Source organism: Manihot esculenta, chromosome 1 (genome assembly GCF_001659605.2).
Source record: "Manihot esculenta cultivar AM560-2 chromosome 1, M.esculenta_v8, whole genome shotgun sequence".
In the NCBI taxonomy this organism is placed as follows: domain Eukaryota; kingdom Viridiplantae; phylum Streptophyta; class Magnoliopsida; order Malpighiales; family Euphorbiaceae; genus Manihot; species Manihot esculenta.
The window spans coordinates 34033012-34091471 of record NC_035161.2 but is presented as its reverse complement, the minus strand read 5'-3'; the positions used below and the strand labels follow the sequence as shown (position 1 = coordinate 34091471).

At 34.9% G+C, this 58460-nt stretch overlaps 12 protein-coding genes and 1 pseudogene across 14 annotated transcripts; 10 read left to right on the top strand and 3 right to left on the bottom strand.

Moving 5' to 3' along the window:
* Positions 1 to 3275: 3275 nt before the first annotated feature.
* Positions 3276 to 8763, top strand: LOC110628231 (isocitrate dehydrogenase [NAD] regulatory subunit 1, mitochondrial). Of its 2 annotated transcripts, none has more exons than XM_021775905.2 (4): positions 3276 to 3954; positions 4203 to 4430; positions 5720 to 5798; positions 7859 to 8763. In XM_021775905.2, the coding sequence occupies exons 1-4, from the start codon at positions 3430 to 3432 to the stop codon at positions 8131 to 8133; spliced, it is 1107 nt and encodes a 368-aa protein (XP_021631597.1). In that variant the 5' UTR covers positions 3276 to 3429; the 3' UTR covers positions 8134 to 8763. The 2 variants fall into 2 exon arrangements, with proteins under 2 accessions (XP_021631597.1, XP_021630850.1); XM_021775158.2 differs by having other exon boundaries at positions 3299 to 3954; positions 4191 to 4430.
* Positions 8764 to 14494: 5731 nt separating this feature from the next.
* Positions 14495 to 17511, top strand: LOC110627441 (isovalerate--CoA ligase CCL2). Its single transcript, XM_021774037.2, has 2 exons — positions 14495 to 15166; positions 15658 to 17511. Exons 1-2 carry the CDS (start codon positions 14819 to 14821, stop codon positions 17095 to 17097), a joined length of 1788 nt encoding a protein of 595 aa, XP_021629729.1. The 5' UTR covers positions 14495 to 14818; the 3' UTR covers positions 17098 to 17511.
* Positions 17094 to 18165, bottom strand: LOC110610182 (protein STRICTOSIDINE SYNTHASE-LIKE 5-like; the record flags this gene model as incomplete). The annotated part of the gene is made up of 3 exons (XM_021750067.2): positions 17094 to 17515; positions 17632 to 17761; positions 17837 to 18165. Coding segments are annotated over 3 exons (738 nt in total), but the record flags the coding sequence as incomplete, so codon positions are not given.
* A 523-nt stretch (positions 18166 to 18688) lies between these two features.
* Positions 18689 to 21231, bottom strand: LOC110610173 (annotated as a pseudogene).
* Positions 21232 to 21910: 679 nt separating this feature from the next.
* Positions 21911 to 25870, top strand: LOC110626108 (pentatricopeptide repeat-containing protein At2g17670). 2 transcript variants are annotated; one of them, XM_021772225.2, is made up of 2 exons: positions 21911 to 23395; positions 25267 to 25870. In XM_021772225.2, exon 1 carries the CDS (start codon positions 21986 to 21988, stop codon positions 23390 to 23392), a length of 1407 nt encoding a protein of 468 aa, XP_021627917.1. In that variant the 5' UTR covers positions 21911 to 21985; the 3' UTR covers positions 23393 to 23395; positions 25267 to 25870. The 2 variants fall into 2 exon arrangements, with proteins under 2 accessions (XP_021627917.1, XP_021628697.1); XM_021773005.2 differs by lacking the exon at positions 25267 to 25870 and adding an exon at positions 23892 to 25255.
* A 1513-nt stretch (positions 25871 to 27383) lies between these two features.
* LOC110610163 lies at positions 27384 to 28271 on the top strand. The gene has a single exon (XM_021750049.1). It carries the CDS (start codon positions 27384 to 27386, stop codon positions 28269 to 28271), a length of 888 nt encoding a protein of 295 aa, XP_021605741.1.
* A 2484-nt stretch (positions 28272 to 30755) lies between these two features.
* Positions 30756 to 31868, top strand: LOC110629585. Its single transcript, XM_021776622.2, has one exon. The coding sequence runs from the start codon at positions 30775 to 30777 to the stop codon at positions 31699 to 31701; it is 927 nt and encodes a 308-aa protein (XP_021632314.1). The 5' UTR covers positions 30756 to 30774; the 3' UTR covers positions 31702 to 31868.
* A 594-nt stretch (positions 31869 to 32462) lies between these two features.
* LOC110620020 (IST1-like protein) lies at positions 32463 to 36859 on the top strand. Its single transcript, XM_021763574.2, has 7 exons — positions 32463 to 32637; positions 32773 to 32905; positions 35091 to 35194; positions 35273 to 35444; positions 35574 to 35714; positions 35786 to 35874; positions 35968 to 36859. Exons 1-7 carry the CDS (start codon positions 32546 to 32548, stop codon positions 36632 to 36634), a joined length of 1398 nt encoding a protein of 465 aa, XP_021619266.1. The 5' UTR covers positions 32463 to 32545; the 3' UTR covers positions 36635 to 36859.
* Positions 36860 to 39398: 2539 nt separating this feature from the next.
* On the top strand, positions 39399 to 40915 carry LOC110625255 (ribosomal L1 domain-containing protein 1). Its single transcript, XM_021771200.2, has one exon. It carries the CDS (start codon positions 39544 to 39546, stop codon positions 40690 to 40692), a length of 1149 nt encoding a protein of 382 aa, XP_021626892.1. The 5' UTR covers positions 39399 to 39543; the 3' UTR covers positions 40693 to 40915.
* A 3205-nt stretch (positions 40916 to 44120) lies between these two features.
* On the top strand, positions 44121 to 46384 carry LOC110610155 (GDSL esterase/lipase At5g55050). The gene is made up of 5 exons (XM_043956545.1): positions 44121 to 44419; positions 44576 to 44724; positions 45177 to 45398; positions 45503 to 45752; positions 45935 to 46384. Exons 1-5 carry the CDS (start codon positions 44161 to 44163, stop codon positions 46156 to 46158), a joined length of 1104 nt encoding a protein of 367 aa, XP_043812480.1. The 5' UTR covers positions 44121 to 44160; the 3' UTR covers positions 46159 to 46384.
* A 663-nt stretch (positions 46385 to 47047) lies between these two features.
* Positions 47048 to 48700, top strand: LOC110618880 (GDSL esterase/lipase At5g33370). The gene is made up of 5 exons (XM_021762156.2): positions 47048 to 47335; positions 47416 to 47564; positions 47651 to 47875; positions 47980 to 48241; positions 48347 to 48700. The coding sequence occupies exons 1-5, from the start codon at positions 47083 to 47085 to the stop codon at positions 48583 to 48585; spliced, it is 1128 nt and encodes a 375-aa protein (XP_021617848.1). The 5' UTR covers positions 47048 to 47082; the 3' UTR covers positions 48586 to 48700.
* A 222-nt stretch (positions 48701 to 48922) lies between these two features.
* Positions 48923 to 50832, top strand: LOC110621485 (pentatricopeptide repeat-containing protein At3g14580, mitochondrial). Its single transcript, XM_021765768.2, has one exon. It carries the CDS (start codon positions 48982 to 48984, stop codon positions 50224 to 50226), a length of 1245 nt encoding a protein of 414 aa, XP_021621460.1. The 5' UTR covers positions 48923 to 48981; the 3' UTR covers positions 50227 to 50832.
* Positions 50833 to 51867: 1035 nt separating this feature from the next.
* Positions 51868 to 57809, bottom strand: LOC110623983. Its single transcript, XM_043960118.1, has 5 exons — positions 56482 to 57809; positions 55651 to 55715; positions 54019 to 55319; positions 52608 to 53482; positions 51868 to 52133 (listed from the first exon to the last, which is right to left on the bottom strand). Exons 1-3 carry the CDS (start codon positions 57720 to 57722, stop codon positions 54043 to 54045), a joined length of 2583 nt encoding a protein of 860 aa, XP_043816053.1. The 5' UTR covers positions 57723 to 57809; the 3' UTR covers positions 51868 to 52133; positions 52608 to 53482; positions 54019 to 54042.
* Between the last annotated feature and the right edge of the window lie 651 nt (positions 57810 to 58460).

Below are 58460 nucleotides of genomic sequence, written 5' to 3'. Positions count from 1 at the left end.
TTAAAATAATAAATTTATAATTTAATATATATATTTAATCTTTTAAAATTTTCTTAATTAACTAAAATTAATTTAAAAAATATAATTATTATCTATTTTACTAATTAATTTTTAAATAATAAAATTATCAACAATTTAAATAATTAAATTAATTAATTTATAAATAATTTAAAAACTTAAAAATATTATGAAAAATTCTATTACTCTCTTTATTTTCTACTTTTATAAAAAAATTCATTATTTTTCCTCTTTTCACTTTTATATATAATATAGATATACCATTTAACTTATAACTTTTAAAAAATAAAAAAATAATAATAAAAATAGTAATAATCAAAAGCATAGATGTCGGTTCTATTGTAAAATTCATTAAATTGTCTTGTCAAATCATTTTTGCATGGAAGACTGAAATCCTTGGAGAATTTCATGCACAGAGATTGATAATTGGCAAAAGAATCTTGTCGTGATTACTGAGTTACTTATGGGTTGAAATGTACAAAGGTTTTTTATGGTTTTAATTTTTTGTTTTATAATTAAGAAATTTGAAAAATATTTAAATTTCGCTTATTTTACATGAAATATTTTTTAAAAAAAATAATTTTTATATTTTTTAATATCTAAAATATTTTAAAAAATTTAATTAATAAAAAATATTTTTATAATCAAATAAAAAATTAAGTTATTTAAAAGGAAACAACTTTCTTTTTTAATAATTTTATTAATACCTTTAAGAATATATTTATATAATTTATTTATTATTAAAATAATTATATAATTATTAATTTATTATATTAAATTATTTATTTTATTATTTAAATAAATATATTATTTTTTATAAATTATATTAATTTCATTATTAAAATTAATAAATAAAAAATTAAAATAATAAAGTCGTCCTTCTAGCGGAAAGAGTACTCGCGGTTCGCGAACGATCATAATTTTATGATCTTTTATATTGGAGTAGTTCTTGAAGTGATCGATGCAATTAAGGATCACGTTCCCCCTTACTATTCAGGGATTTGATCACAGATATTCTTGACTTGTCTTCCATAGTTCCATGTTTACCTCTACCTCTTTTCAACATGTTCGTAGAAATAAGAATTGTGCTGCTCATGTGTTAGCTTTAAAAGGCATTTCTGATTTTAGCTTTCTATGTAATAAATGGCTCAGCTACACTTTGTTAAAGGCTCTTTGCCTCCTTTAACTCGTCAATATATTCACTTTCTAACAAAAAAAAAATTGTTTTTTTTTTTTTGTCATAAAGGTCTATCAACCGATCCTTAGCTATTTGATGAATTTGCCTATCTAAATTCAAACTTCTAATCCAATCACCCCCTTAATCAAAATTACAATTATAAAAATTTTAAACCAAAATTATTTTATAATTAAACTGGTATATCAAAAAATCAAAATAAACCTAAATTAAAAAATTTAAATTCTATTTTTTTTTCCATTCAATATTACGTTGGAACTCAAATGAGTAAAGATGTTCAAATTGAAAATCCAAAGCATTCACTTAAATGTGCAAGTCAAACTCTCCAATAAAACAACACATGAAATCAAATCAAAATTCAGCAAATCGAACCACCATCAAACTAATAAACCTTAAAACAGTTGTAAAATGATAATATTTATTATTGTATTTTATAATAGATATTACAACTTATTTACACGAGAGATATTTAAAAAAATCAAATCCATGATTATACAATCATAAAATTAAATAACTGATATATTTATCAATATTTACTTCTTATATTAACGTATTTACTTCCTATAACCTATAATACTCCCTTACAAGTTGGAGCATAAATGTTAATTATACCCAACTTACTACATATATAATCAATTTTAGCTATAAAAACAATCAACCCAAAACAATTAAAATAAACAAAGGATTAGAAAGAACAGTACCCGTGAACAGTAACCGATGAACATTACTCGTGAACAATATCCGATGAATAGTACCTGATGAACAATATTCGTGAATTGTGAACAGTACTCATGAACAGTATCCGATTAACAATTCTCGTGAACAATGCCCGATGAACAAAATCCTAAGTTTCTAAATGGTAGGATAACCTAAATGAATAGAGTTTTGAATATCCAAATGTTACCCTTTATGAGTAATCCAAATGAACATGGCTAGCTTAAGAAGGAGAAGTGTCCATATAAGGGACACATTACGCACGACATATTTATGAAAAACCCAACATTTACCACTTTTCATAACGAATGTGGTATTTAACACCTCCTTCATGCTCAAAATTTTTATTGGTACGTGACATATTTATGGGAAATATAAAATCGAATAAAAAGGCTCTGATACTATATAAAAAAATAATATTTGTTGTTATATTTTACAATAGATATTATAATTTATTTATATATAAGAAATACTATCTAAATAGAAAGAAAAATCAAATCTATGATTATATAATTTTAAGATTAAGCGATTAATTTATCTATCAATATTTATTTTCTATATTAATATATTTACTTTTTATACTAGCAAATGAGAAAAGCTATTATTGAAGAACATTGGCTTCGACATTAATCCGTAAATACAGAGCCTCCATATACAACTATTTGATTCAAAGAAGCGCAATCAATACAAAATATCCAAACACAATTAAAATACAAAGTGCAAATAAACTATATTTTCAAAACTCAAGTTAGAAAGTCAAATTGCATGGCTTCAGGAGTTGACGTGGCAAAACTCACAGTGACTTCTTCTTGAAATGTACAAATCATTGGAGCAGCAATTATAATCTCGAATTGCTGATATCAGTGCATGTAATACCTCCAGTGGCCTAAAAAGTTCCTCATCCTTGCGTCACAAACAACATTACATTAACGGGATGATAGAGAAAACACTATTTAGATGAAAAAAAAAAAAAAAAACAGAACACCCGATTGGACACCACCAAAAAATCATACCCGGTTACCCTAAAACAGTGACCCAAGAATATCAGACTTCTACTGTGTCCTCCCCCGCCCCCTTACGAGTGATTAAAATTCCAAATCAAAAATTTAAAAATGATAGAACTCAGTTTTACATAAATCGGCTCGAAACCTGGTCGCGAACAGGTCCAGTCTTGGCTGCGCCAAGGACCAAGTCATTTTCTCCAGCAGAACCATTTGACTATTGTATCCAATCAGAAATGAACACGCACTATAACTATCAACGCATGGCCTTTCCTATTGGATCTCTCGTAATCTCAGTTTTTCAGCGCAGTCACCGTCAAACATTTTGCATCCAAAAATTATTTTATATACATTTTTTTTCTATAATAAATAATCATCCTCTTTTCCAACTGCTGCGTCCTTTTCTCTGATTACGGGTTCGCCGATCGCCCAATATTGACATAAAATCAACCAAAGCGAAAAAACTCCGACCCGAATAAAACAGAAAAAATACCAAAGCCGATGGCCAGTCGATCCATTCCCGTCCTAAAGAAACTCCTCTCCTCGTCGCATACTCCATCGCCATGCTCCAGATTCACTTCTCGCCGATCCGTCACCTACATGCCCCGTCCTGGGGACGGCGCACCTCGGGCTGTAACCCTAATCCCCGGTGATGGAATCGGTCCTCTGGTGACAGGCGCCGTGGAACAAGTGATGGAGGCGATGCACGCGCCGGTTTACTTCGAAAAGTTTGAGGTGCACGGGGATATGAAGAAGGTTCCGGCGGAAGTGATCGAATCAATTAGGAAGAATAAGGTGTGCTTGAAGGGAGGACTGGCCACTCCCATGGGAGGAGGTGTTAGTTCTTTGAACGTGCAGCTGAGGAAGGAGCTTGATTTGTACGCTTCGCTTGTTAATTGCTTCAATTTGCCCGGATTGCCCACGCGTCACCAGAATGTGGATATTGTTGTAATTAGAGAGAATACTGAGGGAGAGTACGCTGGCCTCGAGCATGAGGTCGTTCCTGGAGTCGTTGAAAGCCTCAAGGTACTCTAACAACCATTTGTTTATCTTTTGCTTGATTTATCGATTTTGAAGTGTATTTGGTATTAATTGTGATTAATTGCTGTTTTTGGTGCTTTGTCTCTTTTAGGTTGAATAATTAATATTTCTGTTTTTTTAAAAACAAAAAAAAAATTGTGATTGAGAGGTAGTCGCTTAATTGTTAGGCTAACAATGGCTTTTATTTATTTTTTAAAATCTCATTACTACTAATTTGTTAGGTGATAACAAAGTTCTGCTCCGAGCGCGTTGCAAAATACGCTTTTGAGTATGCATACCTGAACAACAGGAAGAAGGTGACTGCTGTGCACAAAGCAAACATCATGAAGCTTGCAGATGGATTGTTCTTGGAGTCTTGTCGGGAGGTCGCTACAAAATATCCTGGAATCAAATACAATGAAATTATTGTGGACAATTGCTGCATGCAACTTGTTTCGAAGCCAGAGCAATTTGATGTCATGGTATTTTATTTAGCATTGAATCAATTTTATTTCTGTTTCTTATTGATATTCGATTGCATCCATCTCCACGTATTTGCTGGCACATGTTCAGTGCTTAACTAAAGCAATCTTATTTTGGCGGAATTTAATATTCTAATTTATTTAAACTGTCAGTACATGCTCTAGTAATAGGAAATTAAGTTCTAGAGAAACCAATGAAACTCAATTGTGATTAACAGAATAAGTTGAAGACTTATATTTAAACTACTTCTCATTCTCGCAATCAAAGAACTGTAGAGAATGAGAAATAAGTCTTGGGCATTATTTTAGATTCCAGCAATATCTCTCAGGAAATTTGTGGTTAACATAGTACATCCTGTCATTCTAGGAAGTTTAGGAGCTCCATTTCCAGCAAGAACAAATTCTTGCTATTAGAATCATTTTTAGCCAGTTCTATGATGAGAGAAGTCCATTGTTCTCACTATTGCAAGGGTGAGGATAAATTTGGATATCTCAAGATAACCGATGTTGCTAATCTTTGAAATCAGATGTTGCTGACTCCTAATAGTTACATACCAGCAATGTGAACATAATTGACCTTATACATTTCATTAGTAAGAAGGATTTGTTTCTAGGAATTTGTTTTACTAGTTGGAAAAAAAAAGAGAGAAGTGTTTTTTATTTGAGCTTTTCCTTCAAGGGTTAGGGTATGTTAAAATATATTTGTCCATTTGTTGCTTCAATAAAACAATATATATCGTTCCGAGAATAAATTTTTTTTACATGTATTGCAATTGTTGCAGTTGTCAAACTGTTGTTTTACTCTTCTAGATGAGAATAACAACACACTTTTGGACAAGATACTTGCGGATACTGTTAATACAGCTCCAAAGACTCAATATCAACCACATCCCATATTTCCTTAATGCAAAGCCATATAACTTAGTGTTATAGTTCAATAACAAATGTTCATAGACTGGATTTATGTTTAGAATTGTGAGTTTTAGCTATGCTCTTGGAGAGGTTTTGCATAGATCATTATTAGGCGAGAATGAGAGGAGAAGGGAAGGATATCAAAACTTATCATTGAGAGTGTGGTAAAGCATTCAGATACTGTAGTATCATTTGGTTGACATAAGAATCCTTTGTTGCTTTGTTGTTCTTGCTTGATATTGCTGGTTGTATTTGGATTTAATAATTGGCTTCTGCTTCAAATCTAAATAGTTAGCTTGCGTGGTTTGAAGCAGTGAGGTAGTATGATAGGAGAATAGGAGTTCTTCAGCTGACAAGGCTTTTTTTACATCTTGCAGGTGTCGCCTAATCTTTATGGCAATCTTGTTGCAAATACTGCTGCAGGTATTGCTGGTGGGACAGGAGTCATGCCAGGAGGTAAAGCATGAATACACTTTGTCTTAGAAGTTCTTGTTTCTTTATATCTCTGCTGCTTTGGAATAAATGATTGAAAGCTGCAAAAAGTTGGTAATGAGAAAATAACTCGAATAATATATATTTTTCATGCAAGTTTCTTTATTTAACGCCTAATGATGGTTCTTGAATCATCTAAGGAGATGTTTGTCTTAGCTTATAAGCTTTAAAAATAAATTAACCTGTTTGTTTATAACATTTTGTGAGCTTATAAGTTCAGCTTATAAGCTAAAAACATAACTTAGGAGTGACGGACTTTTCATTTTGGTACTCATAAATATTAAACTTATAAGCTGTTTTGACAAATAAGTTAATATATTATCCTTATTTAATTTTACAATTTTCACCACATATATTATTTAATACCTTTTTAGTAATTTTAATAATAAATGTACTTGTAAACTACTTATTACCAAATATATTAATTTCTTATCAGCCACTTATAAGCATTTTAACCAAACAAATAGTTGTTTAAAATTTTAAATGCTTATAAGCTTTCAATAAGTGCTTATAAGCTAATTGTTTAAAATTTTAAATGCTTATACGCTTAAGTGCTTATAAGTCAATTTTAATAAGCTAAGTCAAATACGCTCTATATAAAGCTTAAAGTTCTTGTGGTACCTATCCTCCTTCAAATTACTTAATGGCTGATTTCAGAGTATGTTCGGGTGTGCATTGTACTTATAATCTTTTGATTTTTATTTTAATTAGTCTTTCCGTATTGAGGGTATTTTAGACTTTTCTACAATACTTAACGGCTAAAATTAATACAGAAACTAATTAGTAGAACCTCAAGATATTTTAATGTATTTTTCAAAACCGACAAATTGACTAATGAGTTTATAGTAATATCCCCTAATCATTTTTTTTGCGTGTGAATTGTGAAAGTATACAGAATTGGGGTTTTGATTGTATGAGTTTAGTTAACTGTAGCTTTTTTTTAAAAAAAAAAAAATTAATTAGTTGTATCTAGGGCTTATGCTTTAATCAGTTATACAGTCCGTAATCCCAAACTAATTGGGATGGCTATATGGATTCTTTTCAACATTCGCTTCTCTTTGTGACTACTTACATTTATATATAACCTATTTCATATTTTTGTTTTGCTACTCTTTCTATTTTGATAATGTTCTTGCAATGTATTTTTCTTCTAGTTGAAATGGGGAACTTCATTGAATGCATAATTGATGTTGATTTTGACTTAGAAAGAATGTGGTGCAAAACCAAATAAAGTTGCATGCTACTGTTTGAGTTTTCATCTATAATTTTCACTGTTTGGTGTATAAAATTTGGAAAATTGAATTGGTTATTTTTGGGTGAGAATTTGCTTAAACCCATCTGACAAAACCTATGTATTGCTATTGAAATGTTGAGCTCAAATGTAAAATGCTTATTACTTGGGAATATTTGAATTTTTAGATGACGCTTTCAGAAAATTTTTTCCCATGCCTGTTATAGAAACACATGCCTAGATCTTGATGCTGGAAGCAACGTGTATATCTTTACAAGTCGAGGGAAATTTTTGTCTATGATGGGAAGATACAGTGTTCTTGTAATTGTTCTTTACTATGGTATCCATTCACTTAAAACTACTATTTAGAAAATATTAAAAATAATTTAAAATTATTTTTGACATAATTTAGTCATAAGAACACCAAAATAACAAAACAGATTTTCCCAAATTGATGCTTTACTATGGTGCTTTTTCAAAAAGGCACTTTTTGACCTCCCAACCTCAATGACAAACACCCCTTAAATATGTCAATCTCATCCATTTTGTCGATTACGGTTGTTGAAAGGTTAGTAGGCCATAAAGAAGAAAACATGCATGCATGCAAGGAGAGGGGACAAAGATCAAGAGGTGCTCAATATCTTTTACTAATGTGCTTTGTCCCTCAGCTCCCTACCCCTTTCTCTTCTAGAGGGAGAGAAAAGAGAAAAATTTTGTGAAACAAAAATGCGTTAGTTGTTCCTAAATCAATTTCACTCAAAATTAGTGCTAAAAAGTGTGTACTTACATGCAGGCAATGTGGGAGCTGATCACGCTATTTTTGAGCAAGGTGCCTCTGCAGGAAATGTAGGCAATGAGAAAATATTGGAGCAGAAGAAAGCAAATCCAGTCGCACTGCTTCTCTCGTCTGCTATGATGCTCAGACATCTCCAGTTCCCTTCATTTGCTGATCGATTAGAAACTGCTGTGAAACGGGTAATTTCAGAAGGCCAGTACATGACAAAAGATCTAGGTGGACGCAGCAGCACCCAAGAGGTTGTTGATGCAGTCATAGCTGCTCTAGACTGATTTGTTGGTTACTCATTGATCTCACTATAGACGTGCCTATCCAACAGGGAAGTTTCATCTTCTCACATTCTTTATTTGATAGTTCAATTTCCAACATTTCTTTGCAGCTGTTCATCACCCTTGAAAATGATCCTTTCATTTTTATTTAAATAATATCTCAATTGGAGATGATAAGATGGCAATTGTTAATCGAGTCAAAGACTGGTATGAGGAAGAGATGATATAATGCGTTTGCTGCAATTATGAAGTTCACTGAACAAAAGATTTTAGTGAAATCATGACCCTGTTTGAGGGAAATAGGTTTCACTTAATATTTTACAATTTCGGCTGGGTGAACGGTTTTGAAACCGGAGGCCAAGAATGTTTATGAAATCATAATTTCCCCCCTTTCTTCTTTGATTTTTGCCTTATATTATAGCGTCGGTGTAGGAAAATTTTTTGTTAGTCTTATATGGACAGATTGAAAAACTGTTCGCAAATCTGATGTAATAATAGTGGATTGAAGATAAAATCGACCTGGATTGCGTGCAAAGAGCATGTTCTTCTGTTATGTATTTTATGTTTCATTTCAATTGTAGCGTTAGGTTGTAGTGGCTACTTTTGGGAATAATGAAATGATTTTTGGTATCAGCCTCAGGCATCTGTTGAGATTAATGGTCGCTAAAAGTTTCAAACCACGAGAACAAGCGAAGGATGTGTTTTGGGTATTGTACACGCACACACACACACAAAAAAGGGTTCTTTAAATCAATTCATTTTTAAATTAAAAAGATGACTGCTGAGATCTTGCTAAATATTCAAAAGACAAGAACAATCGAAGGAAGTGTTTTGGGTATCGTGCGTAAAATTTTTGGTGAAATCGATTCACTTTTACAATTAAAAAGATGACTGTAAGAGCTTCGCCCGCCGTTGCTCAACGGCTCTTCTTTTTTCCTTCCAGGTTTTTAATCGTAATCATATTTTATTCAATCATTTTTATATTGCCAAATCAATTGAAACTCTTTTTTCCCTTATTATTTGTAAATAAAAATTTCAAAATGAGGAAGGTTAGAACCGTTCTAGTAAATGGTAAGTCGGGTCCTTATCAGGACAAAATGGACTTGTTCTTTTTTTTTTTTTTTTTTTTAATTTTTATTTTTATTTTATTTTTTCTTTTCACAAAGGACTTGTTCCTCTTCTCCCTTACTCTGGCATATAATTGCATAATTCACAATGAAAGGTGCTGACGCCTCTTGATCTGTAATCAAAATGATGATCACTCGAATTTATTGTATTAATAATAGATTTCCAGAACTACTAATCTTTACAATTTAAGATTTCTTTTGTTTATTGATTTTGTTAACAATAAATTTTGGAATTAAATCACCCTTTTTTCATAAATTAACATTTTCTTATTTATATGACAAGTTCGTTTTATAAAATTAAAAAGCAAACACATTTAGTTAAATATTTCAGCATATTTATTTTTTTTTTCGCTTTTTTTTTTTACAGTATTGTCGAGCTAGCTTTATTTTCTAGAAATAGATAATTTCTGATCTTGAATACACATCCAACTGTATACATAAATAACACATATACTGTAGTGATTTTTTTTTTTTAAAGTAGAGGATGGAGGATTAAGGATTCAAAATTAAATTTATTATGTGAGTTATATATATTTTTATTCACTGAATTAAGGCAGAATTGACAATAGATTCAATAAATCTGCTTCTTAATAGATAAAATAAAGAAATTACAATTTGTACCGATTAAAATAATTCCATTGAAGCTAGATACTGTCATTAAAATATTTTTTAGAATGTTTAAAATTAATTCAATATTATTAAATGTGTAAGCTTAATTAAATACTTATTTTTAAATGATAATGAATATGACTGAAATATTTTAACTGGCTCGTGCATTTTTTTTAATTTTATAAAATAAAATTTGTATTACAAATAAAAAGTATTACCTTTGTAATGGGTAAATATATATATATATATATATATATATGATGTTTTGAGATTCGGGGGTTGGTAAGCTCGGTCTCGTGTGTGCCTCTCTTATTTCATTTACCATTATTATTTTTTTACCATTTAGTCACGCGTAACTGCGGTTCATCATTTGTATCCTCTCACCATAGTCAGCACCGTATCCTTTCCATCATTTGAAGGCTATTTAATTTCATCTGACACCATATGGACACACCTCCAAGCGTCATGTGATTTATTATCTCATAGGATTAGAGGGTGTAAATGAACCAAACAGTTCGTGAGCTACTCGAGGTTCGATTCGATAAAAACTCGACCGAGCTTGACTTGATTTTTAAACGAGTAAAGCTCGAGCTTAATTTTTAGGCTCATTTGGTAAATGAGCCAAACTTGAACTTCATAGTATTCGACTCGTTAATACTCATGAGTTCGGCTTGTTTCTGAGTTCATGAGCAGGTCGTGAATAGGCTTGTGAACAGTCTCGTTAAGTAAACTGAAATTATTATTATAAGAGAAATAAACTCAAACCCTACATATACTTTCATGAGCCATACCTAAATTTTCTAAAATTCAGCTCTATATAGTTTAGTTAGACTCTCAAATTTGTATATATTTGGATTATTAAGATTTAAAAGCTTTTTTTTATAAGTTTACGAGTTAATTTGTAGATATACTTATTTAATTAAAATTATTTTAGTTTTAAACTTATTAGTTTTAAACTAAAACTCATTATGCATGTAAATAAATTGAACTACTCGCGAACTATTCGAGAGTAAGCTCGATAAAACTCGACTCAGCTCGACTCGTTTAAACTTGTTTGCTAAACGTGCCAAGTTTGAACTTCTTAATACTCAGCTCGAGTTCAAAGTGAGTAAAACTTAAATTCGGCTCGAGCTCAAAAAAATTTTAACAAATCAAGTTTGAGCTCTTCAAAGTTCGGCTTGACTTTGTTAGTTTACACCCCTACATAGGGTTAGAGGGATAAACGAGATCAGGCCTCTCGCGATAGGCTCAAGCCTAGTTAGGCTCCTCAATGCGAGTTCTAGGATTATACATGAGACAGGCCTAACTGTTGGGCCTTAATAGAGTCGGGATTTAGCATTTCCAACACGGTCCTAGTTTGAGCCGGAGTGTCCAAGGGCCCATTTATCATCAAATGCCCCTTTACCTACTTATTAATTATTCCATAATTAATGAAGGAATAAATTCCAAAACTCCAATTATTATTGCGTGACTCTAGGAGAGTTCTTGTAAAAATATCTCCTCTTTGCCTTTATCCATTTCAAACTTGCTCTTTTGATTTCATTCGTTGTTCTGCCTCTTGCACTACTTTTGCTATCTTGCTCTTTCTCTTTCTTGTGATTCTTGCCTTGCTGATTTGAGGTATGTCTTACTCTTCTCATGACTTCTGCTAAGATTCCTGACGTATTGGGTTTAGTGTGCTTGATCAAACCAAAATTAGGCCCATTTTTCATATTATTATTGATGTTAAATTACACATTTTCTAGCTAATTTTGTGATGTTAATATTGTTTTGTAGAAAAAGGTGTAAAATGATAAAAAGGTGAAAAATGGCCTTAAACGCTCAAGAAATGGCTAAGAAAACTGTCCAAAGAGAATGGAAGAGAAATCCAAAAAGATCAAGTTTAGTGTGCCAAGATCAGTTTACCCAAACAACAGCCCAAACCAAGTTATAGTAGAAAACAAAGAAGGATAAAAGTAGTGCAGACTTGCTGTTTGACCAGCTGTTTACCCAAACAACTGGACAAACAAATCCCGTAGAGCAGAGACAGAATGACAGACAGTACAGAACTGACTGTTTGACTGACTGTTTGCCCAAACAGTCGGACAAACAGATTTTGCAGTAGAAAACAGCAGAAAGGCAGGAAACCAATATTTAAAACTTTCAGAAGTCTATCCTATCCCAAACACTTTAGGACACCTCAGCAGCACACCAAGACACCTCAGCAATAAAATCCCGCCCATCAAGGAGTCCAAATCACAAGGAAAATCAATTGCAAAAGGAATTAAAATCCAAATTGGAAAAGAACTCCATCAAATCAAGGAATGACCTAGGGCTCCACATTCAGCTATAAAAGGACAGCCTTCCAGTAGCTAATAAGGATGGATTTTCGGGAAAGACCACCTCCAGCAGCTCGCGCACCTCCAGCAGCTGCCTAGCCGGCCCCATCGCTTATTCTTGCTTTCTTTCTTTGTCTTTGATGTTAGTTTCAGCCATGAGTGGCTGAAACCTTATTTTCTAGTTGAAAATTAGGTGAAATTTTAGTTTGTTAATGGATTGGGATATCTGAACCTATCATGTTCATCTTTTATTTATCAATATTTATGCAATTTCATGCTTAATTCTATTGTTACTTTGTTGTTTAAATCAATAGGGCCCATTGATTCTTGATTGCAAAGTGATAATTTGTTAGTTTGGGTAGTTTAAGTCCGTAATTGCTTGAATTATTCAAATACAAGTAACTCTTTGTGTAAAAACCAAGGAGATTGCATAATCTAGCAAGATCACTATACGTTTGGGTAGCTAGAATTAGGTCTCTCTATTTTTTAATACAATTAACAGTTGTATGAATCTAAAGCCCCAAGGACGTTCCTTGATAACTTGTTGATTAGTGATTAATTAGAGAACGTTTCCTAATTAATCTATACTTAAGGAGGGATATGGTGGTGAGAAGCGTCTTCCACCCCCATAACTAATTTATTGAGTCAAATAAAAGAACATAAGTGTCAATGATTGATCCCAACAACTGAAATGGATCCAATGCTTCAACTAGACTTTTCTCATTATTGAATCTTCTTTACTTCATTATTTGCTTTACTTTGTTGCTTTTAATTCTAGTTTAATTCATCAAACTTCAAAATCCCCCTTTTTATTTTTATTTTCAGTTTATTTAATTGGTTTTGATAGAAAAATAGGTAAGTATCAATTCCCTGTGAATTCGATCCTTTTACCACTATCTACAGTTGTAAAATTGTGAATAATAAAAAAGGTTATTTTTTACCAGTCTCGACAACTGCACAGTTAGTGCTCCATCATCCCTTTCTCTTTTTCTCATCATTTCTCCAGCGACTTTTTTGACACCACCATCTATAGGACTAGGGCAACCTTTCCTGATGAGAGGATTGTTCTCCCTTACCCACTGCCAACGGGTTTGATAGACGTCCAACAATGGCGCAATCTGGTTTTTTTATCAAATAACGCGATTTCGAGCTGAGCTTCCCTTTTACCCCTTTCTTCATCGAGATCTTTTGTTATTTTAAGATGACTTATCGGATGTTGTTCTTCAATCCCATCTTATTCATGTGCTATTTTGAGTCCGTTTACCTGTGCTGGGATTTTGCCCTTTCTATTGAGCTGTTGTGCACATTTTTTCGACTCATTAGGTCTACCTATGAGTTCTACTACTTTGGTCCTCAGGCTGAGTTGTCTATATTTGTTGGGTACAAGGACTCAATAAAAGGCTGAGCCGAGGCTTTCATTGTCGTTGAGTTAAAAGAGAGTTCGGGGATCAATTGGGATGTCGACCTCTCCTGGGAAAAGGTCCTCTCTGTAGGAAACCCAGAGATTAATGCAACTCAAAATCGTAGCGGAAAATAAAAATTTTTGTTTCCCTTTCAGGATCCGAGTTCTTTGTTTATTTCGAAAGAAATGATAAAAGACTAACCTTTTAACTTGATAAGAAGATACAGTTTCGGATTGATGGTGCTGCTTCTGAAACGAACACTCTCAATGATATTCACACGAACGTTTCCGTTTGAAGTGTTAGCTCTCTCAATGGATGAATATGCTATGTGCTCCTTAATTTGTAACTAAAAAAAAGATCACTAAAATAACCTTGCTCCCGCGATTCAAGAAAAATATTTTATTCGTTTTTCAGTCTTTTCGTTTTTCCATACTTCTTTTCATTTTTCCATACTTCTTTTCATTTTAGAATTGTGTTCATAATTAGGTACCACAATTTTGTAAATATTTAAATATCTATGTAATAATTTAAAAAAAAAATCTTTTATCCGTAATAGTTACTAATAAATTGCAGATTTTTTAAATATTATTATTTTATAATAATAATTAATATAAATAAATAAATAAATAATATATATATATATATATTAAAATTGATATAAAATTAAATAAGTACTAAAAGGATATAGAAATAAAGACAAGATAGAAATAGTTTTTTTTGAAATAAAAAATTTTAAAAATTGAAATATAAATATAAATTTATAGTTAAAATATATAATTAATTGCAGTCAATTATTATCGTATTTTAAAAAATAGAATACTTATCCGGTTATTATCCCTTGTGATTGGAGAAATCCAGAAGGTCATGACACGTTGAGATGATAAACAGCGTAGTCGTCGTATAGCAAAAAACGTAGTTGTTGTCGTTATCAGCATGGTGCGCTGCACATGATGGATGGGGGAGCACCAGAGCTTTGATTTATTATTGCAACGCAGTATCAGATTTTTTTAAATTACAAAACATATATTTTCACGGATTTGCAACATTTGAAGTTGATAAAGGAAAAAGTAATTAAAAATCGATTTCTATCCGAGAAACGAAAGCGAAATGTTTGTTCAATATGGTCTTTCATTGTCAGTAGTATATTCTTTATTAGTTTAATTGTCTTAAGCCTTTTGGCACTTGCCTGCATTCCAATTCAGCTGCTTAAGTTTCTTTGCTACCCACAGCCATGATCCTCTTGTTTAAGATGAAATCTTATCGTCTTTGGACTCGGTTCTTTTGCACTAGTTTCAATCGATTTGATTTTAATTTCCCTAAAAATTCTCGCGTCTTCTCTCACTTTTCCGGTGATTTTGAGCCGGAATCATGGAAATCTATGAAGGGTCTTTTGCGTTGCTCTGCAAATTACGTTCCTTTGTCTCCTATAAGCTTCTTGGAGAGAGCTGCCAAGGTGTATAGAGACAGAACCTCTGTTATATATGGTTCTGTTAAATATAGTTGGAGTGAGACTTATGAGCGTTGTCTCAGGCTGGCTTCTGCCTTAACTGATCAGTTGGGAATTTCCCGTGGCGATGTGGTGAGTTGATTTTGGTTTATCTTCTTCTTCTGATGATTAGAAAGAATTTTGGTCTTGTGGGTTAGTATTATTTTGTTAAAAGATTTGATTGTAGTTTTTTGCTTTGAATCTTTCTATGTTGTGGTGGTCCATCTATAGGTCTGTGAAACGTTTCTGATGCTAATTGCTTCGTTTTGCTACTTGATCTTTTGTTTCTTCCATTTTAGATTTCATTCAATAATGAAGATGAGGCTCAGGAATTGTAGGGGATGTTGTAAAATATTAGGTTCTCTGACGCCTTGGTCAACTTAGTTCAGTAAAATAACCCGGTTTAGGTTTTGAGCTTGTAGATCCATCACACAGCGTATGCTCTTTGAAAGAAACTCTGATTCCTTGAATATTATCAGTCTCTGGAATCGTTTCTTGCATTATAGTTATATGTTTCTTCCGTTGTATGTTCAATTGGTAAAGAAATGTGCTTAGCTTTTGAAATCATAAAATCATTTATACAGGTTGCGACTCTGGCCCCTAATGTTCCAGCAATGTATGAGCTGCATTTTGCAGTCCCAATGGCAGGAGCAGTTCTTTGTACACTTAATGCTCGTCTTGACTCGAACATGGTTTATGTCCTGTTGAAACATTCAGAAGCTAAGGTCATTTTTGTTGATTATCAGTTGCTTGATATTGCACGTGGCGCCCTTGATTGTCTTGCAAAGACTGAACCAAAACTACCCATGCTGGTCTCCATTTCTGAATCTGAGGGTTGGTCGCCCACTGGCCTCACTTCAAACACTTATGAGTATGAAAGTCTCCTGGCAAGTGGACATAATGAATTTGAGATTAGACGACCCAAAAGTGAATGGGATCCCATCAGCATAAATTACACTTCTGGCACAACATCAAGGCCCAAAGGAGTTGTTTACAGTCACAGAGGAGCTTATCTCAATTCCCTTTCGACGGTTTTCCTTCATGGGATCGGAGCAATGCCTGTTTACCTTTGGAATGTGCCAATGTTTCACTGCAATGGGTGGTGTCTCATTTGGGGATTGGCAGCTCAGGGTGGCACTAACATTTGCCTTAGAAAAGTTTGTCCAAAGGACATTTTTGACAGTATAGTACAGTACAAAGTGACCAACATGGGAGGGGCACCAACTGTTCTGAACATGATTGCGGACTCACCGGTTTGTGACCGAAAACCACTTCCTCACAAAGTGGAAGTAATGACAGGGGGTGCACCACCACCCCCTCAAATCCTTTCCAAGATGGAAGAGTTGGGTTTCGGTGTGTCTCACTTGTATGGCCTTACAGAAACTTACGGTCCGGGGACTTATTGTGCATGGAAACCTGAATGGGATTCACTGCTTCCTGATGAGAGATTAAAGTTGAAAACCCGACAAGGGGTGCATCATCTTGGCCTGCAGGATGTTGATGTAAAAGATTCTGTCACTGAGGAAAGTGTGCCTGCTGATGGTAAAATGATAGGCGAGGTTATGTTCAGAGGAAACACTGTAATGAGTGGGTACTTTAAAGACTTGGAAGCAACAGAGGAAGCTTTCAAAGGCGGATGGTTCCGAAGTGGGGATCTTGCTGTGAAACATCCTGATGGTTACATAGAAGTGAAGGATCGGTTGAAGGATATTATAATATCTGGGGGAGAGAATATAAGCACAATTGAAGTGGAAACAGTATTGTATGGTCATCCAGCAGTTCTCGAGGCTGCTGTGGTTGCAAAGCCAGATGATCATTGGGGGCAAACACCATGTGCATTTGTTAAGTTAAAAGAGGGATTTAATGTGAGTGCTGAAGATATAATTAAGTTTTGCAGGGACCATTTACCTCATTATATGGCTCCTCGGACTGTGGTTTTTGAGGATTTGCCAAGAACCTCAACTGGGAAGGTGCAGAAGTTTATTCTGAGGGAGAAAGCAAAGGCCATTGGCAGACTCTCTTGAGAAAAGAAAATTGGTATTTAAACATCCATGTTATGTTGGAAAATAAAAGCATGAACGAAATTAACAAGAACACGTGTTAAAAAAAGGTAAACATTGGAAATTTCTTGAGCATTTGGAGGATTACTTGAGTTGCAGTAGTTCAAGTGGTGGGATGCGGAGGATGCTTTGCCAGATTCAGGCGTATAATGTGAGGATAGATGGTAGAACCACAGTATAGATGAGTTCCGATCTTCACTCCACTTGAAATCAGCATTAAATCTGGATCATGGTAATGTGAAATTAATTTCCCCTCCAAATTCACCGTAAATACACCAGCATTCTTCTTTGTTGGCCTTTTTCCCATGTACTTCAATGCAATTGCTGCAAACTTTCGGACTACAGGATACTTGAATGCTAGCTTCCAGAATTGTGTAATTTCCTGTCACGTTTGCTCAGAATTAATCAAATTAATTCAAACTTGGCCTAAGAATATAAGGATTTAGATTTTTTTTTTTTGCTTGAACTAGTTTTTGGGATGAAGGTAGTAGATTTTACCGAGATTGATGCAATCCAAAAGTGACCATCTCCATCATAATGGATGTTATCAGGCAATCCAGGGATATCTACAAAATTTTCTATGTTCCCCTTTTTATTTTCTTTTATGTAATATCTTTTACACTTGCTCCTGCCATAAATTGAATAAAAATAATTAAGCAACTGAGGTGAGTATGGTATGCTCATTGAAATTCACTTAACTTACAAAGGGGTTTCACAGTAGATTAGAGATTGTTGATCAGGAGAAATTGCAAGTCCATTTGCAAAGTAGAGATGAGAAAGCAGAACTTTGCTGTCATACGCAGTATCTTCTGGTGCTGTCAATTGGCCGACGCCCAGAAATTCTGATCCTTGAAGGAGGTGACCATTCTTCAAGGATGGGTCCGGGTGAGTGAAGTCCTGGTGAGGGAAAGGAGCTGGGTCGAAGGAGTCGAGGTGGCAAAGGAGTATCGCAGCTAAAACGGGGGCTACAACAGAGAAAAGAAAGGGGCATGATGACGACGACGCCCTCCTTGACCTCTTTAATTGTACAAGGAATCAAGAGAAATTATGAAAGATATATGAAAAATGATGAGAAAAGAAAGTAATGGAAAATTAATTTCCTCTCATTGTTTGGATAATTTCTCTCGCAAAAAATAAAAAGAAGAAAAATGACTATTATTTCTTTAGAATTTTAAAAAGAGCATTAAAGAGCTTTCACACAAATAATTTTAAATTTTCTCTATTTATCTCTATTTTTCATTAAATTGAGAGAAAATATTTTAGTTCATTTTGAGAAAGAAGAAAATAAAAATTTTCTTTATTTCTCCTTTTTTATCTCTTTTAAATTATTGTTCAAATAAAAAAATTTAAAGAATTGAATTTCTTTTCTTTTACTTTCTCCTTAATTTCTTCAATCCAAACAAAGTATAAAGAAAATAAAATGGGAGAGAAAGATAGTTTTGTAGTTTAATGAGACGTTTAACACTTTCTTTGCCTCTTCTCAGCCACGTTGCTCCAACCCCTCTCATAGGTAACGCTTCTTTTTCTTATAGTTCTGCCTTTTTAGGGTTTCAGTTGCTCTAGGATCTTGGGCCTGTTATTTTCTTTTGGGCATGGGTGTAGGGGGTTCTGAGCCTTTTGGCTGGACTTGTTATTGGATTGTTTTTTTACAAGGCCTATAATTCCTCTCTCATCAATGAATCCTGTTTTTCACTCTCTGGGCAAACCATTAGTTTATTAATCTGCGAGAAAATGGAAGTGCAGTCGACAACAAAATTGAGAACATCAAGAGGAAGATTGTCCGATTTTAACTTGCAAACAATTCCATTACCTCATATATCCAGCCACTGTCCTCATGCCCATGAACAGAGTTAATGCAGACCAAACTCCAGAAAGACCAACGATGGAAGGCGCATAGAGCATAAATGCAGAGGAAACTGCCCCGGCCACTATCTATATTTATTTGTACGTATGTTAGCACAAATCAGGTATTAAACCCAATGTATGAAAATTATGGTAATGGTGGCTCACCATAGACCAAGCAGCATATGAAAAGTCTTATATACCATAATGAAGACCATCAAAAATATAAGCCAGAGCATTGATTGGTTGACTGCCACTAACAAACTGCGGTAATTTTACGTAGAATTCCATTAAGCAAATTAATGAACAAGAAAGATTAGTCAAATTACTGAAAATCAAACCCATCAAATAGTTAAAAGAAATTATTAAAAAAATTGAGTGAACACTCTGCATATGTACCAGTAACCCGGATCTAACAGTTGCCAGTACCTCAACATCCTTGGTGAACAAAGTTGCCACAGAACTGAATGATACGCCCAATATGATAGCTAAGCAGATGCCAGTAATTAATCCTGTCTGGAAAATGTTATGATATTTTTATGGATCTTTGAGACACAAGATATTTAAAAATAGAAGAAAATATACTTCAATGAGAAATAGTAAAAAATGCAGCTAAATAAATAAAATTTACCTTTAAAGAACATAAAGCAATTTCTTTCACTCTGCTGTGATCACCTTTTGCTGCAGAACTCAGCAATAAGGGCCTGTAAATGTTTCCCAGCCATTGGAAAATAAGGAAATATCAATCTGAGCACTCAAAAATGAAAGAATAAGTACTGTGATTGTTGTAATTTTTTGCATGCGATCATTCTCATAAATAGATATCTAACATTAAATGTGGATTCTCTACGCGGTGGTTTTATGTTTCTCAAACATCAACCTTAAATGATCTTATGGACAGAAGAATGTCAATGGATGACTAACAAATTATGATTAAATAGAGAAGGTGCCTTCAATGTTTAAAATTTTCAAATGAGGTTATATGGAATTTAAGATCAATCACCTGACAAGATGCAGCTTGAGCATCTACAAGGAGTGAAACAGATAACCACACTTGCAAACATATTTGATGAGCTGCCATGGCTAAGGCTCCTTGATGAGCAGCCATAGATGTACTCAAGGTTATGGTCAGCACAGCAGCAAGAGTTCTCCCAAGAAGAAAACCACCTAAAAAGAAAATATAATTCTGGAAATTATTTTTTCTATCCAAGCAAAAATTAATGAGTTCCGAGTGTTTAGGTAAAAAAAGTCAGCCTGCATGGAGAACAATGTAGTAAAAGCAAGAAAAACCAGAAATAAGCTTGCTATTCTACAACAGTTGTAAATATGAATTTGGATGATGCATCAAAACAATTTATAATAACTGAAAATGACTTTGAGCATTTAATTAACAGCAGGGCATTGTTTTTCTTTCTTTAGCACATTGATTTAACCAGAAAGAAGCAGAACAAACCAGAAAGAAGCAGAACAATCCAAAAACACTCTCAAATAATATATGGTAGACCTATGGATTCACACGTTAAACCATGAGTAATGTTGAATCCCATGTCGGTTGTGGAAAGGATAATGTGCTAGAAGCACTCCTCCCCTTGAGTTAACTTTTGGGATGAGTTAAGCCCTCCATTGTGTACTTTTATTAAATACAGTAGCTTACTACATTAATTCAAGGCTGAAGGCAGATTGACAGATCTCAATAACTCGCATGACAAAAACACCATACATTCAGCTGCATTACTTTGAACCCAGCGCCAGAATACATCTTACTTACAAACTCTGACAAAAAGAGGCAATTAAACCATAACACCCAAAAAAAAAAAAGTTACTTCAAGGGTTTATCAAGCTTGTTTCAGTGACGCTCACCAGATTTTAGATAGCCACCAAAATGCAAACCTTTTATACTCAGAAATGACAATATTGTCCTCTTGTTTAGATTCCAAATCATCAGAAAGCAAACAAGGTATCTGATGCATTTGAAGCCTAGTGGTCAATAGAGATGTGTTTTTATAGTAAAATGATTGAAGAAGAGAGGATATCAAACAGTGAAAGCACATACTGAGATACAACAGTAGAAATGGCCGCACCAGTCACTCCCAGGTGATAGTAATGCATTAGCACAGGAAATAAGAACAGAGCAGATAAATTGCTCAGTCCTGCAATTCAATTTTCATAATAACAGTTAATCAGGCTTAATATTCTAATCAAGTTTGGTCTAAATCAACAACTAAATAATAAATTCAAAAAAACTAAACCTATCATCTACTAGATTACATAAAAATAAATAAAACAAAATGCTTCTCCAAAAATAAACGTCTAATATTTATTATCAATGGTGAGAGTGAAACTCTAAAAAAAAAACGGTGACTCTTCTCTATCTTCTTTCTTTCTCTTTTCTTTTTTTTTTTCCTTGAAAAATTTTCTATCTCTGACTATATCGCCTATGAAACTTTTAAACTATGTAAACTTTATTTAATTATAAATCTGGCAAAATATTTTTAAATGTTTATAATAAATATAAAAATTCATCCATTCTCAAAAATTTTTTTTCATAAAACTTAATTATAAGTATAGAATTGATGAGTTTTTTAAAGTTATACATGTGAATTGATTCATTAATTTTGATATATTATAAAAATTAAATTATACATGCTAATTTTACACTTTAATTCGAATTCTCAAACTCTATTTTTATTGTAATTCAATATAACATTTTTTTCAAAAAAATTTCACTTAATATTTCAAATTTTAATTGAAGATTTTTTGAATTTTTAGGTAATGCTGGATAATAATTTTGACTGATATTTTAAGTTTTTTTTAGTATTATTAACAAAATACTTAAATTAAAAAATTGTGATTTACGTATAATATTAAATTAAAAATAATCCAAATGTTAAAAATAAAGAAAATTATTAAATAAATACGTATACAAAAACGCCGTAAAACCCTAGTTGAACAATCGGAAGCCAAAAACCCAGGAGGAGGAGGAGGAGGAGGTGGAAGAGGAAGAGCAGAAATGGGAAAGATCCCAATTTCATTGCGTTCAGCAATCCCAAAAACAGCAAAGATGAAAAAGCCTCCTCTTGTTCCGGCAGCGTCTCCATCTCCATCTGAAAAATCTTGTCACTTTCCCAAGAAAAAGTTATCCGAACTTGCTGAGAAAACCAAACTTCCAGTCTCTCCTGGAACCCACCAACAAAAGCCCCTCTTCAAGTCTCCGGAACTGGATGACGCCAAGAAACTCTTCCATTCTGTCATTTCCACCACTCGTGCTCCATTGGATCTCCGCTTCCACAATTCTTTCCTCCAATCTTACGCCTCAATCTCTACCATCGATAACTCCATCTCCCTCCTCCACCACATGGTAAAAGCTCTCCCTTCCTTCACCCCGGAACGATCCACTTACCATATTTTACTCTCCCAGTCCTGCAGAATCACTGCTTCCTCCCTCTCCCCTGTTCACCAGATTCTCAATCTGATGGTCAATAATGGGTTTGAACCTAACCAAGTTACTGTTGATATTGCAGTACGGTCTCTCTGTTCTGTTGGACGAGAAGATGATGCTGTTGAATTGGTAAAAGAATTATCCTTAAAGCACTCAAAGCCTGATACTTACACTTATAATTTTCTGGTTAAGTGCTTGTGCAAGTGTAAGGCATTGAGTACTGTTTATAATTTTATCGATGAAATGAGATCTTCATTTGATATAAAGCCTGATCTTGTTACCTATACTATTTTAATTGATAATGTTTGTAATTCTAAAAATCTCCGTGAGGCTACAAGGTTGGTTGGTATACTAAGAGAGTGTGGGTTTAAGCCCGATTGCTTTGTCTATAATACAATTATGAAGGGTTACTGTGTGTTGAGTAGAGGAAGTGAGGCCATTGAGGTTTATAAGAAAATGAAGGAGGAAGGAGTGGAGCCTGATCTTGTTACGTACAACACTTTGATTTTTGGGTTATCCAAATCTGGGAGAGTGACTGAAGCTAAGAAGTACTTGAAAATCATGGTAGAGTCGGGTCTTTTTCCTGATGCTGTTACTTACACTTCATTGATGAATGGGATGTGCAGAAAAGGGGATGCATTGGGTGCATTAGGATTGCTAGCAGAGATGGAAGAAAAAGGGTGCAGTCCAAATTCATGCACGTATAATACATTGCTTCATGGGTTATGCAAGGGAAGATTGTTGGAGAAAGGCATTGAATTATATCTGGTGATGAAGGAAGGTGGTATGAAGCTTGAGACAGCTTCATATGCTACGTTTGTGAGGGCACTTTGCAGGGAGGGAAGGGTTGCTGATGCTTATGAGGTGTTTGATTATGCAGTAGAGAGTAAGAGTTTAGCTGATGTTGCTGCTTACTCGACATTGGAGAGTACCCTGAAATGGCTGAAGAAAGCCAGAGAGCAAGGCCTAGCTGTTTAACTGGTATGTTTTGCATTATGTTATTAATTCATTTTGCTCATGGTTAAAATTTCCTACGTCGGGAAATTGGTTAGTTAACCTGAACTATGTTGAAGTTGATGCTGTGCTGCTTAAGCTTATTAGTCAAAAAAATTTATACACCACTTGAAACAATTTGTGTTAGAATTTATACAATCCTAATAATTATATAATAGAATTCACATGTTTGAAATACATTTTAATGTAATAGAATTCATTTGAATTCCAGTTTTTGGAACAATTGTTAGTTTTCTGAGTTCAATGTTTGCAACAATTGGATTAATTTATTTTAAACGGGGTGTTTTGGATTATGAGTAGGAGCCCATTAAATGATTGAATTTTCATGTCACTTTGGTATGATTTTCATATCTGATAAACAACTTATTTTAACTTAAAATAATAGTAACCATGTGCTTTCCAAACATGTGAACTAACCCAATAGAATTGAACTGAATTGGATTCTTGCTTTTTGTCTTTTAAGATGTAGAGATGCACTCTTAAGCTCATCAACCACGAAAATTAAGAATGACTAAGGTAAATAATTTAGTTGATTGCTTTATCATATGTTGATATCTTTAGGGAATATAATTGTTGGAAATGATTTAGTTTTATACCCATAATGCTGGAGTATCTATAAACATTAGCTAATTTAAAATTTCACCAGTAAGTATTTTGAAATTACAAGTATACGAGTAGATCAAGTACTAGCTGAGGTTGGCACTTTTGTTTTCTAAACCTTTATCACTTATTATTGGTGCTTGTTGGGGTGGCTTGAGTTGTAATTCAATTATTTGGAAAGCAGCTGCCTGTCACAAGCACTTGGTAGGCCATTAAACCACTTGACTTTTGTGGTAATTTACTTCTTAATCAATGTTTAGATGATATGTAGTTGTTGCAACTTGATTGGCTATTTATGAATTATGATAGTCAATAGTCTACACTTATAGTCTGATTCATAAAGGCATTTTTGCACACTTAGCTCCTTCAAGTCTTTGGTCTCATATGAACTGATTGCTTCTTTTGTTTGCTTAGGTGTACAGGCAACTTTTGTATGTTTATTTATTTTGGGTATATTTTTTCTTAATTTCCTTCTTTCCTTTTTTTTTCCTCCTTCATTTTCTTTATAATGATATCCTTTCATCCTTTTTTTTTCCTTTCTCTCTTTTTTTGTTTTTCTTCCTGGGGTTGTGGGCTTGATGATACTGCTTGGTATAGAGTTGGTTACTTATGATTCTTTCTGTTCACATTTTAAATTATTTAGGTAGATTGCTTGTGTATTTGATCATTTAAACTTGAAAATTAATCATCCTTTTCCCCTTCTAGCGGGTAGTTCTCATGCCTACTAATCAAGAGGCTTCTCTCAAATTATGTTGATATATAATACATTTGTATTAAGCTACTGGGCTGAGAGTTGAGACTATGGATGAATTCTTTTTATTTCTTCAAAACTGAGGAGGATGTATCATTTTGTTACTTCTGGGCTTTGCTTGGTTTCTGATGCTTTTATGATTCTATTTCTCATGCGCTGTAAATGCATATATGTGCTTTTGGTTTTCTGGGCGTTATATTAAGCATCATCTCAAAACTGAATGGAACCAAATTTATTTATTTTGGTTTGGTTTGGTTTATTTTGTTTACAGTAATTGGTTTGGTTTTCATAATTCTAACCATTCAGTTTTTGGTTTGAACCAAACTGATGCATACCTCTGTGAGTCTGTGTTTTGTTAAAAAGTGCTCCCATTACACCTCAAAATTTGTACTCTGTTATCTCTAGTTTACTATCGTCAGCAGTACTTATCTCTAGGTTTTGTAGGCGCTCTGTTGGTTTGAGTTGTTAACAACCTTTCATTGTTCAGATAAAGAGGAATGGATGACTTCACACTTGGCAGTTCTGCCTAAACAACACAAACATATGATACAAACTCTCTTTGTTGAAACTGCTTTGGCGAAGGATGACGGAAGCTATTGAATGAGTTGCTTATAGTACTCACTGGAGCTGCCAAGGCATATGAACTGAGAGAGAGGGAGAGCTTCAGCTGCCTCTTATGGGAGACATGTATAAGCTGCCAGTTGCTGCTGCAAATTGGGCGATAGTCCATTAAACAAAGAATTCTAATACTAAATTACGTTGAAGTCATCTGCATAACGTGCATCACATTAGTGCTGTATTTTCTTTGTTGTTGATTAACTCCTGTGAATCAGAAGTAAGCATCGTCAAGTTTTGGTAGAAGTAGATTTTCCTTGGAATACAGAAATTGTTCCCTTAACCCTTATTCGCTTGCGGTCCTTTTGTCTGAAGAAATGCTCACACTGGGAATTGTAACAGAGGATGACTATATCATGAAATGAAAAAAATGTAATAAAATAGTTATTCTTTTGCACTTCAAAACGACATATTTGGCTTACTTGTAAGGCTTTGTTTGATTTTGAGTTAAAGTGAATCTGAGAACTAAGTTAATATATTCAACTTGTTTAGCTAGTATTTTTTCACAATCAGAAACTTGAAAAAACTATTTCATTTTAAGGAAAGTAAGTAATTTATCTCTATGCGAGCAAAGTAAATATTTCTATCTGGATAAATTACTTTTTAAAAAATAGGTAATTTGAACCGAATTAAGAAAGACTTAAATTCTTGTTAGAAATTTCGACTTGAATCCATCCAAAGGAGGAGAAGTAGAAGTTACCTTTGTGGGAATGATTGTGTTATAGGTTACTGTGCGTCAGACAGAGGATCCATGGATCGCATCGGTGGGATTTTCTTGCGATTATGTCTGGGATGACGAGAAAACATTTAAGGTTCGTGAATGATATGACAGCCTTGAAGATGAATATTTTAAGCAAAGCATTCTTAACATTCTTTAACAGTTTAATTATTCTTAAATGTTGTGTATTTGCCAAATGTAAACGTAAAAAGCTTGAAAACATAGGGGGAGGACAGGATTGAGCAGTACGTGTCAAAATGTTTATTCTTTGTCAGTAGCCGAAAACACCAAGGTTATCTCCAAAAGAGAATTGTTTGTGTTTGTTTTCTGAAAATAATTTATTTATGAAATTTATTTTTCTGAGCCTACTCGTCTTAATTTTGGGTGCTTCAAATACTTAATAGGTTAGTCCGAATGGGTTTGTTTACAAAAATAAAATTTATTAGTTTTATAAAAATTTATTATTTAATTCAAAAAATTTATTAATAAATTTTTTAATTGTCTTCTGGTCTCTCAATAGTTTTATACGGAATTTCTTTGGTTTGTTTTTCCTGAGAAAGAATTTATAGCTAATAGTGGTACGCATTTATACGGAAATCAATGCTAGGATAATGAATTCCTATTATTTTAATTATTATTCATATTGGTCATCACAATCCTATTTTATATATATTAAATCTATTTCCATAATCTAATGCAGAAAATTAATGGAGTCAACAACATAACACCACATCCATTTCATACTTCTAATGCAAAATCTTAACCCTGGTTTTCTTGTCCTTACGCATCTCTTCTATTTTTTCATTTTTTTTTTCCTAAAAAAATGGTTATGTTTTGTGGGTCAACAGATTCGATACCTTCATCTGCGTTCTCTGAAATTAGACAATCATGCCAGCCTTTCCTGTTCACCACCTAATTACCACGACATGTTCGATCTTTTGTCAGAACAAACAATGCACTAATGATTCGGCAGGCAAGGCGGCATATAGCCTTCACCCTTTTGTTACAAATTACAAATTAACTATTCCAACCTATGGCTATACGTACGTTCCCTATCTAACAGCCTCAATATTAAAGAAATATTTTGTGGGTTTCAGATTGCTACCTAAACTTGTTACATCCGCAGAATGACCTGCCTTGCCTTCACGTGACCAGCTGCTGTACTGCTCAGCCAAGGCAGACATAAATTTTCGTATAAATAGACTTGCAAATTGGAAAACTATTTACCATCCAAAAGCATCAACTGCAAATTCAGTCCACACTCCATAACAATGAATTCTGTGCACAGTCATGTCAGGTCCATTAGCCTGCCCTCTCGGTTACATCACAATTCTCTCAAGATTGAGGCAGAGTTAACCAACCTAAAATCATCTGCTTCTAATTCAAATTGTCTGCACGCTGAGACCATTCAACTTGGCTTGACTAAGCTAGCTGAGTTGTTTATTTGCATTGAGGAACTCACTCACTCTCCTCAAAACCAACAAGTTTATCACCGCCAGCTTTTGGAAGAGGTCCTCGATGGGTCCGTAGAATTGGTAGACGTGTGCAGCACTGCTAGAGACCTGTTCTTCACAATGCAAGAACACATCCGTGACCTGCAATCAGCGTTGCGTAGAAGGGGTAAAGATTCATCAAGCATCGAAAGTAATGTTCAAGCTTATATTAGTTTCAGAAAGAGAGCTAAGAAACAAGTCACAAAGTCGCTTGCAACGTTGAAGAAACTTGAAAGCAATTCCTTATCCTTTCTTCCTACATTGGACGAGGAGCAGCACTTATCATATGTAGTTAAAGTGATAAGAGAAGCACATGCCATTGCAGTTACCATGTTTCGATCGGTCATGTTGTTCTTGTCTCCGCTGGCAGCGAAAACAAACATCGTTGGCTGGTCATTGGTATCGAAACTGATACGTCCAGGATCGCTTGCTTATTCTGATAAAGGTGAAAAGATTTTCAATGAGGTGGAGAAAGTTGATGTTTCTGTCTGCTGTATTCATGGAAAAATCAGGAAAAATAGCGAAGCCAAGATTGATCTGCAACAAGTACAAGATAGATTGGAGACGCTTGCTGTTAGCATCAACGATGTTGAGGCTAAATTAAATTGCCTGTTTAGATGCTTAATCCAAAATAGAGTGTCTCTTCTCAATCTTGTGACCCCATGAAAGATTGATTTTTGTACATCAAACTGGTCATGGCATCCACATTTTTAATGGATAGGTCCATGTTCAGAAATCCCAAGTATGGATTATTATTATTCCTTTAGTTATTCTTAATCTACCAATGTACCCTACAAAAGCTGACAAGATCACAAAATTTTCAGACCTTTTTTTTTTTTTTTTTCCGTTCTGGTAATCCAACTTAAAAAAGGATTGAAATACACTCGTGCTTTAAGCATAGAATAATGCCTCCACCGATGTATCAACCTAATCACCAATCTATATATGACATCCCATCATTGGAGCTATGTTGGTCTATGATGAGACATGGTAACCGTATTTGAAGGAGAGACCACATTGGCTTCACATGCTCAACACATATTCACAGATCAATAGTCTTGTACTCCTGCAACCCTCTATATATATATATACTTATATTACTGGTTAAACCATCTAACCATCAAGCCTTCCTGTGAAAAGATAAGAAAAACCCATGGCTAAGAGGTACCATATTAGATCAATTAGCTTGACTTCGAGATCTCACCTACCACCCTCAGAGTTGAAGAAGACCTGAACAAGCTCAAAAAATGGTGGGCATTGCATGATCAACACAACACATCCTCCTTCTGTACCAGAATGTACAAAGCAGATGTATAAAGCTGAAATGAAGTAGGTGGTCTACAGTTGCAAAGTTGATGTACAAGAGAGCAAGACACTGTGAATCATTTGGACGGTGTTGATATTGCTTTAAGCGAGAGGCCTCATCTCGAGAATACACAAATTGCACTTGAAAGGTTGGAGATCAGCATTATTGAAGACGTTTGAGAATTGCTTGGAGAGTGTCTTCAGGCACTTGATTAAAACGAGAGCCTCTATTTTGAACAAAATCTCCCTGTAGAGCCTTCGCACTACTAATTTGTACCCTAAATCCTGGAAAGGCAACCAAATTTTAAGGATCTGCCCAAACCTATGTATATAAATCAGATTTTTATCACTATACAATGAAATACAGACAAGTTATGTTCCACTTGTTATGATGCTTTCTTTTGCTTTGTTGTTTTCCCATTATCAGTTAAGACATTTGTTATCAAATTTCAATCTCTACTGAAACTGCAATTTTTGGTTGATAAATGTATTATGGACTTAGACCTGTTAGATGAATGCAATTTAAACAAGTCCAACAAAAGTTGTCTTAGGCAATGATGGAAGAATAGTTAATATCTCTATCATGAGCTTGCTAAATAGAAAAGTCTGATTTAATTCAATTAGGCCATCCATTCTTTAATTTTACAATATCACAAGTTTCATCTACAGTCAATTTGGAGAAATTTTCAAGTTGTTTATGCAACAGTTTGCGACCATTTTCATGGTTAGAAACTCTAAACCAGTCAAATAGCTTGACAGCAAAGAACTCTGTTGCAGGAGCTACCCATGTCCTGCAATAAAAGAAATGTGAAAACAAAAAATTCTGTCAAATATCCACGTGTCAAAGTTAGAGCAAGCAACGTGTCTAATAAGATAACTTATTCAGAAGTTGACATTAAAATTTAGAGTGATTTTAGATTGATTATCCTTTACTCCAACATGTGGTTCATGGTTCAATAAGATACTTCATATCTGATAACATTTTTAACTTCTTTCTTTGTTTCTTTTCCTAAGAAATTATGTCAGTGAAGAGTTTCAGATCACATAATCATCCGCCTAAGCCTGCAAAATTCTTCCTTTTTTAAAAAATTTCTTATGTAAAAATCTTTATTTATTTATACTCGAGAGAGATCAGAGACTTAATACAGGACAAATTAGCATCCCTAATGGGCATCCACTATAGTACAGTCGTAGGATTCATGGATCAAGTACATATGATCTGTACATAATGATAACAAATCAAGTACCTAACTTGTTTCAGGTAGGCAGCAGCCCTTCAGATGAAGGGGACACAGTGAGACTCGTCCACCAATAAACTAATGCTATTATCTTCAAATTTTGCTAAAGCCTAACCACCATATCCATCTAAATTTTGAACTTGACAAAAAATATATAATTAAAGGTTCCCAATCTTCCCAGATCTCAAAATATTTCCAGATTTTCAAGGTTCTCCACATCCAGAGAATTTGGAAAGATGCAATTTTTCAATGATATCAATTTCCAGGAACTCAACCAAAGATAAGGCTAGATTTTAGCGGTGGGAAAAGGCGGTGCATCAAAAGAGGAGAGAAAGAAAGAGAAAGCAAAAAACAGAACAGTGAGATTCATTGAATTGAGATAACAAACCTTGAGAGAATGTACTTAAATAAGCGAAATTTGTCTTTTTCTCTTTTGGTGCAAGACACGACAACCAAACCATTCCACAGTCCATGCAGGAAACCTTCACATGCCTTCCACATTGGTGCGAGGGCCTGCAGGGCTCTCCTAGTCCCCCATCTTCAATAATTTGCAGCAGTATAAATATCTGATAGTTGAGCTTATAGCCATTCAAGCTGCTTCAGAGAACCCAGTAATTAACCATTCGATGCTAATGAGAGTATCTATGCCTGCCTTCTCCCCGAAGCCTACTCGTTCTTACAATGTTCGTTCTATTAGCTTTCCAGCTAGATCACATCCTAATATAAGCAGAATTGAAGAACAGCTGAACAAGCTTAGTTCTTGCGAGGCATCATCACTGAATGCAGAAAGAATCTGCGCTCGTCTGTCTGGCCTTGGGGAGATCTACAGATGCATTGAGGATCTGCTTAATTTACCACTGACCCAACAGGCCCTGGCACAAAATCAAGAGGAGAAATGGATAGCAGATATGTTAGATTATCTGATTAGATACTTAGATTTATGCAGCAACACAAGGGATGGTGTTTTGTTGATGAAAGAAAGTGTTCGAGAACTTCAATCAGCTCTTCGTAGAAGCAAAGGTGGAGGAGAGTCGAGCATTGAAGGAAATGTCAATGATTACATTTTCTGCAGAAAGAAGATAAAAAGGGAAGCAGAGAAGTCTCTTGCATCACTAAAGCAGAAGGATTCTTCTTCTCTGTTAAATGCAAATGACCATTATCCGTCTGCAATATTGAAAGCTCTTAGAGAGGCAAGTTGGATGACCATTTCCATCTTTAGTTCGCTCTTGTTGTTCCTGTGCGTACCAGTCCTGAAACCAAAGCGCAGCAAATGGTCTTTGCTTTCAAAACTGGTGCACAAGGGCGCAGTTGCATGTGAAGGCCAACATGAGAACATGAATGAGTTGGAGAATGTGGATCTTGTACTTGCCACCCTGTTGGGGAATAAAGCAAGTAGAGATTTAGAGTCCGAGAAGATAGAAGCTGCACAGAAAATGCTGGAAATTTTAGAAATCAGCATTGAAGAAATTGAAAATGAGTTGGAATGCTTGTTTAGGCATTTAATCCATACTAGAGTCTCCCTGCTGAACATACTTTCTCACCAATTAGAGTGATTCTGACAAGCATTTGTATCACTGAGGAATCCTCAATTTTTACGAGGATCTTCATCATGTTGATAACCTTTGTACAATCATGTTGATGAATCTCATTGTACATTACAAGGTTATGATAAAAATCAATTTGTATAGACAATTTTTATTCATAAAAACCTGATACTCACATAGAATCCAAAAATAACGGATTGCTTTATTTTTTTAATTAATCAAATAAAATTTAGCTTATATAAATAATTATTATTTACTCAATTTGATCATTTTTATCTATTTTATTTTTTCATGTTAAAAAAATATTTTTTTATTAATTTTTGAATTGTAATCATTTAAAAAATATTTTAAATATTCATTGAGAAAAATAAAATAAAATTATAATAATTAATTTATATATTTATAATATGAAAAAAATAAACAATAATTTTAAAATAATAAAAAAAATTATGATACATGAGTAACGAAATTGAGACCAAAATGTTAATGTAGGCTTAATTCAGAAACTGGGGAGTCCATGGTCGTTGGATTGGTATTGGATTCTTCTGAAAGCAAATCTGACAACATCGAAGCGTCGGGATTTGATCGCGATTCACGAAATGGGACCCGCCAAAGGTATATACCACGTACTAAGTAGCATAACGGCTATTTTTTCTCTGTACCCAATCACTCCTGTCAATCAGCAAGGTCGGCGCCTGTCTGAGTCTAAACCGTCGGATCAAGAAAATAATAAGACATTATAAATAAAATTTATTATACACTCTATTTTCTTCTTCCAGGAGTCAATCAGACCGTTACCACTACACCTAAAAAACCCCCATTTTCTCCCTCTCTCTCTCTTCACAGGACAGCCATGACCGTCGCGAGTGTGGCCACTTCTCACACGAAGAAGCTCATGAAGCTCACTCTTTCCATTTTTAGCCCACGCCTTAGCTCCTCAAGATGGTACATTTCTTTCTTTCTTTCTTTATTACCTAGCCTGTTGACGCCGCTCCGTTTGGTTGCCCACAAAGTTCGTTTTCTTTTTCTTGCGCTAATGTTTACTGTGTTTTTTTTTTTTCTTTTGGGGTGTGGGGTTAGCAAAACGGCGGCGAAGATGGCAGTGGCGAGGATAAAGTTGCTGAGGAACAAAAGAGAGGTGGTGGTGAGGCAAATGAGGAGGGACATTGCAATGCTTCTCCAGTCTGGTCAAGACGCCACTGCTCGTATTCGGGTACGGCTTTAGCTTATCCAGTGATATGCAAATTAGGTTTTACAATTTCGTTAGTCTGGAAATAGGAATGATTCTCTTTTGGCTTATCGAGCTGTTTTTAATCTTGATTTTGAGTAATTGCCAATTTGCCATTATATTTCCAAAAATACTTGATGAACTTGGAGAACTGATATGCTTCTGGAAAAAAAACCCAGTTCGATTATGCAGTAAAGTTTTTACTTTTTTCCTAGACCCGTTTGTTTATGCATAATAAATGCCTAAAATTGTGTGTGTTTTTTGGGCACAGACAATATTAATCTGTTCTTCTTACATTGCCATTTACTTGAATATTCAAGTTGAGTATTCCATTTGTCTGTTGAGCTGTTGAGCTGTTGAGTTAAACCCCGCTGTAGCCTAGTTACGTCTTCACCAGCAGATTGTTTTTGCCAGATGAATGGCCTTACTTGCTGGTGTTTATTCAATAACATTTGAAATGTGAGCATTCAAGGCCACATATGAGCTCTTGTTAGAAGTTGCTCAGAATAAGACCATTGTAGAATTGAAATGGTGAAGCGCTCCGCCATGCACTGAATTGTGGTCAATATTTAACTTATATTTCTGGAATAAGGACAATGGTTAAGCTAATGGGCATACAAAAGTGTCCTCAGCAAATATGAAGCATAATGCTACAACCTATAAGTTTTACAATATCAACTTTTTTTTTTTAAAAAATATATATCTTTCCAAAGGAGCTCCAGTCAGCACTGAATTGTGGTCAATATTTAACTTATATTTCTGGAATAAGGACAATGGTTAAGCTAATGGGCATACAAAAGTGGCCTCAGCAAATATGAAGCATAATGCTACAACCTATAAGTTTTACAATATTTTTTTTTTTAAAATATATTTCTTTCCAAAGGAGCTCCAGTGATCAGTTGCATGAACAAAACATATTACGGTATAGCCTTACAGGTTGCTCTTTCTTTTAAGTGCTTTTGGTTTCTGTCAGAAAAGAAGATATGATGATCTTATTTTAAACACTATATGGAATAAGCACAAATAGGCCGTCTTCATGCCCTAATTTTCATTCATATACCTGTTGTATTTTTTTTCCTCATTTGTGATTGTGAATTTGTGATTAAGAATATAGAGGCATTGAGATGTGGACAGAGGTACAATGCACTATATCCAAAATGGTTGATTTTATTTTTAGCAGGTCAACTTTAATTAAGAATTCCTTATTCCAGGCTCATATTCATCCTTCCAAGATATATTACTTAGCTCTATCTTGGAAAACGTTTGTGCCCTTAAACAGGGGGTTGAGTTGTTGAGTTAAACCCCCCTGTAGCCTAGTTAAGTCTTCACCAGCAGATTGTTTTTGCCAGATGAATGGCCTTACTTGCTGGTGTTTATTCAATAGCATTTGAAATGTGAGCATATTGTGTTTTAAGGCCACATATGAGCTCTTGTTAGAAGTTGCTCAGAATAAGACCATCGTAGAATTGAAATGGTGAAGCGCTCTGCCATGCACTGAATATTGGTCAATATTTAACTTAAATTTCTGGAATAAGGACAATGGTTAAGCTAATGGGCATACAAAAGTACCATTCTTCAGCATATATGAAGCATAATGCTACAGCCTATAAGTTTTACAATATTAACTTTTTTTTTTAAATATATATCTTTCCAAAGGCGCTTCAGTCAGTTGCATGAACAAAACATATTACAGTATAGCCTTACCGGTTGCTCTTTCTTTTAAGTACTTTTGGTTTCTGTCAAAAAAGAAGATATGATCTTATTTTAAACACTATATGGAATAAGCACAAATAGGCCGTCTTCATGCCCTAATTTTCATTCATATACCTGTTGTATTTTTTTCCTCATTTGAGATTGTGAATTTGTGATTAAGAATATAGAGACATTGAGATGTGGACAAAGGCACAATGCACTACATCCAAAATGGTTTATTTTAATTTTAGCAGGTCAACTTTAATTAAGAATACCTTATTCCAGGCTCATATTCCTCCTTCCAAGATATATTACTTAGCTCTATCTTGGAAAACGCTTGTGCGTTTAAACATGGGGATCTGAATTAGAAATGGATCAGCAGGGAATGTGATTTACTGATATGATCATCAAGGCGAAATTTAACTTGCACATAATTTTAGGCTCACATAACTTGCAAATAAGTTTCATCTTGTTGTAGGTTGAGCATGTGATAAGGGAACAGAATGTTTTGGCTGCAAATGAGTTTATTGAGCTCTTCTGTGAGTTAGTTGTGGCCAGACTTTCAATAATTGCAAAGCAAAGGTGAGAATAATGAGATATGTTAACTGCATTTCATAGCTCGTGTAAATGGAGTTCTCATGTTGATCTGACTTGTTCCAGGGAATGCCCCACAGACCTGAAAGAGGGGATTGCTAGTTTAATATTTGCATCCCCGAGATGCTCTGAAATTCCAGAATTAGGGGCAATGAGGAAGATATTTGAGAAGAAGTATGGGAAAGATTTTGTATCTGCAGCTGTTGATCTGCGACCCAATTGTGGTGTAAATCGAATGGTATTGCCTAATTTTAACTCACTGAATTAGATCATAGTGGCAGAAAGCTAATGCTTATTTTTTATTGATGGGACAATTATCTCAAGTCACTTGAAGAAAATGTTAACTGAATTGCTTTTTTTCTTATAGTTAATTGACAAGCTTTCTGTTAGAACTCCTACGGGCGAAGTGAAGTTGAAAGTTATGAAAGAAATTGCAAAAGAATACCAGGTTGAGTGGGATACAGCAGAATCTGAACAGGAGCTTCTGAAGGCTCCTGAGGAGCTTATTGTAAGTCCCCTCTCTTATGCAAATCTACCTTACTTTCCTCACAAATGACTCTCCTCTCTTTTTTCAATCAGGAGGGACCAAACACTTTTGTTAGTGCTACAAGCTTACCTATGAAGCCATCTCCAGTTAAAACTGCTGAGGCAAATAATCCAACTGTCAGGTAAGCAGGTAATTTTAGCTGTTTCTACATGCCGAGATATAAATATAAAAAACTCTTGATTATTTCTGCATGTTTTTTCTTGTTCCTTTTCAGATCAACTACAGATAGAGGAATGGGCAGTATGCAATTTGAAGACACTGCATCTGCTGCTGAGGCAGCAGCAGAATCTGCTAAGCAAGCAATTGCAGCTGCACAGGCTGCTGCTTATCTAGCCAACAAGAGCTTCAATCAGACCTCCCAACAACCTGGTTTTAATGCTTCAGGCATCAATCCTGGATATGGTGTGCTCCCTAGAAATTCCATGGGCGTTGCTAATGATCCCCAGTTCAACTACCAGAACTTGGATCATGGATCTAAGGGTCCCGGGCAGTTATATGAGCCCCATAGTTTTGATAGGTCTCAATATCCAAGCAATGAGGAGACAAGATCAGTGCGGATGAATGGTGATGAACACATTTGTAGGAGACATAGCTACAATGAGACGAGACCAATCCGGATGGGCGGTCAAGATGTCCATAGGAGACACAGCTACAATGCCTCTTCTCCAAATTCAGAAATAAAGTTTGATGAATCAGACTGTGATGAAGAGATTGAAATGGAAGATTCTCCAGCTGCCATTTATCCACCACCACAGCGGCATCCCCCGCCAGTACCTTCCTCTCATGTAGACCCAGCTCCTCGAGTTCATCCTAAATTACCAGATTATGATACACTGGCTGCTCGCTTTGAAGCTCTGAAGTATAACAAATCACAAACCTAGAGTTCAAAGTGCGCATGGCGCGTCATTTCACATCCCCAATCACAAACGATGAGCTCAAAATGCTTGGTGCACCATTTTTGTTAGATGTTACAACCAGCCTTTTTCCAGTGGTATGGATGAACCCTCTATGGTATACGTAACCAACAATGCATACTCTTTATCATAATCTTCATAAACATTTATCACTATCATTAATATTTTATATTTTCAACTATGTCTTCATACTACCTGTGATTTTTTTCTTCTTTTCAAATATTCATTTCATACTGTAAACAGGGTTATATTTCGGCACTGAACTGGAATACAAGTTTGCTTGATGGATTCTCTAATTTATTCAGTATTTTCAATTGATTTGGTGGCTTGTATTTCTGTAAGAATGCATGAAGATGATATTAGGAATTTAATAACATTCTTTTAAAATATTCATCAAAATTACATTAAAAAATATTAGAGCAAATCAAATAATGAAATATATTAACACCAAACCAATAATGATGAGACACTATTAGACAGGCTATGGACTCGGCAATTAAATAATTATTTTAAAAAATAAAGTTTTGTATTAATATTCAAAAGCAGTAGTTTTGAAAAAAGATGTCAAATTTATCCTTAGAAAAGGAAAATCGCATGCTCATGAAAAAAGAAAAAAAAAAAAACTAGCATTGGAAATATATATATATATTTTCTTTTAGAATTGAAAAATCGCAAGTCCATATATTTTGCCTTATCAAACTAAAAAATTCACTCCATCCATTTTTCATTAATTATCTAAGAAATTATCACGGAATCATTAAGAATTAATTATTTTTTTTTAATAAAAACGTAAATTTCATTAAGATTTAAAAACGATCAATGTAGAAATACAATAAGTGAGAAAAAAACTTCAACCAAATTCAAAACACTATGACTAGCTCAAGTAAACGCATAAGTTACACCATTAGTACACCTACGAACAAAGTTAATAAAAAACTTACAATAAAAAACAAGACTACCAAATGATAATAAATCATGATAATTGAAATTAGCTATAACTCAAACCAAAAGTTGAGCGTCTAACTCTACGATAATCAAGAACTAACCACCATATTTGAGCCAGTTTAAAACTTCCCTAAAAGCTATGGCCTCAATCATAGAAGAATCAAAATTACCAAGAATTTGTTGTTGACGTGCTGCAATAAACTCACTGTTCCATCCTCTTAAAACACAACCCATTCCCATAGCCTGATATAGAAATAATACAGCATCAACATTTAGTTTAAAACTTTCAATAAGTGGCTTTTTCCATTGGATGCAAACTGGAGCATTAACAACCAACTCTCTGCAACTTTTAGCCGCCTCCCAAATCTTGAAAAAAAGATTTTACACGCCTAATCACAACATGATGAGGTGGACACCTTTTTTGCTTCCATACCACAGTGTTTCTATTCTCCCATAAAGGCCAAACTACCATAACCACCGTGTGTAAAGTAGAAACAGAAACTGAATTACATACCTGAACAAACCAATCACTAAACGACTGCATGTGGAGGAAGAACCAACCAGATTCAGTTATAATCCAACAATCACGGGCAAAAGGGCAAGTAACCAGAACATGTATTATCGTTTCACTTTGATTAGAGCAAACAGGACAAGACTCATTGACTTAGACATTCCTACGAATTAAATTAACCAAGCATGGAATAGTATTAAGGCAAGTTCGCCATACCGTATTCAAAACCTTTAGCGGAGCCCAAATATACCAGAGTTTCTTCCACATTTTCTTCCACATTGATCTAACCGCAAGTGAGCAACTCAAATGAGTAGTTTGTGTCAAAAATCTATAAACACTTCGAACCGAATAGAATTCACGTTCCTCAAATTTCCACACCCAATTATCTGCTTGCCCAGTGATACTCAACGGGATAGATAATATATTATAAGTATCAATCTGATTAAATATAGACAGAATCAAATCCCTTTTCCAGCATTCATGTTGAATGAGATCAGAAACCAAAAGTACATCACAATCTGTCTCTTGAGAAGTATAAACCTTACCATTCAAATTTAATGGCATCATATATCTTCCCAAATCGAAATGCTTCTATTATGTCAAACTCTTTTGAGAGAACCCTGACGCAATCAACTTCTTACTTTCCCGCACACTTTTCCACAAGTAGCTTGGATTACTCCCAATCTCCAAATCTAAAAAAGAGCCAAACGAAAAATACTTGCTTTGAGAGTTCTTGCCACTAATGGATTATCTCTAGTGAAAATTACTCATGTGTGCTTCCCTAACATAGATAAATTAAATTCATGCAATTTCTTAAATTCCAACCCACCATCAAATTTCAATTTCGCCATCCGTTCTCAATTTATCCAATGTATACTTGGTTCGTGAAAGCTCTCTCTCCCCACCAAAATCGAGCCATATGTGCTGCAATTTACAACATATATATATATATATATATATATATATATATATATATATTTGTTTATTAGTTATTTAAAAAAAATTTTAACTAATTATATACAAATTTTAATATAAAATATTTAATTAAACTCATTTTTATATGAGTTAATAACTTATATTGGCTTAATATAATCTATTGAGTTCTAAAAATCGAAAATTAATATTATTTTTGATATAATTGAAATGAAAAAAAAAAAATCCATAAACAAACATATGAAGCAACTCTTGTAAAAATGTCCCTGGCATTGTCATTTGTAAGTTTCAAACTTCACGTAAACGACACCGTTAAATAAACTATATGATCGCTCCGGAGTGTGAGCCTAAACCCCACAGCGTGTTATCGCAGCCCAAAAACCCTTATTGCCTTAATCTTCTCTCCAAAACTACGCCTCCTTCTCCGCTGCCATAGGCTTGCTCTCCCGCTAGCTCTCCCGCTAGCTCTCTCTTCTGGCTGCCATCAATGGCCGCACTTCCTCCTTCCTCTAGCTTAAGCCCCAAAACGGTAGAGAGAGCTGTAAACGCTCTCCTAAAATGGCGAGCTGCCAAATCCAAGATCCAAAAACCTCAATTGCTAGAACATGATGAATTCGTTTACCTAATTTTAACTCTTAAAAAAATCCCGCAAAAGGGTGTTAGCCGCATCAATGCCCACAAAATCCCCCTCCCCAACCCCTTGATTAACCCTCAGAATGACAACTCCGAGCTCTGCTTAATCATCGATGACAGACCCAAATCCGGCCTTACCAAAGACGCAGTTAAGAAGAAGATCCAAAACGACGACATACCCATCTCCAAAATCATCAAGTTATCCAAGCTCAAGACTGATTACCGTCCCTTTGAGGCGAAAAGGAAACTGTGCGATTCCTATGATATGTTTTTCGCAGATAAAAGAATCATCCCTCTCTTGCCTAAGATGCTGGGGAAGCAGTTTTTCAAGAAGAAGAAGATTCCAGTGGCAGTGGATTTGAAGCACAAGAATTGGAAGGAGCAGATTGAGAAGGCATGTGGGTCGGGTCTGTTGTTTTTGAGGACTGGGACTTGTAGTGTGGTTAAAGTGGGAAAAGTTTCAATGGCCAGAGAGGAGATAGTGAAGAATATTGTGGCTGCTATTCATGGGATTGCGGAGATTGTGCCTAGGAAGTGGGGTGGTATTAGGTCTTTCAATTTGAAGTTGCTTGAGAGCCTGGCTTTGCCCGTTTATCAGGCGCTTCCTGATTTGAAGTTGAAGATCGAAGGTGTCAAGGAGGGGGAAAAGGTGGAGCAGGAGGTTGAGAAAGAGGTAGTTGAGGAGGAGAAAGTAAAGAAGAAGAAGGGGAGGATACATGAGATTAGGTATATGGATAGCAATGTCAATGAGGATGATATTGAGTTGAACAGTGATGGTGAAGGAGACATCGATAATGCTGATGGTGGTTATAACGATAATACCAGTGCGTTAGAGGTTAAGAAGAGAAAGAAGGGAGAAAAGGGGGGAAATGAGAACAAAATTAAAGTGAAGAAAGAGGATCGGGTCAAGCAAAAGAAAAATGTAGAGAAAGCAAAAAATGAGGATGGTATTAAGCAGAAGAAGCATAAGAAAACTCAGTTGGTTTCAACAAAATTGAAGTGAAAGCTGAGAAACTTGCAGGATAATTACTGTAGAGGATTTTCATCCTTAGAAGTTTTGGTATGACGTTTGATTTTTGTGTAATTTCTATATTTCGGTACTGCCAGCAAAAAAATTTTAGAACCTAATTTCACAAAATTTCAGCATTCGCTGTCTCAGTTCATTTTCTTGAGATAACTTGTTACAATATATTTTCATATTTTCTCATGATATCCTTTTTATCCCATTCTGGCAAGCATTTTTCTCTTGTGGGATTTGTTTCTTATTTATTGTTGATGGACTGAGCTATTAGAATTTCATGGTTTAGTTTTTTCTGTTTTCTGAACTGGTTTTCTTTTGTTGAAGAAGTTGAATTCATGTTTTATTCTGCTGTAGGGGGTTGCTTTTGAGCATCTTTTGGACATTTAGCTTTCTTTGATATGTGCAATTCTGCAGTTTGAATAAAGTCAGCATATAAGATGTTTTTGACTGCTATTAAGAATGAATGAGTTTGTCTAGTTATCCCTAGTCCGCCATTTATAAATATGCATTTATTTATACAGTTATACAATTCTTTGTAGGTGTGACAGTTCCTCTATTCTGAAACTCCCTGCAGGATGATAATCTTCCTTTTTTTCCTTCCGAAGATGTTTCTATTTGAAGCTGAGCATTCTTAATCTTATTGATGCTCATCTTATCTTGTGGCTCTGAACTAATCATTTGATAACTGTTGAAAAAAATAAAGGAAATAAAGTCGCTGTTTGCTATAAATTTTCTTGATATTTGTATTGCATAATTTCCCCTATAAAAACCTGAGTCTTTTTCCTTGTTCGTATAGGTTACTCAGTTAAACAGTAGGATGGAGGTAGAATTGGTGATAACTAGTCTATTGCACATCTCCTTGAATTGTGTTGAATGATGCTTCTATGTGGCCTTAAGTTTTTTAATTTGGTGAAGAGAGTTGAGGTCTGAATCTCTGCTTATTTTTTATAATGAGATGTCTGAACTCTAGTGTTTTAGGAGATCTTGGAGATGGCTGTTAGATGAGAGTAGAAAATTAGGAAATGAAATTGCGGGATAAGTAGTCCATGTTGAAGTTAGTGAAGTTAAAGAACGCTAACGAGCCCCATATAAAACACCTTGAATATGAAAAGCATATAATGGTTCTAAGGAATCAGGTCTTGAATCAACATAACGATTTTTTAGTACTCTTGCTAGTGCTATAAAGAATAGCTTATCTTTTTCTTTCGCCTTGAAAAACCCATGAATTTGACTGAAATGTCCTTTTAAAATTAGCATCCACATTGCCTGTCATTTTTTATTTGTTAAGAAATCACAAATGAGTTTCCTAGTTATTGCAAGTTGCAACAATGTAATTATAGCCTGAAGGCAGAAAGATCGCCGGCCTGATAATTTGCAATTCTTTTCTTGCTTGTATAGTGTTTACGGTACATGTTGAGAGACCTTAGTGTGTTTGAGATTGTCTTCCGGGTACAGTTACCAATTTCCATTGAGGTTCTATTCAACATTGTTAAAATGCAGTATAATGTTGTTTGAAATTGCTTCTTCTCAGGTTAACCATAACCAAGAGAAAACCCCCCCATATTTTCAGCCCGTTTTGGTTTAGCTAACTGGAGTGCTACCTTGTCCGGAGGAGAAAATCTTCCTGATAGGGTAGCTATGTGGGCATGTTATTGAAAGTAGCTGGTTTTATGTATAGACTAAGTGTCCTGTTTATTGCAGCAAGGCAATCCTAGGTTAAAACAGAAACTTAAGTTCTTGATAACTTATAACTGCAGGACATAGCATTTTCATGCAGGGTCATCATGTCATTCACAACCAGTTGATTCCCCATAGGATTATAGATCCATGATCAAATGTGATTCCATATAGCTGCAGGATACTTTTGCTTTACAACTGAAGGTTATTGGCCCTTAAGATGTTTGGTCCTTGCAAACTTGAGCCCTTCCAGTCCTTTTTCCAGTTGCTTTGATGAATGTGTGACCGTGGGTGATCATTGCCTTGCTAGGTATTGGCTGAAATTTGTGTATATATATGTATATATTTGTTAAGGTTAGGCTAGAACTAGGATGTGGATGTATTGGCCTCCTAGCTACCATGCAGATGAATTTGACTTAATAATGTAGTTGCTACCCAAGTTTAAACCTTGTATATATGCTGTATGGCATATGCGACCGCCGTCAAATAAGACAGTTGACATGTTTATGAGATGCTGGGAGGTTATTGAATCATGTAGGTGCATAATTAAGAGTGGAAATATTCTAGAATTACATTTTAATTATTCTTATTCATGTCATGAGTGTTTCTGCATTCTGGACTATGAAAGTTTAACCAACAAAAGGCAATACCTCATTTGTATAGAAAGCAATTGATAGAGTGGAGTTATTGGAGTGGAAAAGGCAGGTTCAGAAGTTCCACCAAATTTTGTATTATGTGATGCATTTATGGATATTGGGACTAATAATTACTTGGGTGTGGAAAGGGCAAGAGTTGATTTTCCCTTGAATGGGTTTGTACGGAATACTTTTTAGTTTGATGTTTTCTCAATTGTGGTAGAGAATCCCTTTTCTCTAAGCAATAAGCTTGCGAAGAAATGGATTGCTTATTAGATACGTTACAATAAAATTTTGTATTTTATAAATATATTATTACAAAGCACAAGTATTGACTCACTCACGAATCATATTATGGAGGTATCTTAATGTAATTATTATTTTTCGTAATAGATGCTTCTTTTATAGCAAAATCCAAGCTCATTTGGAGTGTTTGAATTTATATAATAATTTAACCTAAAATTTCCTCAAATATGTGGGAATCGCGCTGGACGGGCTGATTCAAGTAATCTTAGAATTTCTCAGAACGGCGAGAAAGTAACGTTCATGGATGAAAAGATTCTATATATAAACAAAATAAAACAAAAAAATCTGAGCAGGCAGACACTGACGGCTATCGTTTCTAACAAAGAGGCAGCATCAGCAGCCGGACAAATTCTACTCCAAACAATTAACACCACAAAAGAGTTGCCGCATAAAATTTCTCCAACTTTGTTATTCGATTGCTGCCTCGTTCTTTCCTGTTGATCTCCATATATATATATAATGCTATATGTTTTTCTTGCAGGTAAAGGTATAAAAACATTATTAAATATGAATAAAATTAATAGTATTTATAATTAATAGTTCTCGATCAATGTTTTTTAGGAATTTAATACTTTCAATATTTGAATAACTGAAGAATTATTTTCCATTTTCTTGAGATGACGCAAATACAGATTTGGTGTATCCGCCCCAAGTATTTTACAAGGAGGTTGGATTCACTAAAACATCGACACTATACTATTCTACATTTGTCCACTCTTTGGGTCCTTCTTTATAAATTATATAATACGCAACTTAACTTCATTTAAGAAAAAAAAAAATACATTTTCATATGTATGCTCGTAAAAGCTACACTTGAGAAACTACTGCTCCCATGGCAAAGACAGCTACTATTGCTTCATCTCTTTGTTTCCACTTGTTCATGTTAGCCATTTTGTGTCTGCACTCCACTGAGGCTACCCTGCCGGTACCGGCCATATTCATATTTGGTGACTCGACCTTCGATGTGGGGACTAATAATTTCTTAAAAGATAGTCAAGCGACGGCGAATTTTCCTTACAATGGGATTGATTTTCCTTATTCTGTACCTACTGGTAGGTTCAGCAATGGCTACAACAGCGCAGACCAGATTGGTACGAGTGAAGTGATCTTCATGCAATTTACTTTCTTGTTAATACGTGCTTTTTTTTCCCAGAAAAAAAATATGCAAGTGTTTCTTATACTTGATCAGCTTGGACAATTAACAATAAATGTTTCACCAAGTTTCTGATGAAAGTTAGCTTTTACAGTGAGGCTGTTCGGCTACAAAAGGAGTCCGTCGCCGTTTTTGTTGCTTCTCAACCATGGTTCCAGTTTCAAGAAGAGAATACTCCGAGGTGTCAACTTTGCATCAGGAGGATCTGGGATTCTTGACTCAACGGGCTCCCAACCTGACGTTGTAAGCTACTTTTACACAACTATTCAATCTCAATACGTACCACACTAAATTGTTATTCATTTTCCAATTTTTTTATTTGAAAAGTTACTTTTTCATCCTTAGCTATATATTTTAAAAATTAATACATATATCTTCAATTTATCTATATTATCAACTTGTCAAACTGAATCTATTTGTCCATTTTCAATAACAATGTGCTTTTTTCAGTTTGAAAACAATCAAAATGTTAATTTTAACATGATGTAAAAGAAAAAAAAAAGTATATTGTTAAGAGAATTTTGATAATTTTTCGTATAATTAATAAAAAAATTAATTAGAATAATTTTTAATTTTACATAATACAATTGAGTTCTAAAAATAGAAAAATTTGTTGATTTTAATATAAGTAAATGATAGGAAGTCTAAGAAGAAAAACTATAACTTCCAATTGAACTTTATATTAATGTGTACAGAAAATGGTGATTCCATTGACAGAACAGATCCAGCAGTTTTCCACAGTTCGTGACAACATTACAGCTTTACTGGGTCCACACAACACTGCTACGATGCTTTCTCAATCACTGTTTCTCATTAGTGTCGGAAGCAATGACCTCTTCCAATACCAACGTAGTATTAATATGCCTGTCCAAGAGTTCCTGGACACTCTTCAGCAAACATATCAGAATCATCTTCAGGTCAGAAACAAGAAAACAAAAACATTCTTCTTCCTTAATAGCAGATTAGTTATGATTTTTCTTGGACAAGAAATTTCATAACTTATTCTATGTTGACATGGCAGAAACTGTATGACTTGGATGCTCGAAAATTCGGTATTGTAAGCATTCCACCAATTGGCTGCTGTCCTTTTCAACGTTTCATTGGAAAAACTGGTGAATGCGTCAAGGAATCCAATGATTTGGCTCAATCATTCTACAATGGTACTGAAACCATGTTAATCAAAATGAGCTCTCAAGCTGTAGGGATGAAGTACTCACTTGGAAATGCTTACGCAATGACATTGGACATCATAGACAACCCACTAGTTTTTGGTAAGCAATTGATCTATTTATGACTTGGGACGAGAAAAAAATAAATAAATTTCCTCATCGTTTGCCTTGGAGGTCAAAGGTTTGATCCTATGAGAATTTCCTATGAATCTGCAGAAAAATTGCTTCGTTAATGGAAATTTACTTGGTGTATAATGAATTGAATATTATACTGAATTTTCCAGGTCTGAAGGAGGTGAAACAAGCATGCTGTGGGAATGGAAGCTTCAATGGAGGAGTCCCATGTAATGCAAGCGCAAACCTTTGTTCTGATCGGCAAGAGTACTTGTTCTGGGACAGGTTCCACCCGAGTGAGGCTGCTTCTAGATTGGCAGCTCTAACCCTCTTTGGTGGAGAAGTAAGATATGTGACACCCATGAATTTTAGCCAATTGGTCCAGGCTAATTAATGCCTTCAATCCTGAAAATAATAAGCAGCAGATGAGCTTAATCAAAGGATAATATATATCCTACACACTTTCTATGAATTAGTTTTTTCTTTTCTTTTCTTATTATGAAAAAAAAAAGAAGCTATATATGAATTTGTGATTTTGAATAACCTCCATTCACCATTTTGCACCAGGATTTCTATCATGTAACTGTTCCATATAGGCAAAAAAGAAAAATCCGTTTTTAATATATAAATAAAATATATAGAATTTATGAACCCACTTAATTATATAATTTTATTAATTTATCATTCCATGCATAATATAATTTCTCACATAGAGTCGGATGCCTTAAACAATAGGCCAAATGGGATGATATCTAAGAAAAAAAAAGGCAAAGAAATTGCATAGAATTAATTATTGGTAACATGTGGTGAGATATGTACTTGTAATTTATTTTTAAGCCTATTTAATTCTGTTGTGATATGACAATCCATCAATTTGTAGTCAGAATTTAGCTAGCAAGAGCCAAGTTCAAGGAATTATCAAATTCCATGTAATTAACAATGGATTAACAGGGAAAAGGAAAGCATGGTTTTGTATTATCAACATATTTTTATGGAAATGATTGCATACATGATGATAAAGCAAGGAATAAAACAATAATATATTGTGAGGCTAATATGAGGATTCATTAGCAATAGGGCAATCCGCCCAACTAATCTAGTTATTTGTATTATACTAATCCCCTCTTTAAAATCCAACCATATAGAAACAATATTTTAAAAAAATTAAACCAAACTATGCTTCTTCCTTGTTGATGATGTTTCTTTGGTATATACCTAGACAAACATCTCAGACACACACACACACATATATATAAGAGAGATTCTCAGAAATGAGAAAGGCAAGCAAAGTGGAGAAAAACAAACTATTCCAGTTCTCATGGCAAGGAAACAAAACTTTGCTTTTTATTTTCTCCTCTTAGCTATATGTGTTGTTGACAGCAATCCTGCAGGTGCAAATGAGAGGATAGTACCAGCTATTTTCATTTTTGGGGACTCAGCCATTGATATTGGGACTAACAATTTCTTAAACTCCTATGCAAAAGCTAATTTCCGTTATAATGGGATTGATTTTCCTTACTCAAAGGCAACTGGAAGGTTCAGCAATGGCTACAACATTGGAGATCAATTAGGTAAAGCTTCCATTATTTTTATCGACGACTTAGATTGATCACAAATGAGATATTTTCATCCAGTTGTACTTTTTTATTAGCAATGAGGTTTGGGTTTAAGAAGAGTCCGCCAGCTTTTCTCTACCTTCTCAACAACACGTCAATTGATTTTAAGAAGAAGATTCAGCGAGGTGTGAACTTTGCTTCTGCTGGGGCTGGCATTCTTGATGACACCGGATTCAAAGCATGGGTAAGACTTTCTTTGTAAAACTTCTCCGACTCTCTGACATGTGAAAAACAAAGTATAATTATTCTTGATTTGGACCAAAACTGCAGAATGCAGTAATACCTCTGTCGCAGCAAATTCAACAATTTAAAACAGTCATAGGAAACATCACAGAGGTGAGAGGTCCAAAGGCAACAGCTAAGCTTCTTGCTAAATCCTTCTACATCTTCTGCGTCGGAGCTAATGAATTCTTCGATTATATGCGTAACAAAAGTACTGCACCCAGGGAACCCTTCGTCGCTTCCATCCTCTCTACATACTATAACCATTTAAAGGTGCAAATCAAAGAGTTCTAAGGTTTCCACCTCATGGGTTTTGAATTTTTTAAAGAAACTTGTGGGTTTGTCTCATTTGTTTGTCATTTTGTTCACAAGGGCAGAATGTTTACGGCATGGGTGCAAGAAAATTTGGTATCATGGGAGTTGCGCCGATTGGTTGCTGTCCATATGCACGAGCTATTAACAAAAAAGAAGGGGGTGGCGACGCATGTATGCCGCTGTTGAATGATTTTGCACAAGCTTTCTATAACTCAACTTTCGTTCTATTACAAGAGTTGAGTTCAGAACTGCCAGAACTCAAGTATTCATTTGCAAATGTATATAACATGACCGTAGATATGCTCGACAACTATCCTTCATTTGGTAAGCATGTCTACGTTATTGCATCTTTAAAATAATTGTTGCTGAAAATTTTGTAATTTGTAGGGCATTCAGATGATTGATAATTAGTTAGTGTTATACATGTAGGGTTGAAGGATGTGAAGAATGCATGCTGTGGATTGGGAGATTATAATGGAGTGTTTGCATGCTATGAACCCATTTACCCGAATCTGTGCCAGAATCGGAGTGAGTATTTGTTCTGGGATTTGTATCATCCGTCTCAAGCTGCTTCTGAATTGTTAGCCGAAACACTATTTCACGGTGATTCCAAGTACATGACACCAATGAATTTTAGTGTATTGGCTGAGGTTCAAGTCCACATCTAGCTCTACCCTCTTTGTGGCTTTATATGTGAAAAATAATTCTACACTCTATTGATTGGCAAGTCAAGTTTATATATAAACTACCATGCTGTTTTTTTTTTTTTTTTATGAAATAATTTAAATAGTTACTTATCTTTTTGTTGTTCTCTCCCTCAATGATATTGTATATAACAAAATATTTGAATTGGTCATTTCTTGAAAGCCACACTTTATTTGATAGTAATTTATGTAAACTTTATAAAATAATTTTTCATATAAAATCATTAAAATTATATATAAAAAAATATTATTTTTTGATTAACGGTAAACCAAGAGTTGCGTTACGAACGAAACCAATAATGAAATTAAAGCTCCCACGTCCCTCGACAAGCCGCAAGGGTTAGTGGTCGCAAAAGCAGAATGCTTTCACTTTCACGTCTTCCTCACTTGAAGAAACCTCTGTGTTCAATCTCTCACCGTCTTCTACCTCGTCGAAGACGCACTCTCCAAATTTCAATTTCTATTCTCCCTTCTTTTTGTTTCTTCTCTACAGTTCCTCCTCCTCCATTATCACCCCAGCATCCTCTTCATACTCACTACAAGCTGAATCACAAAGATTGGTTGTCTCCAAATGAGGTTTTAAGCATTTTTCAAAATCTTAGAGACCCAAATTCAGTGATCTCTGTCTGGAATCAATATTCAAAGCGAAAAGACTACAAGCCTAATGAAGCTATTTACACTCTTGTCTTAAACCAGCTTGCCCAAGCTAAAAACTTTGATGCCATTGAAGATATCATGCAAGGAATTAAGCTTGAAAAGTCCTGCCGTTTATCAAATGATTTCTTTTACAATGTGATCAAGATTTATGGCCATTTAGCGGGTCGAATCAAGAAAGCGATAGAAACCCTTTTTGATATGCCAAAGGGTTATAATTGCTGGCCAAATGTAAAAACTTTTAATCTTGTATTGAATTTGCTTGTATCTGCAAAGCTTTTCGATGTAGTTCATGAAATATATGTGAAAGCTCCGATGTTGGGTGTAGAGATTGATGCTTGTTGTCTTAATATTCTCATTAAAGGGTTATGTGAAAATGGGGATTTGGAGGCAGCATTCTATGTGCTCGACGAATTTCCTAAACAGAGGTGTAGGCCTACAGTGAGAACATTCTCAACGCTGATGCATTACTTATGTGCAAAAGGGGAGGTGAACAAGGCATTTGGTTTGCTTGAGAGAATGGAAAGAGAGGGTATTGATGCAGATACGATCACTTTCAATATCTTGATTTCAGGGTTGAGGAAGCAAGGAAGGATAGAGGAGGGAATGGAACTGCTGGATAAAATGAAGCTCAAGGGGTGTGAACCAAATCCAGGGTCCTATCAAGAGGTTTTATACGGTTTGCTTGATGTCGGAAAGTTTATGGAGGCAAAAGAATTCATGAGTATGATGATCCGTGAGGGGAATAGTCCTAGTTTTGTATCATACAAGAAGTTGATTCATGGGCTTTGCAATGAGAAGTTGACTGGGGACGTTGATTGGGTTTTGAAGCAAATGGTGAAGCAAGGTTTTGTCCCAAAAATGGGAATGTGGGGGCAGGTTCTGGGCAGCATATTTTCAGGGACCAATGCTTCCAACTGTTTCTGTATAAGTCAAATTGTCAGTGGCTAGCATCATGGAACCTTGTATTAGTAAATTCTATTTGCCAGACGTGGAGTATTTCCCAGAACATGCTTGAGACGAGCTAGAAGCCAAATGGCAACAATTTGTGAGCTGATTTGAGGATTGTCTTCGATGTGATATCACTGTGCAGGTTCCTATCCTAAGTTTCTGATTGCTAGCTGATCTCCTAATTTCCCTGATCAGATGTTTGCTGAGGTGTATGGACGTGGAGGTTCCGCCTGATGCATATATATCTATGCATTTTACTTTTTACTTCCTTGAAGAACTATTGAGTTGCCTGTGATCAATGGGAAACAGTTGCTATCTCTGCTTTCACAATATAATCTGTATCCTATGGCTAACCAACTTAATGAGAGTCCATGCGGATACAGAATTTTGACCCAAACCTGATTGTTCAACAGTAACTTCTGTCAAGCTTCTGACATTTGGTGTCCCTTGTATTTTTCATACATGTTTATCATGATTCGTTTCATGGCCAGAAGTAAATTTTGTCTTGCAAGTCAATATTTGAATTCTGAGCAAAGGTAAAATGAATTAATTGGAACTTGTTTTTTTGCAAGTCGCACAATATGCAGTTGATTTTATCTTGCATCAGTTGCGAGAGTTGGTGATTAGCATCGTTGATTATTTAGATCATTAAATTATGTTACGAGTGGGTGGGAAATGTTTTCCAGAACATGCTTGAGAGTATCATCTGATAAAAGGACAAAAATTCATTAGCCGGTTATAGCATTGTCTTTGAGTTGATGTCCCTGCATATGCCTATCTGAGTTTCTTTCACGGATTTAAATATCATAATTTCCTTTGTCATATGTTACGTAAGTTTTTCATTCTTAAACGCAATGTGGAGTTCATGCCTCATGCGCATAAATTTGTATACCTTGCTTCACTGCTGAACTCTCTGAATTGCCTGTTAACAATAGGAAGTCATGTGGTATTCTGTTCTGACTTAATTTTGTATTATAGATTCAAGAAACTTCATAAAAGTCAATTGCAGTCAGAAACAGAGAAATTTAGATAATTTTTTCCTTGTTTATTCAACACTTCGGGGTAGGTTTTAAGATTTGTGTATTTCAATCAACCCTCAATGAACCTTAGAACATCGAGGCTTTCAGTGACCTCTTGTAGCAACCCCCTTTTGGATGATCGGATCATTGGTCATATCTCTCCCGCGCGAAGTATATAGAGGAGATTGGCTTTTGGTCATATCTCAAGATACCAGCTCTACATCTGCGTGAAGGGAATGCGGAACAATCATAAATTACGTGCACACATATATATATATATGTACACATTTAGAGGAGCTAGGCTATTCTCCAGTCCACCAGGCTCTTATCCTTTCATTGAAATCTTTTTCCAATTACTCCCTCCCCCTTTTAAGTGAAGCTGTTGCTTCACCAATCACCAACCTAAGCCAAGACAAACAATCTATATGGAGACATTCCTATGCACACTGCCACTTGTGAATTAAGACAATGAACGATAAAATTATAACTAGGTAAACTTGACCAAGCCATTGTAGTATTACGCAAGTTGAATCATTCTTGTTTTTGAAAGGCAGGCCTATGTTGGTCAACTCGCAGTTATTTCAACAACTGGGTTCTGTCAACTTCCTTCGCAACTATCCAATTTCCAGAACATAATATATTAAACAAAATAGATAAACGGTAAAGTATTCCACATTCTGTGGACAGATGATTTTGATACTATGTAAACATCCCTTAAATTCAGGGTTCATTAACATCCTTGGTCACGTGCTTATGTAAGCTTAAAGTATCTACAATGATCACTCGACAGATAATGCATGGAAGGTGGGGATCACGACGGCTTTTAATCGACTTACATATAGGAGTGGCTATGACTTCATACTGCAAAAAATATCTTTAACACCTCACCTGTAGAAAATCAATGCAAAATATTATTACAAGCGTGTAATAAATGATAGTTTACTAATATTAAAATTATCTTTAACACCTCACCTGTAGAAAATCAATGCAAAATATTAACAAGCGTTTAATAAATGATGTTTACTAATATTTTAGGAATATCAAACAAATTTAACATACTGTCTTTTACAGAGGAGCCTTTTTGAATTCCATTTCAAATTTTGAAAAACAATTCACCAACTTAGTACTCAAATACCAAGCATCGTGGATCATTCATAGTTCCCTTCATGGTAATAGGTACAACCTTGTACATCAGTATATACTTATGATTAGACCTAAAATCAGACACATGTAACTCATTGTACATTACCCAAAAATATCTTGGCTGATGACAACAGAACTTGTTTATCGGTCTGGTAAAACATAACATATAATTATTCTTCTCATCAAATGTTACAACTTACTAAGCAACTAAGTACTCACAGTGACAGGAGTCTATCCCCGCCTAAGATCAAATTCAAAGCTCCACATCTTGCCAGGGCACCTAGGCAAGCGGCGGAACTCTGCGATACTGATACACATTAAAAGAACTAGAAATTGAGAAAGCAAACCAAACGAAAATAAAAAAAAGATTCAGACTAACTTCCTTATTAGTGACATCCACAAATGTTAATAATAAATAAACACTTCAGTCTTTGGTTAAAGTATGAGAAAAGACCAGATTCATCGTATATGTACACACTGTGAATCACTACTTGTATATGCTGTCTTCAAATTGTGGAGTGAATGAGAAATAGGAATCACCATCTAGCGCACAAACAAAGATCAGTGCTGACGCCAGAACGTCTGAAGGTTGGGGTGTGGTTTGGTTTCATTGCATGCAATATAAATGGAAAGGCCATGCTTGTTGCATAAGAAAGGAAGCAGTCCCTGTACTTTATGGATGTGGCTGAGGTGCATGCAATGAAGTTGGGTGTGGAACTGACAACCTTTTTGGGTCATTCAGACATAATTGTCAAAACAAATTCATCCTTTGTGGTTCCATTCAAGCATGAGAGAACTGGGATTTGTCCTCACTGAATTTGGTGATAAATGATATTTCATGTTTAACTGTCAAATTTCTCCACTTACTCAGGTAGACCGTAGACATGTCATGTGTTGTGCGAACTTTATGACCCATTAATTGCACAGGAATGTTGTTAAGAAAGAAAAAACATACCTTTTGCTTTTTGCTTGTGGAATTAATTTTAATATCTTTTAATAGGAAAATTTTATGATCAGAAACTTCCTCTACTCATCTAGCTATATGAAAGAACCGATAAAACTTTGGCTGCCCTGGCCAACGCCAAGTATTTAGTCTGCCACAAAGTAACAGTGCCTTCAAATCAATAATTTATCTTCACATATACATAGGCACCAAACCATCATGGAATAGGAAAAGTTGAACTTAACAGCTAAGAAAAACTCAGAGTATCCCATCTTCAAGAAGAAAAATCATATTTTCTTAAATAGAAAAGCTCCAGCTATATTAAAGTTTACAAGAAAATCCTAAATAGTCAAATTCAATTAGTAGATGTTCATACTTCTGAATAATAGATCAATCTTTGTTAAATAATACAAGTTTGTTGATCTCAGAAACAGAAAGGGTCGACTTAGTGAAAAACATTTGTGCGTATATAATCTCCTTAAGCATTAAATTTCTGCTTATCTCCATTGAAGTCTTGGATTCATTTTGTACATATTATTTTTCTTTAATTTGTTAACTTAAAAAAGAAAAATGATGTTCCTTTATGCGATTGAAGACACAACAGCAAAGACGAAGGAATAGAATATATAAGGGATCAATAAGACCAAACTGGAATAAGATAGAAATGTCACAGTACTCTGTACTTACATTAAACTTTTGGGCAAATTTAGGTTATGCTGAGCCAAATTTGGGTGGCCAGAATACGTCAGAGTACTCGGGCAATGTTGTTACTTTCTCAATGATACGATCCTCTAATCGGAAAATTCGAATGCTATCACTGCTTAATCCTTTTGCCATCGCATTATCATCATCTGTGAAGTAAATACAGTTCCCTTTACCTCCACAAAAATCAGCAGATGAAATGGAGATGGAAAAATCCACACCCAAAACAAAGGCTCTATCACCCAACGATTTCACGTCAACCCATGTACCCCACTCTTCGTCAAGCTTATGTATTCTGAAGGCAATAGCTTTAGGATTACACCTGTATCTCCTTCGACGAGCGGGGAAATTAAGACCTCTAACATTAAGATTCTCATAATCATTCCATGTTTTCCTTTCTCCATCAAGATATCTATCCACTACATAAAGATCCCCACATGACTCCACCAAATTCTTCCGACTACCACAACCAAACAAGGGAGGGGAGTACTGAATCAGCCTCAAGGACGAATCAATCCAAGAAACTGTACCCCATCTATCAACAACATAAAATTGGCTTTTATATTCAATAATGTCATCATATTGAAAATTAGCATCATCTAGAAGCGTCCAACTGTCATCTCCATATTTCCAATAACCCAATTTTCCTTCGTGGTAAATGGCTAGAATGGAAAGTTCATTTTCAATACATCTAGCAGAAATTGGAAATAAAAGGACTTTATTTATCCCATGAAGGGATAAGCCAGATAGGGATTTAAGCATGAAAGCTTTAGTTATCGAGAAAAACCGAAGGTCCAGCAAGTTCAACGTGATTGGAGAGTACCTGATTTGGATATCTGATAGCGGATGAACAAACTTCAATTTACCCAGTTTGGTCTCTCCAATTTTAGTTAACCAGGCCTTGGGCTTTGATTTGGAAGAAGAAGAAGAATTATCTTCATTCAGAAAGGAAACCTCCATTCGGCAAATGGTCGCCGGAGAGAGAACGGCATCGACGCCGAAGGGCGGAGGAAGTTTAAGGATAAGAGGAGGAATATCTTGATCGAAGGAAGGAAAAGGAACGGCGGATCGCCAGGAAGTGCAGACAGAGCGAAATCGGAGAACATCGACACGAGAGTGGAGGAATTTGGAGATAGTTTCCAAAAGCTCCTCGGGAAGATCGGTCCAGTTGGTCATCTTGAAGAAATCTGGGGAAGAGAGTAGCTCAACGTTGGCTGGTGGATTGCAGTGGGTTTCGGAAACTGATAATTTAATTATTGTTCTGGTATTGACTTGTTGTCCGTTGACTCAACAAAGAATGATTGGAGTTGGTGCCTGGTGGGTGTATTGTCCTTATTGGCCTCGTTAAGCTAACAAATCACTTTGTATGTTTTTGGGGGAAAGTATTTTCTACTCTGATTTTTAGTATAAAATAATACATAAAATCTAATGAATTTAGATTATATATTTATGTAAATTCGGTTATTTTACCAAATGCTCTTTACGTTGTCAACCAGCTCGGCTCCCTTTTTTTTTGACCTTTTTTTTTCTGGGGATGGTGGGATTTGCATTTGTGACAATCGAAGAGAATGCTGATCCCAGTGAAATTATCTAAACTAAAGCTTTGTATTGGCTTGCCTTTCCTTTGGTAAACTAGTGTTGTCAATGAAGATTTATGCGATCTGCTTCGGAGAAATCCTGAGCTGAAATAGAGAAACAATTGTGACCCGCAAAGAATATTCCAATCCTTTGGTAAAATAGTGTTGTCAATGAAGATTTAATCTACATGAATTAAGGAAAAAGGATATTGTTGAAACAGACTACAGCTTACGCAAGCAGTACAAGGAGCATTACCCTTGCAATTCATGAGATTTTGAAATAGCAAAATTAAACTCACATTCATTAACATTTGCTTGCTAATTACCATCCAGTTATATAACAGTAATTACAAACCATACGTGCTCATGAGTCAAGAGCCACAGCTCACAGTTCATGAACGAAAAAGAGATACTACGGCTTAACCCTCAGCATCAGCAGCGACTTCTTTGATAAATGCATTCATGATTTATTTGCCCAACTTCTTCAAAAGAAAACCCCTTTCAAAAGGTAATCTGTCACAAATCAAGATCAATAACACATTAATAGATCTAAATCAAGTGCGCATCTCATATCAGGACATAACACCAGATTTGTTAATCCATTTCAATGCTTGGTAGAACATCCCACAGATTAACCAAATTTACAAATGCCATTACTTTAAATTAACAAATCCAAACTACAATCTACATGATGCCTTGTATATAAAAGCAAACTCGATCAAAAGCAGATTCAAGATACGTTTACAAGAGACAAACGAGAGGCAAAGGAAAACAGAAAACGCATGTTCACATTTTGAGTTGTTAAATCTTCCAAAGCCAAAACATAATATTAATCTCACAAAAAGACTTCCAGTATCAAGAAATTACTCACGTTCTACGTTGAAGCTCTCGAGGGTTTGACTTCAACCATGTGGGAGGTGGCCAGAAAATCTTAGAATAGCCAGGAAACTTAGACAAAGGACCAGAAGTACCATCCTCCAAGCAAAAAATACCAACATCAAAACCAGGGTGATCCTCATTTTCTTCAGAGAACGTATCATCACGATAATACACACAATTCCTCTTGCACCCTTCAAAATCTTTTGCTAAAACAGAGAACGAGACATCATCTCCAGCAAACAACACACGATCATCCAGTCCTTCCATCTGAACCCAGTCACGCTTCTCTTCGTCCAGCTTGTACACTATCACCCGAACAGGACCGCTATCATCAGAATCCGACGAATAAACACAAAGGTCTCTATCATCAAGATCGTACTGATCAATCCGAAATAGATCCCCAAAAGACTTCAGCAAATATTTAGTCTGTCCACCATATTCATAGCGAAAGCTCCGCACAGGAGAAAGTTCGGTAAGTTTCAATGTAGCAGGATCAACTGACACGACCAATCCAGTGAAATCAAGAGCGTAAAATTTACCCTTGTGATAAACAATATCAGAATAATGAGATCGCTCACGGTTATCATTGATATTGTTCCATTTCTTGTCTCCCATCCTCCATACCCCCAATTTTCCACCAGTGTGCAACGCCATTACCGCAAACCCGTCACCAATATTTTCTAAATTCGAAGATGTAACAACTTTCCTGATCATAGTTGTAGACTTGAGTTCATTAAAGTCAAGCTCAGGGGCTTTCCCTTGCTGAACAAACTCAAGCCCATAAGCCTTGCTTATCTCATCAACTCTATAATCCAGCAAGTTCAAAACCTTGGGCAAATTCTTGTTCAGATTCTTAAATGGGAATCTAAAAAGTGGGTCATTGAGAATCACCTTACCTGATTTTGACTCCTCAATCTTGATAATCCAGGTTTTGGCGGTGGTGCTACAGGAGTCAGAGATTTTGGTGAGCGGTTGGACGGCGTAAACGGTGTACTCCTTGAGCAAAAAGTAGCCGCGGCGCCTGGGATGGAGATGAGGATTGGGGCTGATAGGGAAAGGGAGCTTGAGAGATGGGTATGGAGAAGGAATTTTGGGAGGAAGCGGAATCGATGATCGCCAAGAATGGCAAACGGCGCGAAATCGGAGAACGTCGACTCGAGTATCGAGGCATTTAGCGATCAGGGATAAGAGGTCCCTCCCGAGATTAGCCCACTGGAGCGAGCTTGAATCCATGGCTACCGAGGGTGGAAAAACCCAAAACCGAAGGGGAGAAACCCAAGGGGAGAACAGAGAGGAAGAAGTTACTTCGTGCCAGTTTATAAGGATCAGGCAACGAGGGACGCGTAAAAAACGATGGCGAAATTACCATTCAGTCTCATTATGGAGATTTTATTCTATATAAACATTATATCTACAACACTTACATATTTAGCCATTGATTTATGATGAAACTATATGAGATCGTCGTACATCAACAATAATTATAATAAAATTTTTTTTCGTTAAAAAAATTATTAGCTAATATTTTAATTTTAAAAAATATATTTAAATATTTATAAAAAAATTTAAAAAATTATTATTTAATTTTTTTATTAATTTTAAATAGTTAAATATTAAAAAGAAAATATATTTTTTTAATTAAACAACTATTTATTAATAAATTTCTCCATAATATAAGATAAATATTAGTTAAAAATTATAGAATAAGAATAATCAATTAATACATTTTTTTGTAACATAAAAAATTAAATGATAATTTTTCTAAAACCGTAATAGACTAAAATGCATTTGAGAGAACAAAATTAAATGTTTAATAGTTATTAAATTAAATATTTATATTTATAATCATACAGCATTATAAATTATTTTGGTGATAAAACTAAAGACATGTTTATTCGGGGAGAAATGATTTTTGAAAACGCTTTTAAGTTATTTTTTATTATTTTATATTACTAGCTTTTCTGACGTATA

Bases quoted from the DNA above. Each gene is read 5' to 3' on its own strand.
- LOC110628231 (XM_021775158.2), top strand. From the start codon at position 3,430: ATGGCCAGTCGATCCATTCCCGTCCTAAAGAAACTCCTCTCCTCGTCG. The intron at 3,955-4,190 runs GTACTCTAACAA...CTAATTTGTTAG, and splicing joins GAGTCGTTGAAAGCCTCAAG to GTGATAACAAAGTTCTGCTC. The intron at 4,431-5,719 runs GTATTTTATTTA...TACATCTTGCAG, and splicing joins CAGAGCAATTTGATGTCATG to GTGTCGCCTAATCTTTATGG.
- LOC110627441 (XM_021774037.2), top strand. From the start codon at position 14,819: ATGATCCTCTTGTTTAAGATGAAATCTTATCGTCTTTGGACTCGGTTC. The intron at 15,167-15,657 runs GTGAGTTGATTT...TCATTTATACAG, and splicing joins GAATTTCCCGTGGCGATGTG to GTTGCGACTCTGGCCCCTAA.
- LOC110626108 (XM_021772225.2), top strand. From the start codon at position 21,986: ATGGGAAAGATCCCAATTTCATTGCGTTCAGCAATCCCAAAAACAGCA.
- LOC110610163 (XM_021750049.1), top strand. From the start codon at position 27,384: ATGAATTCTGTGCACAGTCATGTCAGGTCCATTAGCCTGCCCTCTCGG.
- LOC110629585 (XM_021776622.2), top strand. From the start codon at position 30,775: ATGCTAATGAGAGTATCTATGCCTGCCTTCTCCCCGAAGCCTACTCGT.
- LOC110620020 (XM_021763574.2), top strand. From the start codon at position 32,546: ATGACCGTCGCGAGTGTGGCCACTTCTCACACGAAGAAGCTCATGAAG. The intron at 35,445-35,573 runs GTATTGCCTAAT...TTTTTCTTATAG, and splicing joins ATTGTGGTGTAAATCGAATG to TTAATTGACAAGCTTTCTGT. The intron at 35,715-35,785 runs GTAAGTCCCCTC...TTTTTCAATCAG, and splicing joins AGGCTCCTGAGGAGCTTATT to GAGGGACCAAACACTTTTGT.
- LOC110625255 (XM_021771200.2), top strand. From the start codon at position 39,544: ATGGCCGCACTTCCTCCTTCCTCTAGCTTAAGCCCCAAAACGGTAGAG.
- LOC110610155 (XM_043956545.1), top strand. From the start codon at position 44,161: ATGGCAAAGACAGCTACTATTGCTTCATCTCTTTGTTTCCACTTGTTC. The intron at 44,725-45,176 runs GTAAGCTACTTT...TAATGTGTACAG, and splicing joins CGGGCTCCCAACCTGACGTT to AAAATGGTGATTCCATTGAC. The intron at 45,753-45,934 runs GTAAGCAATTGA...TGAATTTTCCAG, and splicing joins AGACAACCCACTAGTTTTTG to GTCTGAAGGAGGTGAAACAA.
- LOC110618880 (XM_021762156.2), top strand. From the start codon at position 47,083: ATGGCAAGGAAACAAAACTTTGCTTTTTATTTTCTCCTCTTAGCTATA. The intron at 47,336-47,415 runs GTAAAGCTTCCA...CTTTTTTATTAG, and splicing joins CAACATTGGAGATCAATTAG to CAATGAGGTTTGGGTTTAAG. The intron at 48,242-48,346 runs GTAAGCATGTCT...TTATACATGTAG, and splicing joins CGACAACTATCCTTCATTTG to GGTTGAAGGATGTGAAGAAT.
- LOC110621485 (XM_021765768.2), top strand. From the start codon at position 48,982: ATGCTTTCACTTTCACGTCTTCCTCACTTGAAGAAACCTCTGTGTTCA.
- LOC110623983 (XM_043960118.1), bottom strand. From the start codon at position 57,722: ATGGATTCAAGCTCGCTCCAGTGGGCTAATCTCGGGAGGGACCTCTTA. The intron at 55,716-56,481 runs GTGAGTAATTTC...TCTCTATTTCAG, and splicing joins CGAGAGCTTCAACGTAGAAC to CTCAGGATTTCTCCGAAGCA. The intron at 55,320-55,650 runs GCAAGCCAATAC...TTCTTTGTTGAG, and splicing joins ACTAGTTTACCAAAGGAAAG to TCAACGGACAACAAGTCAAT.